This window comes from Oryzias latipes, chromosome 22 (genome assembly GCF_002234675.1).
Source record: "Oryzias latipes chromosome 22, ASM223467v1".
NCBI lineage: Eukaryota > Metazoa > Chordata > Actinopteri > Beloniformes > Adrianichthyidae > Oryzias > Oryzias latipes.
Genome location: NC_019880.2, coordinates 9716602 through 9788690, shown reverse-complemented (window position 1 = coordinate 9788690; position 72089 = coordinate 9716602). Strand labels below are relative to the sequence as shown.

The 72089-nt window shown below is 37.1% G+C and overlaps 1 protein-coding gene and 1 long non-coding RNA gene across 7 annotated transcripts; one reads left to right on the top strand and one right to left on the bottom strand.

Moving 5' to 3' along the window:
• Nucleotides 1-6747: 6747 nt before the first annotated feature.
• On the bottom strand, nucleotides 6748-7254 carry LOC105356920. The gene is made up of 2 exons (XR_910965.2): nucleotides 7006-7254; nucleotides 6748-6927 (listed from the first exon to the last, which is right to left on the bottom strand). It is a non-coding gene; the product is annotated as an uncharacterized LOC105356920 (long non-coding RNA).
• Nucleotides 7255-24906: 17652 nt separating this feature from the next.
• Nucleotides 24907-46418, top strand: ppp2r5c (protein phosphatase 2 regulatory subunit B'gamma). 6 transcript variants are annotated; one of them, XM_023951440.1, is made up of 16 exons: nucleotides 24907-24998; nucleotides 25079-25120; nucleotides 26201-26351; nucleotides 36152-36351; nucleotides 38733-38843; nucleotides 38982-39074; nucleotides 39170-39300; nucleotides 39383-39442; nucleotides 39593-39701; nucleotides 39947-40000; nucleotides 40123-40293; nucleotides 40613-40740; nucleotides 42607-42708; nucleotides 42839-42911; nucleotides 44019-44100; nucleotides 44424-46418. In XM_023951440.1, the coding sequence occupies exons 1-15, from the start codon at nucleotides 24972-24974 to the stop codon at nucleotides 44082-44084; spliced, it is 1518 nt and encodes a 505-aa protein (XP_023807208.1). In that variant the 5' UTR covers nucleotides 24907-24971; the 3' UTR covers nucleotides 44085-44100; nucleotides 44424-46418. The 6 variants fall into 6 exon arrangements, with proteins under 6 accessions (XP_023807208.1, XP_023807205.1, XP_004082563.3 ...); XM_023951437.1 differs by having other exon boundaries at nucleotides 43984-44100; XM_004082515.4 differs by lacking the exon at nucleotides 44019-44100 and having other exon boundaries at nucleotides 24909-24998.
• Nucleotides 46419-72089: the final 25671 nt, after the last annotated feature.

The following is a 72089-nucleotide window of genomic DNA, read 5'->3' as shown; positions in this document are numbered from 1 at the left end:
TCTACAGCAGACATAGCATTTGGTGAAATCCTGGTTGGCAACATTTCATCATGACTTTGTTTCTGTGAAGTTGCCATTTTAAATAAATACAAATGCCCCCAAAAAAATCAAACAACACATTCACTACATTACAAATAAGTCCCCATACTGGCCACCATATGTAACACTCAGCATTAAATGAGAGTATTTACAAAAAAATTAATCAGGGATCTACTTCTTTAACTGAATGTGATTGATTCTTTTTCTCCATTTATACAAAACAACTCCAACACAATGAGGTTTCCCAGGTAATTATGATATATTGAAATATATACATATATTTACAACATCACCTTTAGTAGAAACCACCACCCAACTAGAACCAGTCTTTTTCTTATTTACATAGTACTTTAAAGTTTCTTTGGCGTCTTTTGTCCCTCTGGACAAAGCAGTCTCAAAGATAGTGGGGCCTGTGACGCTCCGTCCGCCTTCTGATGGTCAACGACTTCTTACCGGATCAGCTGTGATGGAAATCGTGAGACTTTCTGGTGAAGGAAGACCTTAGGAAGTGTGGCAGAAAGTTCCGGTATATTCCTCAGCTTTTTTAATCCATAGAACCATCCGTTGCTTTAATCCATCCTTCAAGCGGCAGTCAAACATCACCCCAGCCAGTTTGTTTCTCCTTCCTCGCCTTGGCTCCATCTTTCTCTCTTTTGTGCTGTCATTAGCTGTCATCAGCCACACACCTGAGTAACCGGAAGTCACCAGCAGGAAGTCTCTTGGCTGCCATATTTGTAGTCCACAAAAACATAATCCAAAACCAAATACAAATCAAACTATTATAATGTGCTAACCTGGAAACTTAACAATGACATACTGGACCATTAATATTGGTGGATAATTTGGAAAGTATTTACTGTTTTTTATCCCAACAGCGAAATGACAATCCTATATTTGTGTGGCAATGCTACACAGTTCCTCCTCTATGTTTCACATATGAGACCCACAGTGGAGCCATCATTTCACCTTTTTGACAATATTCAAAATATTCTGCATAATAACGCACAGCCTTTTAATATTTCTTCCATAACACCTTTTTCCAATCTCCAATAGGTGTGTGTTTCCTTGCCCAGAGAAATGTCTTTGTCTTATTCTGTCTAATGCCTTTTCTTGCTGCAACTTGTTCTGCCAAGCCCACAGCTCCATGTCTTCTCTTCAGAGTTAAAACACAGTCAAGCTGTTGTTGTACCATGAGATATCTATCACATAAAATCTTGGCCTGTGATTTAGTTGTGACTTTAGGTTTCCCAAACTTCTTCCTGTCAGTTCAGCAGTTTCTGATGATGATGGAAACTTTTCTCACTGATACCATGACTTTCTTTGTAGTAAGAAAAACCCACACTTTTTTTTGTTATCATGTTCTGTTGCTCTTCCACTATTATTTGCCTTTTTCTGGCCCTTTTTGGAAAGAAAGTACACTACTTTTAACAATCCAATGCTGCTCAAGTGTTGCTCATGATGATTTGGTACCACAGTGTGTTCCAGTACTGCTCTTTTGCAGTCAGAGAAGACCAGAGTCATGAAGAAAAGTTATAACCTATAGAAATGACCAGCTCTGAATGGTTGATCAGCTTCTGCTGTTACAGAACAGCTTTCAATTTTGAATCCATTTTATGGTTCTTAGAAAAGAACCTTTGTGTGACATTCTGAAATGTACACTGTAATTCACCTAACAATTGGACTTTACCATCCTGTACTGGAAATAAAAAACCACTAGGATATTTGAAGTGTTCTGAAACTTTTAAAATCTTGTGCAAATTTTGATTTTAATGTTAAATCAACCACAATGAAATGCTGGATCAAACTTGTTTAATATATTTTTAGAATACTAATGCATTCAAAAAAAGACAATTTATGTCAATAGCATTTTTTGGAACAAAAAAAAACAATTCATTTTAATTCAATTTTATATTTGAATAGCCCAATATTAACACAGTAGTTTTTTCAATGGGCTTCATATCAATAATTGTATAAGAACATGAAATAAGTCATAAATTTAATAGGTAATTACTAAACTAAACAGAATAAGCTAACACACAGAGAAAAGTTTGACAACAACCAAGAAGTCAATGTGACAATCAAAGCACATTTGACATTTGTATTTAAATCAAGCACAGATGCTGAAACAAACAAAAGACATATATTTATCACTTTAAAGTAAACTGTGATGAGATGAAGGCAGTGATGGTAACTGCAGCTGCTATAGATTAGCTTCAACGTAAACCCACACTGAAGCTTGTGCGTCAATCGTCAACACAGGACAGACATTTCGTGCAGCTTCAGTTACAGAAAGCTGTTGTGACTCATGTCCTCTCAGAAACAACAAAGTTGCAAAGCCATCATGTCTGTAGTAAGAAAAAATACTATGGACCAATTTACAGACATTCCAATTTGGACTCCCTCAAAGTGAAACACATGCAAAAAACTTCACAAACACAATCTAAATCAAACACAAAAAATAAATACTTTCCAATCTTTTGGCATAAGTGTCTTTTTATAAATCTTTTCAAGTTAATTGATGCTATTTCAATACGAATAAATGGTAGAATGTTTGTCTGTAAACACAGCCTGCAACTCAAGCTGTAAAAATAGTATTATGTGTTTACACTGGTTTAAAAAACTGCTTCTAGATTATTTTGTTGCCAGTATCAAAACACAATTTACTGCCAAAACTGCAGAATTTTTCTCCATCTGGCCTTTGAGCTCCCTGGCAAGAGTCAAATTCTTTAAATAAATTTCTGTAGGTGGGAAGAAAAAGTTGGAATCCAATCTTGTAAGTCTAGATCAACTTAAGTGACATTTTGTGACATTAGGTAGTCTTGAGAAGTGGAACCAAAAGGTCAGGATGCACTTAACCTTGTGCAGTGGCAGCTGTCGCATCCTGCTTCTTATAACTGAGTAAAGGCAATAGAGTCAGCACCCGTCCCACAAACAAACTGATCTGCAGAGATGCAGAATGAATGTTGCAATTACTCTTCTTCTTTAAAGTTTTATTAGGATTTGCTAAATTCAGAAACAGAAATTTGGAGAACAAACTGAGAGCAAATCAGCTGAAGCATGATTTACAATGAAAAACATTCAAACTAAAGTCCCAGTGTGATACTTTAGGACCCCTTTAAAATTTTGGAGGAGCTTTCTGTCCCTGGAAGTACTTAAATATCATATGTTTGGTTTTAATGAGCTGATGCTTAATGAAACATTATTAACTGCCAGAAATATTAGAATTTTTATAAAATGTTACTCAGAAAATTGAAAGTTCATAAATAATTTGTTCACAAAGTTTAAAGTGTTCACATTTATCTGAAGCTACTCAGTCAAATTTTACCGAGCTAATGTTTTAAGAACAGAAAAGGGTAAAGTTTATAAATATATGTCACAGACATTTATTTTTTGTGCTTGTAAAAATGCAAATGTAAATGTATGCATCTAAACATTTATGCATTAGTCTACTTGCCCCATCACCACCTCTGCAGGCTTATTCACTGCTGGACCTTTGATCCTAATGACATGAATAAATGAAAAACTGTTTTAAAAAAAGTCACCATAAATTAGGAAGTGATATGTAACAAATCTATTTTAAGCCTGTAATAATAAGACAAATACATTGTCAAAAAAATTAGATTCTGAATGTGTCTTTTAAAGACAGTTGTTATAAAAAAAATCAATGCTAAACAACAATTGAAGGTAAAGAAAGAAAGAAAAGCTGATAACTTTGACATGAAGACAACAAAACCATGAAACTAACCACCAAACTAAACCTTTCTTTTATGTCAAATTGTACTTTTAAATGAGGTTTTCCAACATGATTCAAGTATAAATAAATAAGTATGAATACCCAGGCTTTTCTGACACAGATTCTGCAGCTGCAGGAGTCAAACCTGCCTTCATGTCTGTCTGCCTTTGGACATTATTGAGTCCTGAGGCAGAGTGTGGACATGTGCAAGTCCTACCATTGGGCACATGAGGAAACTGCAAGTTTAAATAAGTGTACAACTCATACATTATGCACATAGCTGTAAGGTAGCTGATGTTTAAATATGAAAAAAAATTCTTGCAGTTGTTTGACATTTTGTTTTGATGTGTCAAACAAAACCTCTAAGATTGACAAAGCAGACGAATATTAACATTTTGAGTAAATGACATCCAGTTCGCATTAAATTAATACTGTATAAGATAAGTACCTGTTTTATTTCCTCATGTGGGAGAAAATGCAGATGTTTTCCCCCAGTAGCCTAGGGAAAAGTACGTTTTTTAACTTTAATGAAGCTTTCTTTATAAAAATAAAATACATTTTTAAAAAGCGCCTTCATGCGTCTTAGCTCAAAGTACCGGTACTTTACAATTACAAACAGACAAAAGACACAAAAAAAGATAAAAGATTAACACCCACCAACCCACCTCTTTGCCCCCCCCCCCCTTCACACGTTCGGCCCACGACCCGACACACAATGCAAACAGGCACGAAAAACGTCAGTAACAATAAAAAGACGTATGGCTCGGCTCTGCTGTTGGGAAACAATATACTGTATCAGGAATCTCTTCTATCAGGAGCCAGCTAAGCCACATAACATCCCCACAGCGCCAGACAACAACAGGGTCCACTCTACAGTGGTTAGGTGTTGGACCCCAGCCGAGCACTGCAGCAACAACCCCAGACCAAACCAGCAAACTCTAGTACAAAAAATACCTACCGGTATATGGAAAGATGAATGAATAAGTCCTGCACACAGAGGACTTTTACAAAAATTTTTTACTTTGGGCGAAAGTGGCTCAGGTGGTTGAGCAGGTCAGCCAATGATCGAAGGATTGGTGGTTTGATCCCCACTCCCTCCAGCCAAATGTTGTTGTGTCTATGGGCAAGACTCTTCATCTTCCCTGCCTCCACTGGTGTGTGAATGCGTATGAATGTCCCGATGATAGGTGCACGCTGGCATCCACACCTCTGTCAGTCTGCCCCCGGGCAGCTGTGGCTACATCTATAACTTACTATCACCAAGCATGAATGAGGACTAAATGAATAATGGATACACATTATTAGCACTTTGAGCATCTGGAAAAATCTAATCAAAAATTATTATTGTAATGATCTACATTTGAGCTGTGTAAATGGATGTAATGTGAACTATTGTAAAATAGTTTAATGGAGCTTTAAGCTTTAATGGACAAATTTTAATTTCATAAAGGCCAGGGTGGACTTAAGGCAGATATAATGTTGTATTTAATGTGAAAGTGAGCTGTATTCATACTAAAAATAGTTAAATATCTAATCTAACTATCCATCCATTCTTTTTTATTAACCTGCTATGTCCCTTCCAGGGTCATGGGGTTGCTGGAGCCTGTCCCAGAGGCTGTTGGGCAAAGGCAGGGTACACCCTGGACAGGTTGCCAGTCTGCCACAGAAATGCTTTCATGACATCAAGTATCCTTCTTTTGTCTATCCAAGGGTAGCAGGCTGGAAAGAAAAAAAAAAGAAGTAAATAAACTACGCAGTTCAAGAGGTGGGGGTTCTGTGAACAATTTGCTCAAATTGTGGTTAACATACACAAACTTTAAAGCCTCCCTGCACCCACTGCTCTCAGTGCAACACACACGCAAATTAATTAGCACTAACATGGAGATTAATTTTTATTTTAAGTCCAAATTCTTCCATGGAACCGATCAAAGTCCAAAAACAAGGTTACGGAAAACCTTTTCTTTATTATAATTAATAAAATACATGAATACAAAAGTCACTTGGTGAGAAAATCTGTTTCTATTAGTAAAAGATGGAGATGAAATAAATTAGTATTAACCAAAAAATGTTCTAATCTAAACAGTAATCTTTTGCCTTTTTCTCTCCCAATGTGTGCAGACAAAACACATTTAAAAAACAAAGATTTCATTTCATGCTTAAACATGTATGAACACCACTCTAGCAAAAAAAAACACGCCAGAGACCTGCGAGACAGCAAACCTCTGCTTCACAGCACACTCAACCAAAAACACAATAACCTCAAATGTACTTGTTCCATTATAGTACCTGACATTTAGTTCTTAACCTTCTGCATTTAAATAAACAGTTTGGAGATTACCAACATCAGTGCATGGGAGAGCAAGCATGAAAAGAAAAACAGATTGGTTAAACAGGGAGGAAAACAGAAAGAGAAACAGAAGAGCTGCGCTGTTAAGCTCAGCACCCTGGCTGGCAGACTGAGGCGCTAAAAACACAATAAACAGCTGCAGGGGCAGAACGGAAAAGTGAGTAAATGAGCTTAAAGACTAAACACAGCTCAAAGCTCCTGCCTTTTTTTCCCTCCTTAAATCATTTTCAAGTCATTGCTTTCACCAGAGTATGAAACAGCCTGAACAGCAATGATACACAGCGATCGCTGTTTGATTATAGAGCGGCTGTGTTAGGTTTGTGGGACTCAAAAAAATGTATTTAGTTAAAATAAGCCACTAAATCAGGTTTAGGCTCTTATCAAGACAGTTATGTTGCTCTGAAAAAGCTAAACAACTGTTTTGTTTGGCTGATTTATCAACATTTGTTGATTTTTTAACATGATTACACATTTTGCGTTGACACTTGTAGTGTAGACACTTGCTGCAATATAAACTGCTAAACTGTAAAACAGGCAATAATACTGAACAAAATAGGATACATGTCATAGTGACGATGACAAGGCAGACCCAGATGCTGGAACCCGGAAGTAAACTCAGGCTAGGAGATCAAGTGAAAGAGTTTAATGGATTCACAATCCCAGAGTTCAGGAAAACAGCGTGGACCTGAGGTGAGTATATGTGGCGTGGAAACCAGAGCTTCGCGCCAGAATGTCTTGGGACTTCGTGGCCTGAGCGGAGGAGACGAGGAGAGAACAGGATACCAGCTGCACCCGTGGTGAGGAGGACCTGAAGGAGCACAAAAGAGGTAAGTTCAAGGCTTAGACTTGAATAGGCGTAACTTGACCTTGAGCCAGACGTAAGCACCGGAGAGTGTATAACGGACTGGCGTCGAATGGTGGGATGGATCTCCTTAAGAAGGACAGCAGGTGATGAGATGATGAGAGGCAGCTGGTTCCAATGAGCAGAGTAGGGAGGGGGAAGGCAACCGACCGAGGCACCGTGACAATACACGGAAAACCACTTTTTATGGATTATTTTTGTCAATTTTTATGCATTTAGCCCCAAAAATTCTAAATTGTAACAGGTGTTCTTAGAAGAAAACAATTGATTTTTATGTAAAGTATGCAAAAGAGACTACCGGTGTGGGTACCGGATGTTCTCGGGTTGCCGGATGTTCTCGGGGTCCTTCGGGGTCCTTCGACCAATGATGACGTCACACTATTTGATTGGCTGTAAGTTGCCACGACCAATGAGTTAACGTCGCTAAGTTTTTTTTAAAAACTTTATTGACAATTGCGGTATCATACATTAACAATGACATTAACGTTAACAACGAACAATAACGATGTAATCCATATTGCCTCGAAGATCAGTCACCATTGCCAAATATAACATATTGACATAGAAAATAAAGAATAGAGGGGAAAAAAAGAAACAATGAACATAACACACAAATAAATAAAAACACAAGTAAAATAAAATGAAGGAACATAGAAAAAATCTAAGTAGTCTAATACTAGTTAAGTTAGGGGTACTCGTGAAGTTTTTATTTCTGAACAAAACTAAGCAATTTCAAGCCATTCTTCTTTTTCATATAATGAAGTGATTGAAAGCAAAAACAGAGCTCTTTATTAAATGTTGTAAAAGTGGTTTGGTCTTCAAAACTTGACCTCACCAAGATGGCGGTGCTCTCCTCCCATGAGGAACCACGTGATGTCTCCTCTAGTGATATAATTCATTGGAAGGACCCCGAAGGACCCCGAGAACATCCGGCAACCCGAGAACATCCGGTACCTACACCGGCGCTGTACTTTTTGGACTATAAGTCATTTCAGAGTACAGGTCGTAGACAAGATGCTAACTAAACTCTTTCACTTCAAATGACTAAATCCATTAAATTCTTCACCGTCCGTGTTGCTTTTGAACAACTCAGCAGAGGTGGGCACGTCTTCTTCTACATTACTGCAAATACTGATACTCACACCTGCAGTGCCCTTTAGCAGTTAATGGTAGAATGACGAGCATAAGACCATTTGTTTTAAAAAAAAAATCACATATAAATCACACAGCCGGCCAAACTATGCAAATAAACACGAGTTATGATTCCTAAAATACAATAACATTTCTTTGTATGGGGATTGGTGAGTAACTTAAATCACTGTCGCTAAAACATGTGTGAAAAGTTCTAAGCTGAGCTGAATACCCAAATACAAAATTGCCATGGAGACATGGATAATATTAACCCATTTGGATATTATATTTGTTTGCCGCATCAAAAATCCAAAAAGAAAAAGAAGTAAGGGAGAGGTGAAAATGTAAGGCAACAATTAGATTTTTTTTAAATTGCATGTATATTCATTGTTGGAAGTCAGTATTTCCAATGCAGTTCTATGGGTTGATGATGATATAAAACAATAATACTTTTTCCAATTTTTTTTTACTTCATTGTAACAAAAATAAGCTCTGTCAGAGGAAATGTAATGATGACAGTTTTGATAACAGTCTTATCAAAATAAAAGTCCAGTTTCACAAAGATGGACAACAAAAGCCACATATTTAATGAGGTTAACGAGACCTATCTATATAGTCTGAGTATGAGTAAAATTTAATTTATTCACATGCATAAAACTTACCTCCAGTTTTTTTATGTATTTGCGATCTATTTGTTTCTTTCGACTGTAAGAGTCATCCATTCTGCTACAATCTAGAGACCTTGCCTTTTCATTTTAAAGAACTTTAATTGCAGGATAGCAAAATATAAAGATACTACTTTTTTTTTTTTTTTTTAAACAAAAAAAGGTGAGCGTATCTCTCAGCTGATGTGAAGTGTGTATGGTACCAGAGAGGAAAACAGAAACACTGGCGGTGGGATGGTCAGCACAGCTTCCTGAATACTGAATGTGTCTGTGTTCAAACACGCAGCTGAACTGTGCTGTGCTCCACAACATGGTCTCAGTTCAGAAGGGAGTTGGCTCAAAGTTGTTTTTTACATCTCAGAGAAGGTTCACACTCGACTCAGATTTTCTCCTGTGCTTCCTTCTTTTTGTCTTTTACTGGATGAATCGTTCATCCCTTGACAGGAGGAACAGTCGTCACTAGTTTCAACATCCTGCATAGAAGTTCACTAAGTTACTCTTCTGCACAATGTGCATCACAATCAGCTGCAGCATCCTTTATCCAAAAACAAAATAGTCCTTTTCCTGCCGGCAATTCGACAAATTCAGTAGGTTCTCCTCATGGCAGCCACGTAGTTACTGTTGGGTCATTCCAAACAGTTAAGATCCTTTCTGAGCATGAGCCAAAATGTTGATGGACGCCAAATGAAAGTGAAGAGCTACGCTGCAAAAAGAGGTAGCCTAAAGAACACTAAACTTAAGAAAATCACTAGAAAGCACTTACATTTTCTTTCCATGCAAGCATTTTTGATGAAGAAGAAATCTTACACTGAGATATCAAATTCTAGAAACAATGAGTTCCCAACAAGCATTCAAAAAGGGAAAAATAAGCAAATACATTTCTTAGAATGACTTCAAATTACTTAAACAGCCCAGTATTTTTTGCAAGTTCTAAACAAATGGTTTGTATTTTTTGAGATTTTATGTACCTAACTGTAGTTCATTTTGATTAAAGTGACCCAAAAAAACTAGAGTAATAAGTGGAAATCACTCATTTTAGAACAAAATGTGAAAAAAAAGGAATCAACCTTATAAGTTAGCCCGTCTCAACAAATCCTCATAAAATCAAACCAGCAGCTGTTCTTAGAACATACATTTACATTTTTGCTTCCAAATTCATGGCAAAGAATGCCAGTTTAACTTATCAGCATGTATTATCCTTAATACCCAACCATAAATTATTGTGGTTCATATAAGCTTCAGTTAATAAATACAATTACATTTTAATGCCATGAAATGTTTTTCTGCATTTTTTGTGTCACTCAAATAAAACAACAATACTTCCAGCAGAACAATGATCAAAACTTTGCAGTCAAGAACATGCAAACTTCTAACAGAAGGATGGTTGGCATTCACTTCTTAAATCGAGCTATTTGAGTTTTATTTAAGTCTTGAATCATCAAGAGTTTGGAGCAAAGAGATTTTGACTATTTTTAATAATACATTTTGTTATAAATTATAGACTGTAATGATTTAGAAAAGCTTGGAAAGATGTGGAGCAACTTAAACAAATTAAAACCTGGTAAAAATATCTTGAATGTCTTGAATGAATGGTGAAATACAGCAAGACGTAAAAGTAGCAACAAACCAAAAAAAACAGTATAAAACCGAACCTAATGAATTTTAAATCAACAAAAAAAAACAAAAAGTAAAAAAAAACTTGTCACGTTTTTCTTAAATAGGATGACTTGCCCTCATTTCCTTTACATTTACAGTTTGTGAATGTAATTTTGAAAGCTCTACTTTATTATTCAGCTTGAATTTGAAACCTTTACTGTAAAAAAAGGTAATCTGTTGGGACATATGGTATCATCAAGACTATTTTATTTCCCTTTTCTCTGAAAAAGCTCCACGTCCAAGATTAGATACATCCAGGCTCACATATGAGCAGCTATAAATCAGCAAATACCTAGACTAAAAAGCTCTTTTTCGGCTGTTGAGCTTTGCCACGGTGAAAAGATGGTGATAGACTTTTAAAGCCAGGTGATAGCAGAGACAGCACACAAGGAATAAAGAGATATATACCCCTGCTATAACCAATCATCTGAGGGCTGTTAAACTTTTGTGACAAATTTCTAATATCCTCTGCCAACAGTCAGGTGTAAAGGTTAGATCGAGAGTGACTTTTTTTTTCAAGGTACATCACCTTTTTGATTTGAAGCTGCCTTGGAGTTTTGCCCATTAGTTATAGCCTTGCAGGCTTGCATCGTCATGCCATAATTAGCCTGTAGCCTCAGACAAAGCATAAGAAAAGGGCAGAGTGCTATAGAAAACCATAGGTGCTCAAAGCCATTTGGACTCTGAGGTTTTACCAATTAGCAAAATCATGACAGGAGGTTAAAAAAAAGACTTTAGGGAAAGCAGATTCAGAAGAGTCACCGCGGAGGAACAGATTAGCCTTTCAACTCATTGCTCATATACTTTTCTGTTTCCACAGCCAGGGCAAGAAGGGTGGATTGTCCTGGAGAAGAGAAAAGGAATATGGCCTCCTCAAACATGTTAAAAGATGTTTTTTCCCTTATTATAAGTGAAAGAATCTGCTGATAGAACTAGTAGAATTTGTCTTGGTATCATTTCTTTAAAGAAGTTGTGATGTCCTGCTCTTTCAAGAAAAATTTTAATTTTAATATTAGCCATATACACTCATATTAAGGTATATTGTTCTGATTTTTGAAGTATTATATCTTAAAATAAAGCCTTAGGTACATGTCTGTGCATATGGTCATACAGTCAAACTATCCTCATTAGACAAATTAAAATACACATTTTCGGATAAAGTTGTCAAAATTCTAAAAAAAAACTAGCTTCATCAGAGATATTTCCAAAAATAAGACGTTTTTAAGCTCATTTGACTCCAAAATATATTTAAACGCCTCAGCAAATTATTATATCTTATTGAAAAGTTACTAAGTTAGTTTTGTTTTATATCAAGTGTGAAAAGATATTTAAAGTAGAAACCAGGCAAAAATACTTGATATTTTGTGGTTTTGCCGGGAAATACCTAAAGCACTTGAGGGTAAACATGAAGATGTTCAATGAGCAAACTGACACACAAAAACTGTATTTGAAATAACAAAGGTGGTTGCTATAGTAACCAACAACACTAATTTCACAGGAGAAGCTCCTTGAAGAGAAAATTCAAGGTATTAGTTTTTTAGGACAAGAAAGGCAGGTGGAGGATAAAAGAGACTTACAAATGAAATACACACAAACACACACATTGTCTGCTACGGTCAGTGATCCATCTGTACCTGAACATATGAACCACAGTTGAACCTAAACAGAATGAGGCACAGCAATCATCTGTGCTCAGTCAAGAATTCATTACTTAAATGATTGAAAACAGATGTTTTCAAAGTCTCTGGATGGAAGAACCCAGCCTTGACCCCAAAGTATGAAAAGCCAACAGAAGTGAGCTAGATTAACAGTAGTTTGGTCCTGAAACGAACGCCACACACACAAATGTTGACATGAGAATGAAATAAAATGTTTCGCTGCTCAATAATAGCAGAAGATCTGTCAACAAGGAGTGATGAGAATACAAAGATCCATTTTTAGTGGACGTGTCCTTTAATGTTACACAATTGCATCAAAGAAGAGGACACACAGCAGTGGTGGAGCTGGAATATTTCATATGGAAGGGTAGGAAGGGGGCTGAAGGCTTTGGAAGGGAGGCAAAAAATGCTATGGTCAAGATGAGCAGATCGTTTAGCAAACACAATACAGCAACTTAGCAAATAATAATTCAAAATTTCATTAAAAAATGAAAATATTTTTGTCTATACTGATATGAATATTGGTCAAAAATTGGGGAGCAAGTGGGATGTTGGGGGGGGGGGGGGGGGGGGCAAATATGTCATCATTGATTTCCAGAAATAAAAACATAAAAATTTGAACATTTTACAAAGACTATTTACTACTCTACTGTGTTCAGATGTTTTCACATGAAAAAGTGTTCAAGCGCACTGCATGGTTGTCTATTTTCACCAGTTTAGTGAGCATCCATGGACACTATTTTTTGTTTTTTTGCTGAGATTTCTTGGAAATTTCTAGAGAAGATTCAGACAACTTTACAACACAGCAAACCCAGTTCACGAAATAGTGAAGGAATTTGGACACAATCAGAAGTTAAAGTTATTAAGTATTAAAAATGTAACATATGCATTTTTATTGTGCGGATCTAGTGGAATCGGTTCCTTATTTTCCACTCAAACTGGCATACAAAGCAGCGTGTACATCTCCAGCAGCTTAGTTGTGTTGAGATCCTCCTATGCTGTTCAGTGACAGCTCCAATCAAAACTTCACAGCTCCCACACCTTTCTGAAAGCTTATCCAAGGCTGGAGGAAGTCTACAACACTAAGAACCAAATCTTCCTCACATCAATTCACTCTTTCTTCTGAGCAATCCCAAAGAGTTTGCTGTCATGATAAGACTTGTGAAGAGCCGTGCCGGAGCAGAAAGTTGTCCACGAATCACATTAATCATTAATTTTTTGGTTTTCAAAACAGAATCTGGATTAGTAGTGCTGTTTATTGTTTTTCCAAATACATTTAAAAAATAATTTTCTTTTCTAAAAACAAAAATGAGACATTTCTGTACAAAAAAGAGCATTTTCACTTTAGGATGCCCCTCAGGCTGATGAATCTGACTGAGTGAGCAGGGAAGGTTGACGATTTTCACTTCTTTGCAGGTTAAACCTTCCAAAAATATCACAGGTTTTGCTGAGTTTTGCTAAGCTCTAACCACTGAAGAAAATTGCCAACTCTCACAAATCCATCCCTCCACCATATTTACTGGAGAGACATTCCTTCTTAGGTTTAGCACCGAGGTTTTTATTTTGCTTGCGGAAAATGCCCAGAACTTTATCACTTATTCTTGTTACACCATCTCAGCCCCCTGATTTCTAATGTAATTTTAGACTGTTTGAGGGAACCATGAATTGGCAGGATAGCAATCGGAAAAATACTTTTTGAAATCAGTTTTTATAGCAGTTACGTGAGAGCTACCAATACTCCAAAGAAGATGTTTGGGTGAAAAGAACATAATGTTTGAGCATTTTGACTGAATTATTTAAATGTAGAATTGCAGAAAGACAAGAATACATCATTGATTTTGTTGTGTAATAATCCCTGTTTATGTAAAACAATACTAATATTTCCATTTTACTTAGTTGCTACTGAATTTATTTGACAAAATTTGCACAAAAGATTTTTTAACTATTATTTGAAAAGTAATGGCTTAAAATTTTCACTCAGAGGCCTGATGTCATATTTAGATTTTCTTCTATGGTATTTATTTGAACTTCATATCTGGTGCTGCAGCCTCTCCAGACACGGAGAGGGATTTTTTTGTTCTGTCATGGTCAAAAACATTTATAGGTCAAGTTAGATGGTATCAAGTTTGAAGCAGAAGAACAGCCTTTTATCAACGTTGGAAAGCTGGCCTTTATGTCAGTTTCTGTCTCCGTCCGCCTGTATTCCAAGATTAGCGCAGGGCTGCAGGCCGGTCTTTTGACCCCAGCAACTCCCTGGCAGAGTGGAACGGAACAGAGGCAGAAAGTGAATGCAGGGGATAGAGTGAGGAGGAGATAGAGATGGAGAAATATGACTGTGACTGAGCTTTGAGAGAGTCAGAGGTGCAGGAAGGAGTGGCCTCTGACCGGCTGAAGGACAGGAAGATACTTCATTTCAGGAGGACGCCTTTCAGTCAGACTTTATCTTTCATGAAATGTGGAGTATGAAATGGAGAATCTTTAACCTGCAAAGACACTGTTACACACAGATTTCCTCACTCAGCTTGGTTAAAAGCATGAAACTTGGGGACAAAATGAGCTGAACAGATGAGGCTATTAACTCCAAATGAAGATAAATCAAGCAAAATGTTTAGTCTCACAAAAGTAAAGTTTTTTAAGCAGTTAAACAAAGGGCTCAAACCTGAAGCTCTTCGCTTTGGTGCAAGACACCTAAATTACAAAAAGATCAAGGAGCCTAATGAAGAAATCCTCAATAACATTAGAGTGACTATCTTTAGTTGTGACTAAAACTTTAATCTTGCGCATGGAGGACAGTTTAAGTAATATCTGCATTCAAATTTCGTAAATGCATGTGATGCAAGCTATCGTCTCAACTTTTTCTCATCATGGACTAAGTCATTATGCTTGTGCTGGAGTGATGATTTGTTCATTTTGATCATTTTCTTGCACTTCTCAGTGATAATATTTATTCCTGAAAATAGCACAGTCTTTGTACAGCATGTGCATCAGATATTTAGCAGAACTGCTCATCCTCTACTACTATCCAACTGGGGAGGTGCCAATTTTGGACAGTGTTCGTTTATAATAATTTTAAAATCAATGAACTGGCACTGAACAAATCCTTTTGTTTCCAGTTTTTTTTCTTCCTTCTAGCCAATAAGAGGAAAAACAGTAAGAAAAAAAGTGGATTAACCCACCAACAGGCAAATGAGTTGCAGCCAGCAGTGTGACGGCTGCTGGCTGGCTGTGACACAATCTAATGGATGCTGCACTCTTGGGGCAGCACTCGATTAGTCCATCCGAGGCTGCTGCAACAAACTTGATTGCCTTTGGCCTTTACCCTTTCTACTGAAAGAGCGAGTGCCAGCCAGCCACACAGGCAGAGGGCAACGCACAGTGTGAACTCTTCCAGACGGCTTTGAGATGAAGAGGCTGAAATAATAGCCTTAACTTAAAGAAAAGAGCTGTATTTAAGCACAATATAAAACATTAGTTGTTTTTCAATATTATTTCACTCTCAACTGTATTTTTATAAAAAACTAATTGTTGTGGCTATGTAGAGTGAATTTATTATCAAGTCTTTTGTCAATCTAAATCAATGCCAGACTTCTCTGTTCTTTTTTAAAAGCTCCAACAACCTACTCAACAGAATTTCCATAAAAAAGGTAAGCCCATTGAAGGGTTTAAACCCAGCCTTGGAGCAGCATGTCTAACCTCCTCCAGTATCTGAATGCTGACGAAGAAATAGCTCACTAAAAGGGATGTATTTTTATTTGCAAGGTCAGAAATTGTTTTGCATGCTGTGATTGTGTTATGTCTGCATTTAACCTTTATCAGTCTTCACAGATTAAGTTGTAGCTGTGACCAGAACTACAATGAGCTCGATCTCAAGCCTGGACATCTCCCTGCCTCTAAAGGAGGCACTCTTATCAGACGTTTCTCCACAATCCAAGCTGGATATCAAACAATCTGACTCCTTTTAATGTAGAGAGTGATGCCACTTCTAGATTTCCCCAAATATGAGCTCCCTGTGGCTGAGAGTGAACTTCCAGACTTGGCTCCTTAGACGCCGTGTCACACAGCCACTACGTATGTTTTGTACATATTGCGAGAATAAAAATTGTTATACGTGAGAAAAAGTGAGAAAGGTTGTGATCTATACGTGAAATTTTAACCCTGTCAAAACCTCAACAGAAGCATGAATAAACCACGCAAAGAACACGTAAATCAACATAAAACATGAACCGTGTGAGTTTATTGCGCTGTTTATATACATTAATGATTAGTGCGTCAATGACGTAATTTTAACATGCCCTGTATACACAATAGAAAAGTGTGTGTCTGTTCGACATACGTGGAAACCCACAGATTTTCAAATGCATCTTAGAAAAATTGCGCACAACTGTGTGAGATTTAGGTAAGATTTAGATAAGGATTGAGTATAAAACTATGTAAAATATGCTTAAACTATATAATTCTCAACTGGATTGAGCAGCTCAAAACCGAATTCACGCACAGACCAGTCGGCTGAAACCCCTCGATGGACTTCTGCTCACATGGATGACTGACAAACACAAGAAACACTTATGAATTATTTGTATCATGCATGTATGGCAAAAGACCAAAATTTCATATGTGGAAAATGCGTCAATTGGAGAACAGCAGGCTGGAGAACAATTGTTTGTCCTTTCTGACTCCCAGTTGGCCTGAACGATGCAAAAATAACCTAGACTTAAGGATGCCACTGTTTTACACTCTTACCCGTTTTACTAGAATTTAAATAGAAAAGGGGAAAAGGAGTGATTAGCTTTGATGTGATTTTCAAAATAATAAATAGCAGTTTGTCTCAAAGAATCATTTAGATGTGTCCGATTTACCTCTTTTCTCCGTAGGATACAGTCTTTTCATTCCGTTTTAAAAAAAGCAGACATAAAGCAGAGAAATTCCACATTTATAAAGTTATATATTAGGAAAATCAAGCATATTAAATAGTAATCACATCAAATCTGCACCATACTAAATACCTGAGTGTCCTAATGATCAGTCACGAAAGCTCCAAAAAGTGCTGATAGTTGCAGGACAGAAGGCTGGCATCTAAAAAATCATGGACCAGAACAACCAGAAGGACTTAAGATCTGCAGACAAAAAAAAGTTCCAAAAGAAAACATTTTATTCAAAAAGAAAACATTTTTTAAAAGCTTGGACCTTTCAACTGAGACATCCAAACAAGAGTTCCAGAGAAATGGCATTCTTGTACTTAAAAAGAAAAGGGAAGACCTCCCTCTAAAAGCCTTTTTGGTACACAGAAAATCCCTTTATGTATTGAAGACGCTCCATACTCTCGGATGGTGCATTTGAACTTTGTTCAGAAATATAAGTTTCTAAAAATAGAATAACATATTAAAAATAATTTCAAGTGCTTTCTTAAACTACTTTGTATTTATTCAGCATGAGCATAAGAACTACAAAAGCAAATATTTTATGCACGAAATTATTTGATTGAAGATCATCCTTTGTTTATTGAATGCAATACACTTCCATAGTTTTTGATTATAGAAGTTGAGTATTTATTTCCATGATGTTAGTGGCACAAAAAATAAACAATATAAAAAGGAAACAATAAGGAAAAATAAAAAAGGTTTTTTGCATTATAAGATGTTCTGTAACAACTATATTTGTATGTATTTGCAGCACTAAAAGAAACTATTTGTCAACTGACATTATTACATTATAAGACTGCATACTTATCTGTCATTTTTGCTGTCATACTATCAAGTTTTTCTTTTTTAAAGTTCGACTTATTTCATGTGAAGTCGAGAAAGGTTTTAAGTTCAGAGATAAAAAGCTGAAGCTTTAACATCTCTGTAAAAAGGCTAAAAAAGTACAAATCAAAGGGGTTGAGCTCAGGGATAAGCACTCCTGGGAACACCAAGTATTTGTGCCTTGTCTGATAACAGTGTCAGCTCCAAGCCCAAGTGTATGAGCTGATTTTTGATGGAATCACAGAAAAGCAGTGGGTTACAGAATAAAAAGGGCACGGCTGGTGACATCCAGAAAGCATCGCCTTGGAGAGGTTGGAATCCCAGAGGGGATCTTTGTGAAGCAGGTGTTTCTTCAAGCCCATCAAACCGGCTCTTCCGGGGCGAGGAGAGGGCGACAGGTTGAGAGGAACGAGGAAGAGTGAAAGCACTTCATCATGCTGAGCATCTCTGTATACACTTTAAAGATTACAGCGTTCAGAAGGAACAGTGGAGTGCACAAACTTTCTCCCCCAACTGAAGTGACCCAGGCCAAAACCTTTTTATTCCAATCTATTAAAATAGAAATTACTTTTTTCTGGTTTTATTATTCATGCAGTAGAGTTGCTTACATTTTATTGAAGGCACACCCCCCGTTCAGTATTGCTCTCTGGTTCGGTCTTACCTTACAGAGAATAAATCAAAGCTTTCCTGCATCATTAATCTGACAAGTACAGCAGCTGCTAAAGCCTCAACTCAATTAATAACACTTCATAGCAACGCAGTGACAGGCAAACTAATCTCATCAGAGCAGATTTCATTCATCCTCTAAATAAATCTTTTTCTGTTGTCACCGTCAGGTTGGTGTCGTAAAATCTTCATGCAAATGGTCCACAGTTCCTTCATCTCCACTTTTCTCACACTTGATTTAATCAGGAAAGTCTTTCGCCGTTCACAATCACTTCGTGACACTTTGTGTGTGTTTTTTTTTGAAGAACTTTCATTAGTTACAAAAATAAATAAATAAAAATCTTAAAAACTCTTTCAAATGTTTGTAAAGAGCTACATAACTGCAGTTCTGTGGTGAATCGTTACTTTAGATTCGTGCATGTATATCTAATTATCCTGCATCTGATTTGGATTCAGGCTAAGAAGCTAAAAGAGGTTCAATTTAGCAAAATTAGAGCCACTATGTTCATCAACGCACTTGTTTCATCCTTCTCACTGCACTGCTCTGCTGGGAATAAAACGTTATTGTGAAAACAACGTTTAGTTCCACCAACTTCCAAGAGGTTGAATATAATCCCAGCAATAGAACTGAACACCAATAATCACTAGTTTTAGCATTATATGCTATAAAGATCCATCAATTAACCAAAATCAATCAACTTTGTTCCTGGGCTGCACGATGACGCAGTGGTTAGCGCTCTTACCTCATAGCAATAAGGCTCTGGTTCAAATCCATGCATGAGTTTTCTCTGGAGGACTCCAGCTTCCTCCCACAGACACATTGCATCATAGGTTAAATGATTATTCCTGTCATGACTGACAATGAGAAGAACAGACTCAGACGCTGAAACACGGAAAGATCACGCTCGAGAGTTTAGGCAGTGAATGATTTTAATGTTCTTGGCGATGGATGAGCGGATCAGTGGGGGGAAAGTTCTGGAGGAGTCCGTGATGAGGGGAGATCCAGTAGGTAAGTACACCTCCCTTTGTCTTGAGATTTTAGTGATGAATTGAGTGTGGACCTGGCGGATCACTGACGGACTGTGGCTCGAGGTCGTGGCGTGGCATGGAGGTCTTGATGTTGCGGTGGCTTGAAGGATCTTGACGAGAGTTGGACCCAGGCAGGCACTTGGTGGATGTAGCTTGTCCAACAGACAGGAAGGGTAACTTGAGTAACGGGTTCAGAGACAACGAGAGTTTCATAAAACAAACGAGGAACACATGAGACCAGGTACTTCACCATAGTTGGCAACGAATTGGCGAGGAATTCTGGAAACCGCCGGCCATCTGATATACTGCGGGGGTTGTGTTTCCAGTAAAAAAAAAAAGAGAGAGAAAAGATCAAATTGTAAATCTGAGCATCACAAAGGGGTCATTAAAATATCCAAGGGAATCGTCATTGCTGTTGCTATTGGCAGTGACACATTTACCTTCCACTTAATATTCTTTTTCATTTGGTCGAGGAATATTGACCCCAAACAAGCAGCTATTTTAACGGTATATGTCCAGGGGCCTCATTTATAAACGTTGCGTACGCACAAAAGAAGGTGTCCGCCACTCTCTGCGCAATAATTGAGATTTATAAAAAGCAAACTTGACGGGAAAATGTGCGGTCCTTCACGCAAGCTCTGACCCAGGCGTGCGCACAAAAACGGGTGAAATGAGAAACGGCGACACCGTCGGTAGATGGAAGAAACACGTGAAAGTGAAAATGACAATACTGCCTCTCATAAATAACATGAAGACTTCACAAAGCAAGTCTTACAATTAACAGCCTACAGGAACACCCGTTTGATCGATCAACAGTCAGACAAACAAAAAAATCAAACGAAAATTACAACAGAAATTCAAATGAATACATATTTGCAGAAAGAAAAGTGAAATATGTTCTGCAATATTGGCATGTTGTGCAATTCATCCTCATAAATAATATGGTTAACAGAACGGAATAATGTACAAAACTGATATGCTAGTTAATGTGTCCGTCTGGCGGAGCAGATATAAGTGCAATTAGACTGACAGACAGACAGACAGACAGACAGACAGACAGACAGACAGACAGACAGACAGACAGACAGACGGACATATTAATTGTCGACTGGGGAAAGTTGTTTTCATAGTAAAACATTTCTTCATAAGCTACGGGATTAGGGTATTCATGCATGTGCCTTTAGTTTGTTTTATTTTTGATAAAACAATGTATGGCGTATGTCTCAACCATTCAGAAAGCAACAAGAAATAACATTTGCGCTGATCGATTTCCCATTTCCACGTCGATTATTACCGACATCTGTAGCTTGTCAGATGTAATTAAATGGAGGGAAATAAAATGCCCCATCACAACGCGTAATGACGCACAATGGCTGATCTTGCGCTCTTAGAAGATGTGGCAAATGGAAGAATTCGGAGTGAACGCATCTTTAGATAGCAAGAATACTTGCTGGCAATCAAGGACGAGTGACTTATGAGCCGGTTCCGACTTCCTCGAGCCGTCCTGTTGGACCTCTGCGGGCTTTTGGGGGTGTGTCACCCGGTGCATCTGGAGCGTCGGTGTTCCCCCAGCGCCTCAGTCACCACTCCACTCCACGTGGCAGACACACTCTGGCGATGCAGCGCCAGACGTTTTTCTTGCCTCGACTTTGATGTCCGACCATTTCTTTTTTATTTCGGCCACGGTCCGAGGTTGTGAGGCAACAGCATTTACGGCGTCTGCCACCGTTTGCCACTCACGTGCCTCTTTGGCATTAGTAATGCCCACACTGTGCCCTCCAAACAACACTTTCTCCTCTTTTCCACCTCACCAACGATAACTTCTACTTCACATTGAGTGAAGTTACGTTTTTTTGATTTCCTCTCGGTGTTTGCCATGGTTTCGCAATCACTGAATATTAATTTGTGGGCGTTTCACGGACTATTTATGGGCAACTATGGGCGTGTCATGAAGCCGCAAAAGCTGCGCTGCATTTAGAATTGGTTGTGATTTATTAAGGGAAAGATGCGTAGGATGTGCGTGCGCACGGTTTTATAAATCCGAATATTTCTGTGCGTACGCACATCCTATGTTTCATCCGTACGCCACTTCTGAATTCTGAAATCCTACGCAAAGTTTTACAAATGAGGCCCCAGGTGATTAGCTCCACTCTTAGAGAGTTGTGAAATCAAACCAAATCATTTGCTGGGTTGTTAACCCTGACCTGATTTTCAGGTGAACCAAGATTCGCCCGATCAATCTGGTTCCGATGAGCCCTCAGACTTGGCAAGTAAAACAGACTAACTGGTACAGAGCAAACAGTGCAGTGTAAAGGCACAGTAAGTTAAACTTCTCTGAAATGGCATCAAAAACAGTCATGTCTCAAATAACAATACTTTATGCACTTTTCAAAACAGCAGTTTTTTTTTTGTTTTTTTTCCAGTGCTTGTCTTACATGTGCCTTTAAAAAAGCCTCCTGGGATTACCTTGCAGGTGTTGCTTGTTCCCTTTATCTTCATGTAAATTTGATCCTTTTTTTAGATAGAGGATAAAACACCTCTTTTATAATACTTTTCTGTAACAAAAATTCCAAGTGTTGCCCAAGAAGGGCTCAAGTAAAATTACAATTTAGAATGAATCTTTTGTATAGAAAAAGTAACTTTTCATAATGCAATAAAAGGTTGTGGGTGACAAGTTGTCTACCTGTGTGTTATCAGCGATGATTGTGCAGCTGCCACATTGTGCGGTGATTACAGCAAGCTAAGCTACCTCCAGGCTCGCTTTTGTTCTCTAGTTCTGACAAGCTGCATCATTTCTGCCTCCCTTTGCCCTTTTTTTCTGAATCTCTCCTGGAAAAATAAACAATCTCACGTCGAGCAGTTCCACTCATTAGTCCCACTGGCTGAACAGCATTCGTCTTTAAAAAAAAAAAAAAAAAAAAAGACCCATGTTGTGGCAGTTTTCACTTCACCAACCATGCTACACAGCATCTGTGTAAAAATAGCCTTTAGCCAAAGTTGGAAAATTTTCACTGAAGTGCATCCCAAGAAAAAAAGCCGCCTGATGAATAACAAACAGAAAGAGACAATGAATATGAATGAAGGCTAGCCCTCTGGGCAGGCTTTTGTGAACACAATATTTGATTAATTTATTTAAATACAAGAGAAAAAGAAATATTCCCCCATGACTTTGCTTTTCTTCATTTCATGATCCGCCTGTAAAACACTCGTTTTCTGTCCCACACGTTCACCCCCCCCCCCCCCTCTCCAACACCACCCCGCATGCTGTTGCATTTAGTGTTGCTGCAGCAGGAAATGAAGGGACCCATATCATACTGCAATAACACTGAAGTTCTGATTGTGGATAAAGGGTGAAATGGAAACACAATGAGTCAGAGAACAGAGCACTCTCACAACTTGATCAATACCCACCGGTGTGCTTCCTCGACAGCCAGAATAGCAAACAATCCTCCTCTGTTTATAGCCCACACAGGCAGTCTTCGCCGGTGTTGATCCGCACCGCCACCTCCTCCCATCACATGAGATGATGGGAGTACAGGTATGCCTCTTTTGCGTCTGCTTTTCATCAGGAAGATGAAGAAAAATATAAGGTTGCCAGAAGAATTTAAATCTAGAAAGTTACAATATACATTTCTTTTTTACTTACTTATTCATTTTACTAATAAAAACCCTTTACTTTACCAGCTTAACCCTTGTGCTATCCTAGGCACTTTAACATTGGGAGTTGGGTCATCTAGACCCACTAGACAGTGCACTGAACCTTTTTTCTTCAATGATTTGTGATCTTCACTGGTGTCCAAGGATTACATGAAATCTTTCCACCTTTATCCACCTTTGTCATGGTAGGGAGAACACGTCAATGTAAGGGTGGGGTCATCTAAGATAACACAAGGGTTACAAGTATCAACATATAGAACTGTAAAAAAAGATACTTGCAGGGAAGTCTTCCAGGTACCAAGATTTACTTTTTAAACAAAACATAGTGATACAAGACTGCCACCTTCTGGGCATTAAAAAAATAAGAAGAAAAGTTTTGGAAAAAACACCATTTTAGTGGGTCAGAATTCATTTTTTGAAAACATTTTTATTTTATGTTATTAAACGACATTTACGCATATTTTATTCATGCATTTACATTTTTTTAAATAGCATCAGAAAAGAAAATACATTAAAAAATGTACTTTATTTTCAATAAATAATCTTAAACATATTTGCAAAGCTTTAGTTTGCTGTTTTATTCAATTCAACTGTTTTGGTGTTTTTTTTTTTTACAGCTGAACGCTTTTAAGTGTGCTGTAATGTTCCATACCGACCAAAAGGGGGAGGCATTGAGCACAAAGGACAATTGATTAGTTGGACTGTCAGAAGATTTCCTCAAAAACAACACTACAAGAGCCTTCCTTTTCACGTTTAAACCCTTGTTTGGTCTTTAAGAAGCAGGTTCCCTCAAAGGAACCCTCTTTTAGAATCATTTAAAGGAAGAAAATGTCGACCAAAATGGACACCGGTTTTAAAAAAATGCATTGAAACAACCCTCAGCGCAACCTTTGGAGCCACACTGCCCTCTTGTGGATGAAAGTGCGCATTGCCACAGTAGTTTTGTAAACCGCTTGAATGGTTCTCAGAAGCGCAGAAGCAGCTCTTAGGGTAAGTGGGGGGTTTGTCCCGGGCATTGTCTGGTATGTTCCTGGTGTTTCCTTGAAACATGCCGTAACACCTGGCGCGCGAGCGGCCGCAGCGTAAGCACCTTAACCCGGACTGGGTCACATGGTGCACCGATGGACAGTTTCATCCTCGAAAGCCTCATCAGTACCGCGGTGAAGTTAGTTTTGACAGACATCCAGCGCTGATCCCCAGTGGTGTCTCTTGGGGACTGTCAACAAATTAACTAATGCATGATGTGGCAATGTTTTCATATTTCAATGTTTTGCAATGTTTTCATAAGTAAATTTGTTTTTAAGTTAATATTCTGATTTTTTTTCTTCAAAAGCTTCCAAACCATCTGAACAAATGATTCCAAATAAATGCTGAAAATTTTAATGAATTCTTATATTAAAATTCTAGCGGTTTTCATATGAATTCTGGACATTTTTTAATAGCTCCCAAACCATGTGACTCAAAGAGATGAAACAAGCCAAATTGTGGCACTGACATCCCACTTTGTATTGCAATTATAGATGATGAACACTTTATATAGATTTTTTATGTGAAAATGTCACAGGTATTGAATTCTGGCCATTTTTTTTCAATGGCTCCTAAATCATGTTCACTTGGTAATTTGTTGACGGTCCCTAAGAGACACTGCTAAGGATCCGCGCAGGATGTCTGTCGAAGATCCAACCTAAAACTAACTTCACCGCGGTTCGTCCGTATGTAAACGTCTCAGACTGATCGAGAGAGTCTGTGGTCGCAGTTCCACCTCCGCTGGGGACTCACAGCTGAAGATGCCTCACAAGAGCAAAAACGAGAAGGTAACGTGGATTTAGTGGCATTTCTGTCTATTGCTTTTGGATTTCTGTCATTATGTTTTAATAATGTTTCGTTGAATTAGGAGAAATCGGTCAGATCTGGAGGTAAAAATGCAGATGATCAGGTAAGAGCTTGCAAAACTTTTTAAACTAGTTTAAAAAGGGATCTGTTACATAAAAGCAAAATTAAAAAATGTGTGATTATTTATCTTTATTAAAAAAACACAAGTTGCTCTAATTTTCAGTGGCCTGCAGGCTTTTATTTTAGTTTCAGATACAAGTTGTATTTTTATTATCCTTTTTCTAGTGCGACTTTAAATGTCATTTTCTGGATCTTTTTTTGTTGTTGTTGCTTTTTTAACAACTTCCATCCTTTTAATGCCTCATTTGACCTTTTTTGCATTTTTAATTGAAATATTGGTTAAAGTATGCATGCCACCTATCCTCTAAAAGCCCTTTAATGAATTTATTCCTGCTTTGACAACTTCATGTTCTGCTGAAACACATGTGACATGCTGGAGGATCTTATGACTTTCTTTTTTTTTGTAATATTGCACTCCATTGCTATTTCTAGCCAATCATGCTTTGTTTGGCCTCTGAGTACAATACTTAACATTGTCAAGTATTTTTATCCATCTTATCTATGGAGAACACTCAGGCTTTATTTAAAAAAATAATAATATAAACACAGCCGCAGTACTTAAGAAAAAAACAAATAAAATAATGATACAATTTTAAATTATGTCTTTGTTAAAATTGAGGAAAACAATTAAAATATATTAAACTTCAGACATATTTAATGTCAAATCAGGTTTTTTGTCCTTATTGTTAATCCAAACTCTTTCTGCCTTTAAGACAATCAAAGTGTGTGTCAATCAAAAGCATCCTCCATATTTTTCTATTCCTCCTAAATTAATTTATTCTGTCTGCTGAGATCCAATACAAAGAATAAAGCCAACAGATATGCTTCAACGGATGTGATCCGGTTGCTTGAATGACTGAAAATCACTTGATCTGATTCGGAAAAGGAACCTGACCCTTAAACACAACATCCCCCCCTCCTCTCTTCCTCTCTCTTTCATCCTTTTGCTCCCCTGAACCCTGCAGACTCCTTATCACACCTCTTCCTGGACCCCTTCCTTTAGGACTAAGAACTACACTGACCTGCCTTGCTTGTAACAGGAACCCCTTGTGCTGTCCTGCAGGGCTCCGGTAAGAAAGTGCCTCCCCCAGCTCAGCTGATGAGGGTGAAGCAGCCGGGGTCACACTCGGCTCTGAAGAGGGAAAAGAGGTTGAGCACCTCCACTTTCCCCCTCAGTGTTAACAGAGAGCTTCAGAAGCTGCCATCCCTCAGAGGTAAGCCCCCGCACGCTCAACCACCTTATTATCAGAAATTAAAATTGGTTTTCGTGCAGAAAAAAAGAATGGAATCATATTAACAAGTCACAGCTTTGGTGGATCCTCACAGTGCCATTTTTAAACCTTTAGATCTTTACTCTCTACATTATTTATTTTGATCTTTAATGCAAAGGATGTGCAATCAGTTGTCTCTTCATACCTGGGAGAAACTCCTCCTCCAACAAGCTCTCTGATGTACAGTTTTTCTGAGTCAGGCTGAGCTGAGGGCAGCGGTGGAATCTGGGCCATCCAGTAAGAAATGAAAAAAGAAACCCCATAAGACATGCAAGCCGGGAACTCGCTCGTGTTGATTAACAGTCAGGGACCAGCAAAACTGATAAAAACTAAACCAACGGGAAAGAAATGCTCTAAAAAATAGTTTACAAGTCTGAGGGACTGAATTAGCACCACTGATTCTTTTTCCTCAAAGAGACGAGGAGTTCTGAACATTTGCATTAATCTTTTATGGCTTCATTGTTTACACACAGCATTGCAGGCAGGATTTGCCTGAGTGACTTCCTGTAAACTATACCATGCTGTGCTTTGTAGTTTTATGAGAAGAGGCTGAGCAGGTATAGAAATAGCTGCAGGGACACATGTTTGCATTACTGTAATAACAACTCCATGACATTGAAAACTAACATCGATGAGGCCCCTTAGTGGTTGTTCATGACCTGCAAAATGAATAAAGTATGACATGCAGACTTTTGTATAGTTATAAGCTTTGTAATTTGGAATTGATTAATTGTAAGCATTCAACACAAAACATGCAAAATAAGACAAACAAAAGAGATGAAGTCGAAGAAGATGGGATAGGCAACTCCAGGCCTCAAGGGCCGGTGTGTCTGCAGGAGTTCCAGATAGGCTTGCCCTACTCATGAGTGATTACCTGGTTCTGGTGTGTCCGGCCAGTAAGAACAGGCCAGAGCAGGGTGTGTAGGAAAACATGCAGGATAGATAGATAGATAAATAGATAGATAGATAGATAGATAGATAGATAGATAGATAGATAGATAGATAGATAGATAGATAGATAGATAGATAGATAGATAGATAGATAGATAGATAGATAGATAGATAGATAGATAGATAGATAGATAGATAGATAGATAGATAGATAGATAGATAGATAGATAGATAGATAGATAGATAGATAGATAGATAGATAATCCCCCAAGGACAATTCAACTAAAACAAAATAATAATATATAATAATAGACAATAATAAAAAAAACATAAAAAATTAGCATGAAAAATTTCCCTTTTAAAAAGAAAAAGCTAAGATATGTGATACTCTTATCCTAATGAGCATTTTCAGGAGTTTGAATATAGCACTATAATAGAATCTAGTTTTGGATTAATACTTGTTTTATTATGTGGTGCAGATCATACATCTGTCTTCCCTTATGGTCCCACTCTCATCATCCTTTGATCTATTTTCAAAGCATTTCCAGTGGTCCTTTAATTATAATAATGCAGTTTTTATTTAAAAAAAAACATGGTTTTCAAGTACATAATTTCTGCACAGTGGTATTAAAATGGTTAATGGTGTGATTGACATTTTTGCTCCTGATTTACAGCAAATTGAATAAAGACATTCTCACAAATGCAATTTTAAACTTCATTTCCTAATATCTGTCCTCCACCATCAGAAAAATGCCACAAGAACATGGAAAACAAAAAAACAGTTTTATTGGAGTAAGTTATTTAAACAACTTCTGGCCACAGTTCGTGTACCTGAGAGGTAGGCTGAATGAAAACATATTTGTATGATTTAAAAAATGGACATGTGCTTGTAAATGGGTTTTTTTATCCCTAAAAAATATTTGCTTAGACAATTCTGGATCAGTTTGAATTCATTTGGTATTTTAGGGATAACTCTCAATGGAAGCAAGCTAAACCAAACTTAGGTCTTGTAGTGAGTCCTAATTTTAAACTTTTGCCGTGTAGAACTGCTTAAAACACAAAATGATATCTAAAGAGGGGAATAGGATGAGGTAAACTCCCTTCAAATCTGTCTTTAAAATCTTTAAACTATTCTGTTAGTGCAGAAAAGCTGCAGAGCCAACTCATCAATGGTTAGTCAGCAGTCTCCCCTTTTTTTAATTCTGTTTTTTCTTCTTTTTATGAAATCTGACCCCTAGAAATAAAAGACTCTTTTAATATGTTTCACACATACAGATTACAACTGAATGTTTCTTAAAAATCAAACAAAGCCTTTGTACATGTATTTTATATTAATGTACATAAATAAGAAAGAAATTAAGTTCAAAGACAGAATTCCTTTTGATTTGAAGCTCAGATTCATAACATACTATATATTTTTTAAAGCAAATTAAAACATTTATAAACAGGCATGACTTTATTTAGTTAGTTTTCTATATTATTAGATGTTTTATTGTCAAGTAACAGTTTTTGCCAACATCTCATTCTATTTGACTTGATGTTTGCGTTCTGTTAACCGGGTGCAGACAAAATGCTGTCAGTGGGACAACAATGCATGTTTGATGAGGAGGAGGATTAACCAGAATGTTCCGCCAGGTGTTGGTAAAAGATTTAGTGATGGGTTTGGATTTCAAGCCCAAGCGTGGTTCGCCTACGATTTGCTCCCCCCTGCTGGCTGAAAAGAGACGGTTATGTCACAGAAATAAAAGACTTCATTGATTTTAAAGCATATTTATTTTTATTTTTTCTTTAAAATACAATAGAGAAAAACAGTTAACGTAAAAGAGCATGCATCTTTTGTACTGTCTACAGCAGAAGGCAGGATTGTGTGTTGACTGCTGCTTAAAGGTTACAGGAAGGAATATGACCCAACAGAAAGAATTATTGATATTTTAATCATTTTTGCATGATGACTTGTTAGTACTGCATATTATCTAAGCACTGTGTGGTATTTATTTTGTCCCAATTTTGGCTTTAGACTAAAGGTGTTATATTAAGACAGATAAGAAACATTTACACAGGTAGAAAAAAAAACTCTCGAGCTTCTCACAATTATTCAGACTTTTAACGTGTAAACGGCTGTGTCCAGAACAAACTGCTGCAGGTTGTCATGACTATGGAATGGCATCTCTTTTAGAAAAGACTTTGGCCCCTCAGTGAGACTGAGAACTGTGATACACGCTCATTCTTCCGTTTCTCTTGTGTCCTCTTTACTATCTTGTTTCAAATTCTCTTCTTTGTTCGCCTGGCCTGTGATGCCCCCGTGGTTTTATCCCGTCTCTTTTATTATCTGACATAAAAGTGTGTTCCATTTATATGATACAATCATGATAATGCAACATTTAAAGACCCATTCCGATGAAAGTGGGATGTTTGGTTTTTAACATGTTCTTGTGGCATTTTCCTGTTGATGGAGGATATATTTAATGAAAATTATGTTTTAAAATTGATTTAAATGAGTATTTATATGTTTAAATGATTGTGAGCAGATGTAAAAAAAAAAAAAAAAGCTTGTAGGTGTCACGTAGAAGCTGCTACAGCAAGCCACAAGCTCCCTGATCTGCTCCATCCTGATGCATCCACTTGTAGACGACAACATCCGTATAAATCTTTGCTTTCCTGGAGCAGCATTTCGCTCAAAACAGTACAGCTGGATAATATTGCTTGATAAACTTAAGTCTTATGCAGCTCTAATATTGCTAGACATTTTTGTTGCACTGATAATGTTAGGTTAGGGCTATAAACTAGAGATGGATGATGGAAAATGAGGGTAGGCTTACTCCACGCCAACAGTCTAATGAACTACTGCTGCTCTGCAGTAACTATGTCCTGGAAAATGACACAGTTTTTATTTTCATTTTATTTTCCCTAAAAACGGTATCATTACAATTAAATGACCTGTGGAAACGCTTTTACAATAGACCAAAAGATAATCAGAGCGGGACTGTCAGACATTAGATATGCCTGCACTCAGCACTACATTTGTCACATTATTTATTAAGTAAATATTTTGCAGCAGGTTTGTAATTTTTATGCTGAATTTGTCAGATGATCCCTTTCAGAGAAAATGCCGCTTCCGCAGTACATGTGTGCATTTAAGCCCAGCTGATCACTTCCACTTCCTGTTTACTGGTACAGTATTGCTTTACTTGTAGACAATTCCACCCTAATGAAAATGGCTGCATGCAACTAATGCAAATTGCTTATAAAAATATAATAAAATAGACCCAGTGGAGTGAAAACCAAAAAATACACTTTTAATATATGTATGTATTTATTTAATTATTTATTAAATAATGGAAGAGGGTTAAAGCTCTTAAATTCTCTGTTCTTATTCGTACAATTTTTATTTTTTTTTAGTCTCCAAATCCAAAGATTTGAGGCGTTTATGACAGTTTTATTCATGGTCCCTTCATATAGCAAAAAATCCTCACGAAAGCCTCTACAGACTTAACTGAGGCCTCTGTAAGCGCACTTACGAGGTTACATCCAGCTGCTTATCCTAAATCAGATTACAGAGAGGTATCAGCTAATAGCAAAATTGAGGAAAAGATTTAGGACAATCTGATCCGAGATCTGTAGCGGGACCTGCCTCGCTGAGCGCCACCAGAGGCCAGAGAGTGGATAGAAGGAGCTCAAACGAAAATTCCAGTCCTGCCCTTCCCACTCGTTTTCATCTGACCAATCACGTCTCTCCTTCCTAGCAGTCTGTGCCCCTTTTCCTCCAATCAGCGGGCCCCCTGGTTGCTTACATCACTTACTAAGCCTGTTCCCTCCAGCAGCGGAGAGCTTCATTTTCTGATCAGCTTTTGTGTTAAAATGGAGGTTGGCCTCTCGCCCTGAGTCGATCTCCTTCCTGGCCAAGGTTTAAATGTTGAAATGCAATAAATCCGAAGAGAGGATGGTTGTGGACGCACCCAATTCCAACGGGCCTTTTCAACCGGTGGCTCTCTTGCACTTCAGAGGTATGTGGGGACAAAATATTCTTCCTGTGTTGTGCTAGCGAATTAGAGCGAAGTGGTTTCGCTCCTCTCCACCGGTAACTGCTGAATTAGTTCGCGTTCGGACGTTTACGGTCATATCGCTTTTTTCCCTTATATTGAAAACCGTATCGTTTTGTTTTATTAAATCGACATGCTCGCTCTGAGTCTAACGGCACGAAGCCGTGAGAGACGCAAGAGCTGTACAAGAAAAAAAAAATCTGGTTTTACTAGCTAACTGCTCGTTGCCCATCCCCCCGCCGAGCTAGTGATGTCAAAGGAAGTGAGCTCATAGCTAAGAGCTGGGTTTCTCCTCACTTCGTTTACATTTGCAACATTTTTGCACTGTATATGTTTACATTTTGATTTATTATTCTTATTACTATCTTATACACAAGATACGGATTCATAACAACCAATATTAGCTTGTGCACCCCTGGTTGCATCTAGCTAGCCTAGTAGCATCGTTGCTACAATGTAGTTGTCACACTAGTAGTGTGTTGGTAGAACAGGACTCCGGAATCTTCCCCTCTCAACAAAGCACTTATATCGTAATTTCAAAAAACAAAAAACCCCAAATTCATTCAATAGAACGTTGTGGATGCATCTGTCAGCAAATCCTGACATCCCACTTTTTCTCTACGCTGATCAGGAATATTTTAGGATTTTGGGGTTCTTCTTGTCTACAGAATTTTAGTATTGTTCCAAAGGGACATATTACGGTTGTTCTTGGGCTTCAGATCAGTATTAGGAACAACTATTGAGTTCAGTGTTTAGCTCTAAAGATACCAGCCTTGAGTGACAGCGGTGGTGACTAACAATTACATTGGTGTGTTTGCTTTAGCATGTTCAAACAAGCCCCTCCACCACCACTAACATAATCTCAAGATTTCAGATGTGTAGATCAAAATATCATCAAGCTTCAATTTATTAAATCATTTTAATTTCTTAGATAGTTTTTAATCTATAGTTTAGATAAAGAGTTTATGTTTAAATTAAACTTGGATTTTTACCAGTGAGACTAGAGTTTTTGTGGTCCAAAATATGCGTGTCTATATTTTTCGTTTGACATTTATGCATCATTGTTTCATTGAAACCAAATGTCTGTTTTGAAACAGGCGTACAGACTAGGCCTGCAAAAATAAACAATAATGCATTGTTATTGTGATATCTATAAGGGTATTGCAAAAGACAGCGTAAACTGTGATATATGTTCTTCCTAAATGTATTTACACATGCTCCTGACATCTGTTTATTTATCACAAGTCAAATTGTCAGTGGGAGATCACCAATATCGCACAATGCATGTTTTCCTCATATCATGCAGCTTTATACCAGACTGCATGTAAATGGTCTTGTTGCGTGCAATGTACTTCTTTTTAATGCTAAACTTTTGGAAACACGGGAATAAATGTCCTTCACATTCTGAATTTGTTAATATTCTGATAGTGAAACAAGGAAAAATAAAAACAAGGAACATTGTGTCCATCAGATGTAGCTCACATACAATTAATTCTGTGACACATTGTCTCTGCAGAGCTATAAATAGTGCGCTGTCAATATTTGCATTGATCATTAGCGTACCCTCGATAAAGCAGGTTGCCAGTCTAGTTCTGGTTTCAGGCCTGCACTCTTTCACCTAACCTCTTTTTTTTTGAAGGGAAAACTAAAGACGGCAGTTCCAACGTGACCAGTTATTTATTATTTGTTTTGAACAGGGGGGACATTAAGATAAATCTTTTTCTTTGTTCTCCGCAAGACATGGTGTGCTTGTGTGAGGGAGTGCAGGCTTGTTTCTCACCCGAGGCTTCTATGAATTACATTTATAGAAGTCACATTGTGCAAAACATCAATTTCGGGATCCCAACAGTGGGCTTTTTATTTGTTGCACAACAAGCCACAGAGTATTTTAGGAGTACAGAAAGTTTGTAACGCAGACAGACAGCCTTATGTAACAGGAGCAAGTTAAGTCGGACTCTGTCAGAGGTGCAGGGCATGATACCACATTCCCGCTCAGCTGTAAGCCCTCTTTGCAACCAGGAAGAAATGTGTGTGTGTGTGTGTGCTGCAACTTAACACTAACACTTGATTTATTAAGCTTGAACATTTTTACGGAGGACTCTTGTTGAACAAGTGTGTCATCAGCTCGGATGCCAAGTCTTCCTTGACTTTGTGGATAATAGAAGGCTTACTTTTTCTTAGGAATTCCCTGCCTCAAACTGTCATCAAGATAAATTTGCTAAGACCAAACTGACACTGCACAAGCGTATGTGTGTGTCTGAGCCAAGTCTCCATTATGTCTGAGCAGGAGATCTATCCTCTTACCTCAATTCTGCTTTGTTGCAGGAATGTCGTGTGTGTGTACGTGCATGCACGTGTGCGTTTGTACACCCTACTTTTGTGCACCTTGGGCTTTGGCGCTTTCTGTACATTCTCTAGAATGAGGGCATGACTGAGTAGGTTTAGCTGCCTTGTACTTACTCCAAACTGTATTTTGTTTCCCTTCTTCATGTTCTAAGTTGCTGGAATTTCTTTTTTTTATTAAGTTTATTAAGGGTTAGGGTTAGTCAACTATTTATAAAGCTACATTTGTTGTTGCATTTGTTTTGATTTTCAATTCAACTGGGTTGTTTGCTAAATAACAGGTTGTATGAATCCCTGGCATCTTCGATGAGCATGAATGGGGGCCCCCTGATCTCCGGTGAATTTTCCGTGCAGTTTACTGATATGCCTCAGTTCACCCACGTCAGCAAGAGAGAGAGCCTCTGCTCTTTTCTTGATTGATTTATTGTTGCACCTGAAAAACAAATTGCTTCCCCTTTTTTGGTTCTCATAACAATGTCCGTCTGCAAACATTCCAGGTTTCAGCAGCTGAGCTTGTTAACCAACTGATATGAAAATATTTGCATCATTTCAACGATAACACAAATCGAAAAAGTTGTCATTTTCTGTAAAACTTATGTCGCACTTTTCTTCTCAACAATCCAATTTGTATTTTTACTTGCTTGCAATCAGTTCCATTCAAAATGTATGTTGAATTAAAAAAAATACATTATATGCAACTGGTGCTTTGTACCAATGGATGAATAGTTTTCTAGAACAATGAAATAGTATATAAAGTTTTGCTCTCTATTGATGGCCGCAATGTCGTCTGGTATTAAACTCTTTCAGCGCTTTTTTTTGTTAAGCCTGTTGTTTTTTTAAAAAGGTTTTTAACTTATGCTTGTAAGTTAACCAAATCCAACGTATTTCAATTCATTTGTTGTGATATCGGTCATTTTAGTATAAAAATTAAGTGAGTTTTTCAGATTTTGTGTGGCTTTAGACTATTAGACAAATTCTGACTTGCCAAAAATAGGATTTTCTCCAAATGAGTCTTGTGTGTTCAGATAGATCAGTGCAAAGAATTTGTTTAAGAAATCTGGCTATTTGCCCGTTTAGAACAGTAGTTGGCTTACCTCTAGTTTAATCAGTTCAGTTGAGTTTTTTCCTGTGAATTTGCTGTTTTAAATTGCCTGTCAATCTGCATCTGAAAACTCTTAAGTTGTTGTTTAAACTGTATTTCTGATTTGCAAGTTCTGTACTTGTGATGGGGTTTCAGAGCGTCTTAACGCATGTTTGATCTGTAAATGTTGAGTTAATGAACAAATAGGCAAACTAGAACTCTTATTATTGAGGGATTTTTTTTCTTTTTTTTATAATTCTTTGACAATTATTTATTTTTTTCTTTTGGATGGAGTTGTTTATTCTTAATTATTGTTTTTGAGAGCAAGACTGCTAGAGTTTTTTTCTAACAACCACTCAGAAAATTATGGAAAAATATTCACTCTGACCTAAAGTGCACAAGATGCATCAAAAACTTTGACTGTATATCAAAACTGGACTGAAAGACTTTTCCCCCTTCAAGCAGCCAAAATCTCATAGACCTCTGTTGAGAAATAAACAGCTATTACTTAGTCATTATAGATGGTACAGTCACCATTCCTGTTCTGCTACCGTTTTTAACATGTTCTTGCTAATGCTACATTTTTTCATGGTATTTTTTCTTCATTGCTAGTTATTCAAGTTAGAAGCTAACCGATCAGGTGCTTCAATAAAAGTATGTGATCTCACGTTGAATGTTCAAAACGTTTGACAGATTTCTTGTAGCCTAGTTTCAAGTGGCGGCTGTGTGGACTTCCAAACAAGCTCATTCCTGATTGGCTAGAGTCGTTGACATAGAAATGATGACTCATACCGACTCCAACCAATCACTGCTTACTGACGACGTCTGTACTGTGAGAAATGGCGACTGAATTGACTTCTTTTTCTATTGGTGACATCACGCTCACTCGGTCCAGGTCTTATATACAGTCACTGGTCTCAAACTGCATACTGTAATAATGATGGTGTTCTTGTTTGTGACTGCACAACAGGATCAAGTGAGAGTTTTTTTTTGTCCAGTAAATTCCAATCAACAATCTCTTTCATTGTGATGTCAGAGGCGTCTTTGCTTGTCCTCATGATCATTTTAACCAGGCGAAGGTTTAAGTTTAACGTTCTGTCAGTCTTCTTTATCCTTTATATGATTTGTTTACATAGTTGGCCACTAGATGCAGAGATAAATGTCATCCGTCTGTGTTATCTACGTGGACACATTTGTAGTATTCATGTTATTTCTGTTTCTGTTTCTGTTCTAGTTTTTTTTGCACCTTGTTGTGTTTGAAATTGTGTGTGAGAAATCTTTTCCTAAATTCTCAGCTGCCATGTCACGGCTTCTTTCAGTTGTCCCTTTCTTCGTCTTAGTTCCTTCACTTTTAACTGACCTCACATTTTCCCACTCTTTTTGTCTAGATGTGGCCCCTGCGGAACAAGAGAAGCTCTTCATCCAGAAGCTGCGGCAGTGCTGCGTTCTCTTTGACTTCCTTTCCGACCCTTTGAGTGACCTGAAATGGAAGGAAGTGAAGCGAGCGGCCCTGAGCGAAATGGTTGAGTACATCACCCACAACAGGAATGTCATCACAGAACCCATCTACCCTGAGGTCGTGCACATGGTCAGTAAAGCAGGAGGGACTTTAAAGTTTGCTGTTAAGCTGAAAGAGATGGTTGGGAATGTTTGGACATTTATGGAGGGGTCTAAAACATTTGGCAGAGAAATAGAAAATGAGCAGAGTTATGGTCAAATGCTTTAGTCTACCCTTCTATAAATTCCATCTCACAATACTTCTCTTTTTTTGAATTATGTCTAACTTGAGATACAGGTGTAACTAATCTGATTTGCTTTGTTTAAATGTTTATATTTAATTTAATTTACGATTACTTTTTTTTCACATGGGTGGAAAGTGATTCAAAAACCATTTTCTATTCTCTGAAACTGGATTTTCAAATACAATGACTTATTTTTCAGAGATATTAATTGTTTCTTGCTTCAGATGTCAGTTTGTCAGACGTAAGTTTTGCTTATAGTCTGTGTTAAAAAAAAAAAAAGTTCTGCAGTTGGTTGTTAATGCTTCATGTGTGTCACATCAACAGTAAATGCTCTGCTTAGCTTTGATGGACCGTCATGCATATTTTCAGTAAGTGTGAGCGTGTTGCAGCCTGCAGCATCCATCAATGATCATTTGGTGCTTTATGTTCCCGCTAATCAGCTTGTCTTTAACATCACAGGCTGAATTTGGATCATCTCACCGATTTAGTGTCTTTATAGTGTGTAGAAGGTAGGGCTGCACGATATGAGGAAAACTAGCGATATGCTATATTAGTGATCAATATTGCAATGACGATATAACTTGCGATACATGAACAAATAGCAAACCAACCAAAAACATCAATTCCATTTCACTGGTAGTTTATTTTAAGTAAGAGTCGACCTACCGGCTTCTTTAATTAATCGAATGAAACTAGTCTACATGGGCTGCGAACATCTAACATAAAAGGGCTTCATCCGATTGGTCAAATGCAGAAATGGAATTATTTGCTTAGCTAAATACTTCAAGCTGCTATGAGATTGTTTTAGCACATTTAAAGTAACCATTCGTTGCAATATACATATTGCACAGCTTGATATCACGATAACAATAAATTTGCGATTTGTTGTGCAGGGCTAGTAGAAGGTAGACTTCACTTTCTGGATTTTAAAGTTAAAGGTTTGGTGTTACCTCTTGGCTTTTGTCTGTTTAGTTTAGTTTAATAATTAACTTTTGAATTCTATGACTTTATGTTCTTTATGATTCATGTTTATTACACAACTACCGGTTTGAAGCCCATTGAGATGCCTATTGTTGTAATACTGGGCTATATGAATAAAATTGAATTGAATTTGTTGAAGAATAGAGAAATACCTTATTTCCGCTGAGCGGTCCGGTCCGGTCCAGTCTGGTATTTTTAGTGTTTTCATTATAGAATGGACCCACAGAGCCAGCCGAACCGTTCCAATATCTGGGCCATGGAAAAATGGAACGGACCGGTTAGAGCGTAGCTACTGTTTAGACCTGTTGATTTGGCTGAATTATGACAAAAGAAAGCAGCTGTATTCGTCTTTGCAGCCTACAATCTTCTTTCGATCAACATTCAATGCTTTTTATATGTGAAGTTTCAAAAGCCAAGCAGGAAAAATGAGATGCTGGGCGACCTCCTTTGTTGTTGCACCGTGACGTGTAAACACTCACCTGAATTACTTGGACCATTCCAAACCGGACCGAATTGAACCACTCAGTGGAAACGAGGCTAATGTGTACTAAGTTTACCATGAAATCTTCACGTTATTCATTTTGCTTGAAAAAAAAGTCTCAGAAAAATACAAGGTAGTGCTTTATTTTTTAACAGCTGCAGGCACTACTTCTATTTTTGGAAGGACGTTTAGAAATAAACACTAGTGCTGGACCTGTGTAATTACTGTATTAGGTTTGCAGACAGATTTATTTATGGGAAAATTCGCTTCTAACAGAAGACTAATAAAGTTTTGCTTAATGTTAAAACTGTTGGTCAAAGTCAGACAAAACTTGTTTTGGAATGAAATTTTGAACCAAATTTGAACAAATCAAATGTTAAATTTATGAACCAAAACTGAAGGATTCAAATCTTTTAAGAGTGGTATCTATACTGGAGGAAATTACTGTGAGAACTCTGGATCTAATGGGTGGTCATGTAATGAGTTAAATATTGAATCAAGACCCAGCTTATGCTGGATATCTACCTTATACTTTTTCATTCCACACAAGGCTCACTGTGTTTTCGTCGGCCACCTGCACCGTCTCATGATTTGCCTGGCAGGGAACAGCTGCCCACAAAGGAGTCAGTTGACACTGAGACATTGGAAACACTAGACACGTGCATAAATCCTTGAAGAGTCCTTTTGCAAGAGAAAAAAAAAATGTTGACCTTTCACCTATAAAGAAAAGATGACTAAGATCCAGCATGATGGTGTGTCTTTCAGTTTGCTGTGAACATGTTCAGGACGTTGCCTCCTTCATCCAACCCCACCGGAGCAGAGTTTGATCCTGAGGAAGATGAGCCAACGCTCGAAGCGGCCTGGCCCCACCTCCAGGTTAATGATTAGCCACTTGCAGCACTGTACAACTATGAAGAACAAAAGATTTTATTCATATCTCTTGATTAAATAATTACAAAAACTCTTTTTCCATCCACTCTGCTGTCTAAGTTCCTCTGTTTTTCTCTGTTCCAGCTCGTCTATGAATTTTTTCTTAGGTTTTTAGAAGCGCCCGATTTCCAGCCAAACATAGCGAAGAAGTACATCGATCAGAAATTTGTTATGCAGGTACTTGTCCTTTCAAAGCCTTCAAGCATCCATCTCTTTTTCTGCATTTGCATGTGAGAAGATCTTAAAACATCTTCACTTTTGATGCCTTGCAGCTTCTAGAACTATTTGACAGCGAGGATCCTCGAGAGAGGGACTTCCTGAAAACCACTCTCCATAGGATCTATGGGAAGTTTCTGGGACTGAGAGCGTATATCAGAAAACAGATCAATAACATTTTCTATAGGTTAGTGCTCGTCTCGGTGTTTGGCAACAAAATAGTCATTCAGGTCAGTTTATTTTCACTCAACAAGACTCTGTTTTCTCAGATTTATATATGAGACGGAGCACCATAATGGAATAGCTGAACTACTAGAAATACTTGGGAGGTAAGAGATTTTAAGGTTTTCAATGAACTGTGGAAGCTCCTCTGACGTGCGGGATTTAGTCATTTATTTACCAGTTCTGAACTGTGAAATCTCACTAAATACGAGTGACATCGATTGCATTTTTCAAATAATTACTTCTGTGTGTTCCAGTATAATCAACGGATTTGCCTTACCACTAAAAGAGGAGCACAAGATTTTCCTGTTAAAAGTTTTATTGCCTCTGCACAAAGTCAAATCACTCAGTGTCTACCACCCACAGGTATGGCTTCTGTTTTATACTTCCAGCCGATCTTTTTGAGATTTCGTGTTTGGCGTTGCTGAAAAGTGCAGCTTGGAAATGGCTCGCAGCAGTTTCACATGAGAGGTCGCCTTAGTGCTGCCTCACTTTCAAGCTGCAGAAAAAAAAGCATGTTTAAGCTCGTCCTCAGCTTTGATTTTTGCATTTTTATGTTGATTTTCAGATGTTTTGCCCCTTTACTGATTGAATGTGGTGCTTTTTTGCAGCTGGCCTACTGCGTCGTGCAGTTTTTAGAAAAAGACAGTACTCTAACAGAACCGGTATGTCCTCATTTAAAAACAAAACAAAAAAAAAACTCTTCTTTTTTTTGTTTGTGCATGTGCTATGTGCTTTTTCCCCACATAATAAGAACCATCCTACCTATTCCTGGTCATCCCAACAGGTCGTGATGGCTTTACTAAAGTACTGGCCAAAGACTCACAGTCCCAAGGAGGTGATGTTTCTTAATGAGCTGGAGGAGATCCTGGACGTCATCGAGCCCTCAGAGTTTGTGAAGGTGCAGGAGCCTCTCTTCAGACAGCTGGCAAAGTGTGTGTCCAGTCCACACTTCCAGGTACACCCCCGGACGATCAGACGAGCTTCAGCTGGGAAATCTGTGTTTTCCTGTTCAGGATATTTTGAGATTTTGTGCTTAAATTAGATATGTACTCACTGCATTTACATTTCCTGGCCCCTCCAGAACTATAGAAAGGTGAGAATGGTGTAAAAAAAACGATCTCATCTTTTTGGTTTACTATATATATCTTGAAGCACCTTTATTGATTTTAGGCATCTGTTGAAAAGCTAACATTTTCATTACAATTTGTTTATTTTTATAATTAATAGAAAAGTAAACCAAAGTTGTATCTCATTTATTTGTCTGACTTCTTTAGGTGGCAGAACGAGCTTTGTATTACTGGAACAACGAGTACATCATGAGCCTCATCAGCGACAACGCAGCAAAGATTCTGCCCATAATGTTTCCCGCTCTGTACCGCAACTCAAAGACGCACTGGAACAAGTGAGTCCTTTCTGCACGCCCTCTGTGTGGACGTCCACCAAAGTTTACTCCACACTTGACCTTGAACGTCACACCTCTTTGACACAATGCGACAAAATACTTCACATGGTGTTTTCAAGGGTGTGTTTCTCACGTTTAACAGCCTGCGAGGTCTTTCGTCAGAGCATGCAAGGCTGCTCAGAACGACACTGAATAAATATTAAGCAAGTGCAGCGGCCTCTCATTTATCACGGGAGTTGCGTCCTAAAGTGAAATCTGCAAAGTAGTATTCTTTAATTTTTATAGCGATCCAACCGACCACAAAACTTAAGGTTTGGATCTTGCTATGGTTTTAGAGAGGCGGATCAGATCAGTAAAAAGTGGGGAAAAAAAACCAACAGGACGAAATAACAATAAAAGCTTACAGTTTATCTTTTAAAAAGCTTTAAAACGTGTACATGTAATAAAACCGTATACTTCAAAGCACACACACACATTTATAAACATATAAAATATATATCACTTCAAAACTTTTTCTCATGGAGGCCTAATTATAATAAACAAAACTCTTAATGATATATTTGAACTCAAGATATTCATATAAATAAAATACTACTCAAGGGGTTGTGTCCAAATTCCTTCTCTACTCACTATATAGTGCATTCTCCATTTGGAAGTGCTGTCCGAATCTACAATTCCAAAATCAAGTGCCCTTGAAACTTCCCAGAAGTCTCTGCGACAAACCAGTGTGCATGGCTGCTCACTAGATTAGTGAATATAGACCACAATGCATTGCATCCGAACAACTTTTGCCAAAAAATGTATTTTAAAAAAAAAACTATCAATGTTTTTATCTTCAAAAGAGAGTGGACTCATAAATGATCATTGCAAAGCGCTCATATCAGTTAGATTTTAATTTCGTGAAATCGATGACATCATATTTGCCGTTTTAAAATAAGGAAACAAAAAAAGTAGTGAGCATGGTGTGCTAATTACTTTTAAAATCCAGAGCACTACATAGTCCCGCACTATATAGTTTTTTTTAGGGGTTAGGGTGGGAGTTCAGACATAGCAAAGATGCTTGTATATATAAAAACAAAGTGCATTATGGGGCATTGCATTAAAAAAAAAAAAAGTAAAGCAAGCCTGAATTTATAACTTTATATTCTTTCACTGTGTCCCCCGCTGCTATATGACTCCCACTGGAGACAGACGGAGCAGCGTCTTTTTCCTGCGTCAGTGCCATGACAGCAAGTCTTCAGACTGGGTCACAGACACAGACGTACAGTTGAAAGCCGCTATCATTCAGGCGCATCTCCTCCAAGTCTTCCACATAGTGATGAGATCGGGAAACGCGTTTGACTGTAGCTCCTCCCACACGCAGCAGCAGCAGCAGGTCTATGAACACAGTTTTGGACTTTGACACATGTCAAAAAAAAAGTGGCCAATTTAAATTTGACGCGCTAATCATGTTTGACGTGAATTAAAAGAGTAAAGTGCTCTGACCTTTCTCTCTTTTTCTAAACTCTCAAAATTAAAACCTTCATATTAAAATAAGTCTGGTATTATAGAATGAAAACAATGAACTCATTGGGATACAAATGTATGGGCATTTGGCAAACTGTGGGACTCTGTACGGAGATTGATTGACAATGGTCTACAGCCAATCATGACATGATATTAAAAAATGCATTGAAAAATAATCATCGAAAAGTGAACCGTGATTTAGCAAAGGACAAATGTGTTAAAAATGAATATAACATTTTTAGCTGCATAGCTTTTTAAAGATTCCACTTGGATTTTGTTTGTTGGACTAAACTGGTCAACGTTTCTCATGGTTTCTCAATACATTATATCTCATAATATATTATGTATTCTTTTTGACAGGACCATCCACGGCCTCATCTACAACGCTCTGAAGCTTTTCATGGAGATGAATCAGAAACTCTTTGATGATTGCACACAGCAGTTTAGGGCAGAAAAAAACAAGTACGGCTCCTCTTCATTCTCTGTAATTGTTGTATTAAATCAATCGGCCGCATCTCTTCAGTTAAAATGCTTCGCAGGACGTCAAATGAGTTGAAAAGGAAAATAAGCAAAGTTTGGTTTTGTTCAACAGAGAAAAAGCTAAATCAAAGGAACGCGAAGAAGCTTGGATGAAGATCGAGAACCTCGCTAAATCAAACCCACAGGTAAGCCGAGGAACACTTTTACCCATCTCTTTGTGTAATTGAAGTATTTTACCGTGTACACAAATGTACTCCTTCTTAAAGTAGAGCATTTCTTTCCTTACATTTTAAGACATGTAAATAAAATAATAGTGTTATAAATATGTAACCACACAAAAATGTCAGAAAAATACATTTGGTTTTTCTTAATTACCAGTGGGGACCAACATTAGAAAAAAGAAGCGTCCACAAAGTAGCACACTAATGTGAATAACAAAGAGTCTTTAACACAGTGCAGAGAAATCTTGCAGGCTTCTGGTCAGTACACGCTCTGGCGGTTCTAAACCCTTCAAAGCGTTTCAGGCGGTGTGAGCGTTTGCGTTCTCAACATTCACACTTGTCTCACGTGCAAAAGTAAAAAAAGAAAATGAAACAGAAAATGATCTCAAACTCACATTTTATTAAATGAGGTAAACTTCCCAATCGTAATCCATTCTGGCATTTAGTGACGTTCTGATGTAAATTATATATTTGTATATAAATTCATAAACATGGATACACAGTGGCTCTTTTTTACATTAGAAAATGTAATTTAACTAATTTTAGTTGTTTATAATCTTGTTGAAACATCACAATCTGTAGTTAATATATATATATATATATATATATATATATATATATATATATATATATATATATATATATATATATATATATATATATATATATCGTCATTCAGTAAAAGTTAAACACAAAACTTGAAAATCCAATTATTTGCAAATATTTCAAACGCGAATTTTCACGATTTATGATAACTCTTGGTCTGTTTTGAACTCATCCCAGAAGATGCAACAAATGACCCAAAAGCCTTAATAAAAATGGAAAATGTCGATTTTGAGAGAACCCGTTTTTATCATCCATCACGTATGATCCCGAAATGTTTGGTTAAAGTTCAGCTTCCCGACTGCAAATAATCAGAAGAACAAAACATTTGTCTGACTTCCTCCTTGCATGCATGCAACTGAAAGTTTCTTCTCCACCTTCTTTCCCCATTTTCCTTTTTGTTGTTGTTTTCTTTCTTTTTTTTCAAACATAGTTCTTTGTATATGTTGATTCCTCTGACCTCAATAGTCCTGTAGCAATGGAGACGGATGTCCCTTTGATAGAAGATGTTCAGAGGTTAAAAAAGACAGTTGAGGAGGGCGCAACTCAGGTAAACCTGACTTTCTCTCTGTCTTGGCTTCCTTTTGCATTGGCGCTTTTGTGTTTGACAGTAAAACATGCCGATTACATACATTTGCTGTTACTTTAGTCTCAATCCTAATTCAATAATTATATTTAAATGAGCAAACCAGCCCAAATTTTCCTTCATTTCCTCTTTATTTTAAACTACTTCCTGTTGCACATGGCTGTAAAAGCTTTTTTTTTTTTTTTTTACCAGTCGATTATATAAGTCTTGTCTGCAGTTCAGTTTTTGTGTATCTTATGCTACACAGCTAGAAGTGATTGGTTCCCCTTTTGCTTTCTGTCCTGCAGCCGCAGCATGAGCAGCGGAAAGAGCGGGCGATGGTGCGGCGCAAGTCTGAGTTGCCTCAGGATATTTACACCACAAAAGCCTTGGAGTCCCACCGCAGAGCTGAAGAAATGTTAAACACCCACGACGGGCTCTAGGTCCCCTCCACCAAAAAAAACTGCCCCTCTTAGGCTCTACGGCAATAGGACATCTTTGCCCTGTGCTTCAAAATACCAGGCTGGGCTTTCCATCCTTCTTCCCACCTCCAGTTGTCCTAGAATTCTTAGTTCTTGTTCATTCCTGCAGGAAACATGTCTGAAGCTCCTTTTGATTTTTCTGCATTCTCAGGTTCTTTTTAGTCGGCGATGAGTGTGTCTGTGTGTCTTTGCAACATACTGTGTCATTATTTATTCTATTCCTCGAATCTCCATCGCTCCTGCTTTTCTCCTGCGATCTGAGGGTCCAGACAGCACAACACTGGTTCTTTAGTCATACCAGCATGTTCTCAAACAAACTGAACGCAGGAACCTTAACATAGGAACTGTTTGATTCACCGTCTATGGATCGTTACTTGGTGTTGTCTGGGTTTCTATCAAAGGGAACATGAAAGACCCAGTTTTTGAAAATGCTTGTTAGCCGTTTGCTTTATTCTCTCAATGCCAAGACCTGCTTTATGATTAGATTTTTTCTTTCTTGGTGGCTCTTAAAATGCACATCTGCCTTTTTTTCTTTTTTCCCCCCATCTTTTTGTCTTCACCTGAAGACCAAATTGGGGGCCTGTCACTAGCCTTGCAATGTCCAGGGAAAATGGCGAGGAAAGGTCAAAGTGTCCCGTGGAAGCGTAGACTCTTTCCATGTTTTGTTGTGCCATACGCCGCTTCCTTATGTTTGTTTTACAGCAATATCTGAAAAGCAGAGCAGTGGCAGTTCAAACAATGGTACTTCCTAAACTTGGTGGTCTAAAAACAAAGCTCATCATTTAGTTTAACGTTTGCTCGGGACTGGGAGCAGCGCAGTGAGGTGTTCTGGGTAATGAGCCAGGTTTAGACACAGCCACAGATGAGACGGGAGATCTCTGACCCGACACTGTGTTTAGTGAAGCTACATCACTTCTGTTGCATCTTCTCTTTGCTTTTTTGGTTACATGGTTACATTTGTAGTTACTGAACGGTTTAAAATCTGATCAAGGTGAGATTTTAAACAGAAAACAAGTCGAACAACATTCAGTTTTTCAAAAGGTTTTTCACTTTAACTAAAAAATACAAATACTTTTTCCACTAAGTACCATTGTGTGAACCGAGGAAGTTTGCCAGATTTCTTGAACTATCACATGTTGTATTTCTTTGTCGTCAGTGGAAGTTAAAAGCATGAATGCCATGTTTTGATTTATTTTCTTTCCTTTGTTTTTTTGCTTTTGTTTTTTTTCTTTTGGCCATTTAAAACAACCAGTTTGAAACCACTGGGCAGAAAATGGCTACAAAAAAAATGCCATAATGCTGAAAATAAAGACATCGTGACTTGGCTTGTTAACTGTATTAATACTGTATTTGCTTGAACGCAGAAAAAGAAAAAAAAGAGTAAAAAAAGGATGTAAATTTTAAAAATCCCATGTTAAACATGTACCTTTTATCCTGGAGGAATGCCATTCACCAAGCCGATTCTTCTCGTCAAGATCATCGCATTTATAAAAACAGTCCTGCTTGCTAGGAGAGAGAATATATTTTAATTTTACGAGTCTGAGATGTTAGAAGTTTCCTTTTAGAGTTGAGAAGTCATTTATGATAATAAGAGATGATTAAAAAAATAATTGGTGGCTTGTTCTTTGCAGGTCTTTTAATTTTAACAAATAATTTCCACAACATGTTAACTTAAAGTGTCCTTTTTGTATGTGACCTGTATTATATGGTTCATTTAATATTGTACATATGATTTAACTTGTTTCATGTAGTGATTATATATCTAGTTTAATTTTGTAAAAAGTGTTCCTCTGTACAGAATAAACTTCAATAGCAAGTTAAGCTCAGTTTGTCTTCTAGTTTCTCTGATTAAGTAAAGTATGACACATGTATTTTTAATTTAAAAGCAGATTTCTTTTTATTTGAAACAGTCAAAATGTATTTAAATCTACTCAAATCTGACATTTCTAGTACATTTTTGTTGAACAGAACAGTAGAAGCCTGGGTAGAAAAAAAAAGATTTTTACTTTGGTTTATGTTTTTAATTGTCATAGAGATTTCTGCCTTTGTCAACAATGATTTGCTGTGGGTTGTGGGAAAACCTTCTCCGACTGTCTCAGCTACAGCTGCAGAACTTTCCAAACCTTAATGTTTAACAGCGGGGACGATCAAAAGGTTAAAGTTATGATGAAAAGGTTTTAATCTTTAAGTAGTATTTCGGCTTTTGAAAAGTCCAGACATGGGTGCATCAATCGGACTCTGATGGACTTTGATCTTCAGATAGTTTGGGACCACGAGGGGGCGCAAAATGACTGGTTTCTTTTGTTTAGGGAGGTTTGTCTTCAGTCCTGCAGATCTTCTAATTTATGAATATTTTCCAGCTGCTTTTACAAAAGCAGATTTGATGTGGTCTTCTAGCTTTTACTCGACTGCTTCTCTGATTTTCTTTGGAAACCTCTTTCCGAAGTCCATGTTTGGTGTGGTGCACAACACATCCGACAGCACAGCGAGCCTTTAAAAAAACTGACTAAAAATCTTAAGATCTGTGATGCTACTTTTTTACCTGTTTTAATCATTCTGTTGAACAGAAATTCAAAATCAGTGTCGGTTTCTTCTACATCCGTATTCGAGGCCCCATCATTTGTCCAGGACCTTTGAGAAACGATGTGAAAACAGAGCAAAAGAGATTACATGTTTACAGCCAGAAATCCATCCATTTTCCATAAACTGCTTGATCCCTTTTTGGGGTCATAGGTTGCTGGATTCTATCCCACCGACGGTTGGACGAGGTGCATCCCGGACAGGTGCGTCCAGAAATGCAAATGCTCCATAACAAAACTATTCTCCTCAGGTTGGGGATGGTCTTAACCCTGCCCCGTTTTGGAATTGGGGCCTGTGTTAATGTAATGTAATATCTTCATTTTAAACATACTTCCAGATCCATAGTTCAAATAAAAAATATCTATAAACAGTTGGTTCATGATTTAGCACTAAGCTGCTTTTCGACACTAGAGGGTGGTAGGAGACCAAAAAATGTAAAAAGCCAAGCTTCTGGACTTTAGACTACCAGAGATTTCAATATGGCAGCAAAACATTTTAACTCTGAATACTCTCAGTAAAAAGTACTTTATGTAAATATACTACAAGTATACTTGGTGTATACTAAAAGTGAACCAGTATATTTTACTTTAAACATACTCTTTATTGTAGGCTTAAAATGTTCAAATGTATTCTTAAAAAGTATTCAGTTAGTATACCTACAACGCTACACATACATGGTCAACAGTAGACTAACTTTATTTGTACTCAAGTATACTTGATAAAATTTACTACAAGTTTACTACTTTTTGTTAAGGCTATGATTAAATAAACTTTTTTTTTAATGACAAGGCACAACATTTGTTTTCCTATAAAATCTGACAAATAGCATTAGTTTTAAAATAAAAGCCTGTCTTTTTCATAAATTAGGAACAAACGTTTTATACGGATATTTGAGTGTGTAGATGTATGTGTTTGTGCAGAAATATGCAGTATTTTTTAAATATTTTAGTGGAAAACTTTGAACATCTGTTGTTTTTTTCTACTTTTTGTTGTTAATCCCAGAACATTTCCCTCTTCACCCTTCCATCCACTGAAAGGAACACACGATCACGATACCCTCAACTACTAACAAAGGGGGTTAATACAATTGTACACCTTGTGTGTTTAAATAATACATGAAAGGATAAAATCTGTTTCTATTCAAAAGGCTCAGTTTCTATCTGTTCAGCCTCTGAATTGGACAAGTAAAAAAAAAAGAACATTAATAATAATATCTAGCATGGCCTTCCAGAACCCCCTTCTGCTGCAGCAACCTATAATCCCTGTATGTTCACATATCACTAAATCTGTCGCTCACTTAATATGGAAAAGTTTTTCCCCTTACTCAGGAACAACAATAATAAAAAATTGTATTAATTCTAAATGGAGAAATTGCATAGTTGCACAGCAGACAGTGAGGTTGTAGAAAAAAAAGGTGTACAACTTCAAGATCAGGAAACAATCTTGCGTTAAGTTCATCCAAAAAAATGTTAAAAATCAATAAATAAATCCCAAAGCGCTTCAACAGAGTTCTTGCTGAAACTTCGATCTCTCCTGGTTTAGAGTTACAGGGCAGTTTGATGCAATATTTTTAAAGTTTAGTTTTTGACACTCTGTTGTCTGCACTGGTCCTTGGGTCCTTGTTCCAAAACAGGGGCAAATTATTATTATTCCTCCGCCATGCCAAACAGTTATACAGGGTTTTTTAAGGTTTTTTAAGGTTTTTTTTTTTTTCTTAATCTTTTTGGAACATCTGGACCAAAGCTTGATGATTCTGTGTTATTTGGATGAAAAAAGATTCTAGGCAAGTCCTCTAGAAAAGCACAACTTTCTTTTAAGTTGCTCAGAGCAACATTAATTTGAAAGCTTCATTTAGAAGCAATTTAAGTTGTACCTTTTTTTTTGTACATATTATTTTTGTAAAAACAAACGTAATAAATTGCTTTATGATATATTTTGTTCTGTTTGTGAAAGATTGTTAATGTGCAAATCCCCTTTACCGGGAGAATCGGTGCAGTAAGGGGGATTAAGAGTTTCCTTCTTTTTTTTTTTTTTTTTTTGCAAATTCTGAATGGATTACTTCCTGTTTCCTGTTTTTATTTTTTGGCTCAGTGTTCCTGTGACAGTTGGCTGCAGTAGCTTATCTCCAGGTGCAATGATAGCATTAAATGCCAATATTACTAAGAATAAAAGTGCAGCCCCAAAGGGATTTGAGAGTGTGGGGGGGGGGGGGGGGGGTATTAAACAAATGAATTTATTTATAGAGAAAAAAAATTATTTAGACCAAAAGAATGAATAAAAATAAAATAGAGATTTGTTGTTTCAGCACAAAATTTCCTGACTTTTTATGGGATTGTTCTGAGTTAGGACTTATTGAGAAATAATGACATCAGGTTAATTTTGAAAACCTTTTTCTCTCTTTTGTTCAAATGTTTTTGAGACTTAAATACAAGCTTTGATATACAAAATCAAATCAAAGAAAAGAAAAAAACAAATTAATAAAGACACAAAAATGGGTGTAAAAATTGGGGTGTATTTTCTTGCTTTGCATGGGCTCAGTCTTAGGTTTATTTTTTCCTGAAACTTAGAAATTGTTTGAGTTTTCAATAAAATCATAACCAAAGAACAAAAAAAAGAGAAAAAAAAATATTCAATGTTTGGTACACCGTCTAGGAATACTTTGAGAAGTTGAATCACCTCATGGTTTCTGTTCTGCAATAACATCCAGCCGCTCTGGGAGTGGTTTGAATGAAAGAAAACAGGGGCGGATCTACAGGGGGAAGAGGGGGCATCAGCCCCTCTGCCTCAAGACCCTTTCCAAAACCTTATTTTAAAACTACGTTACCTGCAAACAACAAATCCCCTCTAAGTAAATAAGTTTAAATCAAAATGTAAATGATCAAACTCTTTCAACTGGGTTAATTTGGCCGATCTGTCTGCATGGGATACAATTGTTTTCACAACTGTTTTCTAATGGCAGCAGTGTAGATCCAGAACAAAATAATTGCCAGGGCATGCAATGTACGTGATTAGGATTTGTGGTTGGCTTACTAGGAAAACGGACACAAACATCAGCAATTACTTAGGGATTTAAAAACTACATTATTGCCCTTGAAAGATGGATCAAGGAGCACAACAGTTTGGAGACCTGCAGAAAAAGAGAACCAAACTTTTCACAAAAGAAATGTCCAAAATTAAAAAGTCACTTTGAAAAAAAGAATAAAACAGAAACATGTTCAATACCCCATTTTTTAAAAGTAATTTCTGTTTCTTTGTCTCATTCCATAAACATTTAAATGAGTAGAAAAGATGTGTTCTCTTTGCTACTTCTAATTTTATAAACTTCTTCTTGGAACTGTGGCCATTTGTGCGTAAAGTTTAAGATTATGCAAAATTTTGTCACCAAACAGTGCATGCAAACTTTCTTCATGTTTGAGCAAAATCTATCTGTTTGAAAAAGTTTCTCCCATCAATGTCAAACCTGCATCAATGGACAGCACTCCTAGAGGGAGCAGCTGTAAGGTAAAAAAGAAGAAGAAAATCTTGACAAAGACAAAGACTGAGACAAAGACATACTCTGGACAGATAATCTTACATCACTCTTTGAATTCTACATGGCAAAAATGAAGCCATGGAGAAAACAAGCACAAGTTTTCTCCGTGTTAATATGCACAAATATGAGCTCTAACATCTCCTAAAAAAATTATATGTCACAAATATTAAGTAGAATTAAATTTTTTAAAAAAAATATTCAGTAACCAGCTTGTACCTTAGTTAATTGTTAGCTTCAAGATGATTGTTATTTACATGGGAGTAAATGGAGGTTTGCAACCTGCTCCCAGTGGTCATTTGAGGAACTGCAACATGTGCTACTTCCTGGTTTATATCAAGTTTGGAAAGAGAAAGTGGGGGATTGGGAAACGAGATTAGTAATATATCAGCAAAGGAAATGGATGGAAGGAAAAATGAGAGCAAATGCCTAGATTTCTTTTCATATTTGAGGATAACAGCATGGATATGTTGGAAAAATGAATGCAGCATCAGCCTTAATTCTCACTGATCCAGATAAGACAAGAGCATGCTGACTAAAAACCCCACAGCAGCTCTTTGGCTTGTGTTTTACAGTCTTCTGTTGCCAAGCTGTCCTCACCTGCCCTGCCTTACTCACAAAAGGCTCAGAGCCAAAACTCACAGACTGCTAAAGGGGAACACAGCAACCATCTGGAGAACATAGCAGGCTGCCAGAAACCGCTACTCATAGAGGGAAAAAAACACAGCATTTTTCACTGATATTTTTATCTTAACATAAAGAAATACAGCTTACTGCTATGTCATTATTTTTGACAGTAAAATTAATTGTGTAAAGGGATTTTGTGCACTTTAATTTGAAACAAAAACGAATATAGAACTTAATGTTAACATATACGCAATATAATACAAAGATAAAGGATAAAGTCTTGATTTTTCTTGCCTAATAGACATTTATTAACTCACCCAGAGTGACAGCATATCATGTTTCTAAAGGGTGAGCCCCATTCACAAGGTTTAATCTATAAGGTATGGTTTTCTCTCACGCACTCCAAGCGGCACTGGATAATACCAGCATGCATCTGTAGATTAGATGCACTCTGTGCTGGAATGAAGTAATCCTGTAGCCTAGAGAAAGCAGTGGGAAACATATATTGGAATTACATACATCATCCACCTCTTACTGGCTCTCGGAATGAAGTAAAATTATTCTTTTGGATTAACACAAACATAATATGTTTATTTGGCAGTGATTAGTTGAACGTTGTGTGATGATGGTGGAATCCCAAAGAATATTTCATAAACTCCTTTCTTGTAGCACCTTCGGATGATTTTCATTCAATTCTATTCTTAATTTTAATATCTTTTTTCGTCTTATCTGAAGTAAACAGACTTTCTTCCTAAAAATGGAATTGAAAATTCCTTGAAATCATAGCAAACCCATCTGCTGAGTCTAAAAGTGTTTTGTGTAAATGTTTTCATTTTTCTAAGATTGATTGTGTACACATAAAAAAGTTTATCATTTGTGAAAAGTCTGACTTTGTAGAATAATGGATTCACATTTAGAATGACGTCAAGTATTTTTCCAGAATGATGTGGAGCAACAATAATGGCTGCAAACATTTGCTGATTTCTTTCCTTTACTAATTTTAAGAAACTGACAAAGAATTGACAAAGCCTTTTGGATAAGAGGTGAAACTTCTTCAACTTTAAAAAATGAAGTCCAGATGACAACCTTTAAACCTACTATGATGGAATCAACCTGGATGAATGAGAGTCTTTATCGACAATTCTAAGAAAACATAATTCAAGGATCCAGACCACAAAAGGGCCAAAACTTCTGCTTTTGTAGATGTAGTCGACTTTTTGATTATTCCTTTTTTTCTTAAGTGCTTCTGTAAGCAAAACTTGGCTCGTACATTTTATACACATTTCTTAGAAATTGATAATAGAGGATTTAGAATTTAAAACACTACTTCTGCATTTTTGTCTCAGTTAACTAAACATTTCAATGTACCAGATTAATACAAATTGGATCATAAAAAAGTTTTATTAGTGGCAAAGTGAACTACTGCTTTTGCTTTTCTTTTCCTTTAATAGTGCTTGTAAAAATTCTCATTTAGGCTTTGAAACTGGGTAAAAAATATAAAGGAGTGTTTTAAAACCAGTGTGGCAAAGCTTTTGCATTTGCCTCAGGTATTTTTGATAGAAATATATTTTTCAGACATTTATTTCTCATTTGTTTACATTTCTTTTATTTTTAGGAATAAAAAAAAACAAATAAACATGAGTGCATTCTATTTACAGCATAATTAGTTTTAGCTCTAATGCCAAACATTTTTTTTATTGAATATGACAAAAGCTAATGAGTTATGCTTTGAAATCAGGGGCTTTTACCAACATTGCTTCTCTTGCATTTGAGTTTTTTATTTTGAACCGCAAGAGTTTCTGTTCTTAACGCCGCAAATGCCTTTTTTTTTCTTTCCTTTTTTGACTTTTAATACAATAAAATCCAATTATTATTATTTATTTTTTTAACAGTCTAGTTGATTTAACCCTTGTGCTATCCTATGGGGTCCAGATGACCCGATCCTTACATTGACGTGTTCTCCCTACCATGACAAAGGTGGATAAAGGTGGAAAGGTTTCATGTAATCCATGGACACCAGTGAAGATCACAAATGTCTAGTGGGTCTAGATGACCCAATTCCCAATGTTAAAGTGCCTAGGATAGCACAAGGGTTAAAGATCAGGAGCCTCGGAAACCAACTGTGAGAATTTTCTTTTATCTGAGTTGAAGTTCAGCCTCTTACCAACAGGGGGAGGTGTAACTGCAGGCATCTCAGTTTAGGCACAGGCTAAATCTGATATGAGACTTGGAGGAAAGGGCAGATGAGGTGAGCTTTGGGGTGACGACCGTGTCCTAAAGCGCCATCACACTCACAGCAGGATAATCTAATCAGGTGCTTCAGACACTCAACTGGCTCTCTGTCTATCACAGACTTTCTTGGAATAAAGAGCGGCTCATCCCTCGTCTTCAAGTGATGTGCCCCATCTCATTAACTTCAATCAGCTAAGGTTTGAAAACAACTCATTAACAGGGCAAGCTATTTAGTACTCTTGGCACCTAATAGATTTCATAAAGGTTTTCTTTATCTTTAGGTGAAAATATTCACAATTTTCAGTTTTTCTTCTTTAAATCATACATTTGCTTGAAACGCAATCCTAAAATTTAGCAAAAGGCGCATTCCGAAAGTGAAAAAAAAAAATGCACATTCAGTAAGAATCCTATAGTACAGAGAGGCAATGTCATTATGCTGTCAGCAAAGAGAGAACAAGTTGTACTAAAAATGTTTAGCCAACAAGCCACAGTACAATAAATGAGCTTTTAAAAAATGTGCTCTGACTTTTTCCTGCAAGACCTAAAATTACACTTCAAACAGCCAGGAAAGACCAAAGAAGATAAATGAACCACTTAAAAAGACATTAACATTATAGCATTGATGACAAAACCTAATCAGTCACACAAAAATTACCAGTAAAAGATATTCGCTAAACTGGTCTTGGCGTTGTCAGTGACGGAAATTCATTAAATTGCTCCAATTGCTATAGGCTACAGTGAAGATTTGTAGTGAGCTTTACATTCCAATGGTAATATAAGAAAAAAACAGAATCAATACTTTTCTTTATATATGTATATATATATTTATTCATTTATTTTTCTTCTAATTTTTGGCAAAACGTTGAGACGATTCTGCAGATAAATCTGCTTTGTAATCATCTGATTTAGCTTCTTTCGATATTATATGTAGCAGAAACTGTCCTGCATTCTCCTCATCATTGAAGATTCCTGAAGCTTCTTCAGATCCTTGCTTCCTGTTGACCTCTCCTTAACCATCACTGGACAAGCCTGAGCTCCAGCACACGTTCCTTAGGCCTCCACGTGTCTCACATGTCTGCTTCATCAATGTCCGGTCTGGAGATAAAACAGAACGTTGAAGGGACACTTCCTTCTGTAATCATATGGAAGCTGGCAAACTTTACAAGGAGGAAACATCTGAGGGCATCTCATGTGTACGTGCACTGCTTTGTGGATATTGCTTGAATATAGGAAGGTATCGGCTTTCATCTCCAACATAATAAGAAGGCAAGCTGTTCACACTGACACCACATGATGGTATAATGAGCATGTTTGTAGAATTATATACATCTGCATCCTACATGGCGTAACCTACTGATCATTTCAGTTTGGGAGTGTACGTTGAACTGAAAGCTGGAGTCCTTCTGCTGTTAAGATGAAAAGTTTGTCTTTTATCAGCTGTGAAGGGGTACCATTTCCTTTTTTTACGAGTAAAATGTCCTGAAGAGTTTGATTTGAGGTGTTTAACGATGAGAAGGATGGAAAGTTCATTTATGGCCCAACTGTCTTTCCTTGGCGGGTGTATATGGTTATTAAATGTGTACGTGTCTCTTTGAAGAGGCGGAGGTTTGTTGAGAAAACCTTTCAAACAACATGCATACACAACTCAGGCTGCTGGAATGCTGGCAATAGTCTGCCATAATAACAGAGAATGTATACTGTGGATGTTTGTGTGCTGAAACGGTGCCACAACACAAACAGGAACATACATTAAACTATTATGGCCACTTAAGAATGGCTGGCAGTTTACAGTTTATTGGGCAGAAGTCTAAAACAAACAAAGCTTTTGGGTGGCATGAAGACTCCGAGGAACTGATTATATTTCCTTCACAGCGCAACAATTGCAAATTTGGTAATTTGATGATTTACAAAAACAGTCAACCCATTAAGTTGAAAGTAATTACGTGCTTAGTTGAAACATTTTATATGGGCTCATTTAAAGTCCCACTTCAATCATCTTTTGATCTACTTTCAAAGCGTTCCCAGTGGTCTTTTAATTATGATTATGCAGTTTTTTTTGGCCAAAATCTGTCTTGTTTTTTAAGGTCATAGTTTCTGCAGAGTGTCAGAGGTTCATTAGAAATTCACCTCTGAGTTGTGGTTTGGCCCATTGACAAAAAGCAACCCCGCCCACTTTCCCATCTGAATAGAGCTGAGCAGAGACCTTGTGGCCTGCCGAGTGTACTTTCTATGCACTTTTTCAAACTGCATTTTTTCATCTGCTCCTGATTCAATGAAAAATTGATTTGAGTAAAGAAATACTAAAAAATTTAATTTTAAGCTTAATTTTCCTTAATATATGTTCTCTATCATGAGAAAAATGCCATAAGAACCCTATTTCCATATAAGTGGGTCGTTAAATATCCTCAAGAATACACGAGATCTGCGCTGAAGTCAAACGTACACATCCTTATAATTCCGAGCTATGTATAAACAACAGAATGACATACCTTTACAACTTTAAATTAATGCAAATGTGGTTTGTTGTGATTTGAAGAAGCAGGCCATCGTTACCATGATTTCTTTTTTAATTTGCATATCCCAGGTTTTCACTTACAGCAACAACAATAACTTCACAAAGTTGTGAACATTTTTTCTTTTTTAATATCTATGGTCTAAAAACTCAAAATGAATCCATAAAGACCCACTTTGAGGAACTTTGTTTTTGGTGTTTTTAACATGTTCTTGCTGCATTTTTCTGTTGATGGAGGACATACATAAAAGAAAATTAAGATTGAAATTGTATTTCTAAGTATTTCTTTATTTAAATTGTTGTGAATTTGAAGCAGACAGAAAAGGTTGAAAAACCTTGTATTTGTGACACAGAAAATACATTGGGTAGGCCACAAGCTCCCTGCTCCCCACCATTCTGATGCAGCCACTTGCAGACAAAAAGATCAATTTCCTCTGTTTTCTTCGTCCGAGCTGGCATCAGGCTCCAAACTCTACGGCTGGACAGCTTCAATATTGCTCATCTTTTTTTTTGTATCGCTAATGTTAGGTTGGGGGTGTCAGGGGCTACAAGCTAACTCAGTAACAGGAAGGGAAAGGGGGCGGGGTTGCTCCATGCCAACAGCAAATTTCTGCCCTGCAGAAAATATGCCCTAGAAAACAACACAGGTTTATTTTTTCTATTTTGGCCAAAAATTGTATAATTATAATTAAAAGACCTCTGGGAATGCTTTAATAAAAGATAAAAAGATCAACGGAGTGGGTCTTTTTTGGCCGCAAAATTTTATTCAGAAAATCAAATATGTTGTGTTTTTTAAAGTCACAAATACGGTGGCCCAGAAGGGTCACAACACAACACATTAACTTTATACACAACACACTAACTTTACACACAACACATTAACTTTACACACAACACACTAACTTTACACACAACACACTAACTTTATACACAACAAACTAACTTTACACACAACACACTAACTTTACACACAACACATTAACACACAACACAATAACTCACAACACAATAGCTCACAACACAACATATTAACTCACAACACAACACATTAACTTTACACACAACACATTAACTTAACACACAACACATTAACTCACAACACAACACAATAACTCACAACACAACACAATAACTCACAACACAACACAATAACTCACAACACAACACATTAACTCACAACACAACACATTAACTCATGGCCTAGAAGGGTCACAACACAACACATTAACTTACCTCACAACACATTAACTCACAACGGAAGTAAAGCAGGAATTGAAGTGCTTTTATTCTGAAATTTCTACTGGGCTGAGCAGCTAACTACCTAACAGAAAGTAATGTCACAGTGAGCTGTGGAGGGAGCATGTTATTGCTACAAGAGAAGCTAGCAGCAGTGTTGCCAGAAACGTTGTCTGCACTACGGTTCTCCTTCCTCTAAACACACACAATATGAACGCACACTCCTCCCTCCGCTCTGACACCCCCCTCTGTCGCTGCACACGCGCTCCTCTCCTCTCTTTTTTTCCACTCCGTCCTGTGTGTTGGGGACTGCACGTGCCTGTGTGAGAAGACGGAGCGGAAAAAAGGAGAGGAGAGGAATGCGCATGCAGCGACAGAGGGGGGTGTCAGAGCGGAGGGAGGAGTGTGCGTTCATATTGTGTGTGTTTAGAGGAAGGAGAACCGTAGTAAAGACAAAGTTTCTGGCAACACTGCTGCTAGCTTCTCTTGTAGCAATAACATGCTCCCTCCACAGCTCACTGTGACATTACTTTCTGTTAGGTAGTTAGCTGCTCAGCCCAGTAGAAATTTCAGAATAAAAGCACTTCAATTGCTGCTTTACTTCCGTTGTGAGTTAATGTGTTGTGAGGTAAGTTAATGTGTTGTGTTGTGACCCTTCTGGGCCATGAGTTAATGTGTTGTGTTGTGAGTTAATGTGTTGTGTTGTGAGTTATTGTGTTGTGTTGTGAGTTAATGTGTTGTGTTGTGAGTTAATGTGTTGTGTTGTGAGTTTATGTGTTGTGTTGTGAGTTAATGTGTTGTGTTCTGAGTTATTGTGTTGTGTTGTGAGTTAATGTGTTGTGTTGTGAGTTAATGTGTTGTGTGTTATTGTGTTGTGTTGAGTTAATGTGTTGTGTTGTGAGTTAATGTGTTGTGTTGTGAGCTATTGTGTTGTGTTGTGAGTTATTGTGTTGTGTGTTAAGTTAATGTGTTGTGTGTAAAGTTAGTGTGTTGTGTGTAAAGTTAGTTTGTTGTGTATAAAGTTAATGTGTTGTGTGTAAAGTTAATGTGTTGTGTGTAAAGTTAGTGTGTTGTGTATAAAGTTAATGTGTTGTGTTGTGAACCTTCTGGGCCACTGTACACAAATGACTGGAGTCAGTTGACTCCCCGATTGCTGTTGCAATTCTGTCTTAATCCAAATGACGCTGAGAGCCACTAAGACTGCATGGATTAATGACATCCTCATTGCTTTCCTTGCCAGCATACAGTAATTATGAATTTTAAACGAGGACATACGTTTGGTGGGATTAAAACAAGATTAGTCTGCTTAAACTGAAATTATTTTACATGTCTGACAAACAAATTTGATCTTATTTTAACATTTGTCATAGTTTGCCACACCATTCAAATGTTGATTATTAAACTGCTGATACACAAACCGAGATTTTTTTTTGCTTTATATAAAGAAAATCTTTCTTTAAGTCTTTACTTTCCCTCAAATGCAAAAATCCATAAATCCTCAATGCTAAGCGCTGGAAGATGTGTGGTGCCTCCAAATTCAAATTAAGTTCACAGCAGCAAAGCCGCCTCTCTATGCAATGGAGCCATCACCAGAACAGCGGGGGTATTGAACAGACATTCACTCTAATTATAAATCAACCTCCTGCTTCCTCTGCTCAGATTGCTCACAGCCGTCTCTCTCCTTTTTTCTCTCCATCTCTTTCTCTGCTTCGCCCACGTCTGACCCGCAGCCAAATACTTTGGTTCATCCAAGGTAAATCTGCTCTGGATAAACAATCACCACTGTAAAGGATGCACTGTAGACTGGGATTTTGAAATGTTCTGTCAAACAAAGCAGAAATTAAACATGTTTTGACATTTATCAAGCATTTGATTGCGTTTGACCATGCATATCAAAGCTACTTTATCTCAGGAAACCTTATAAAGAAAGACCAAGCATGCTAATCTTTTACATTCTGCTCATTGAAATGCTTGGAAATTCAAAAAACTCATCAACTATAACCTCAAATGTTGCAGGCTTTTCCTAATTTTGCAACTGATAAAAATGTCCTTTTTTAATAAATAGCAGAAACAGTTTTCATGTTTTAAATTTCCATATTAAAAAACATTATATGTTAATGAAAGACATTACACATTGTAAATGTATGTGCAGATATGTTCTAGCCTAGTAAATCACAAAATACTATAAAAATTGAAGCACTTATTTAGGAGTAAAGTAGGTTGCTCTATAACATGAGAAGAAAAAATAAATTTTATATGTTTCTAATAAAACTACAAAGTAGCATATTTATGCATTTATATTTATATAACTACAAAAAGGGTTCATGCTGTTACGAATGTTGTTCAGGCACTAACAAATGGCATAAAAGTAATTTGTTACTTGTACAACCTTCTACGTTAACACTTGAACAAAAATGAATATTAGTACAACTTTATGAAGTAGTACCTCTGCACACTTTATAAACTCCCATATCTGCAACTAAAATATCTCAATTAAAAAAATCAAGGCAGCTTAATTAATATTACGTTTTTATTGATGAGTCAAACTCAAAGTTTTTGTTTACAAGAATTCATAGCACATGCTAAAAAGAGAAATATTTACAGAGAGGAGGAAAATCTATGTTGTTATACTTATTATGATTGTTCATGTTGTTTATATTATATTACATTAAAATGAACTGTTGAAACTACAAAACTTTGAAAGTAAAAATTAGATTACAGACAGAGAATTAAAAATAAAACATTTAGGAAGTAAAGAATGCTAAATACATTGAAGTATAATGTGCCCTTAAAGCAGCCATCTTTTCTGAGCATGATGATTGTCTGAGCTAATACACCACAACCGTGTTTGTCAAAATGTTCCCTTTCAACAAACAATACAGCTTTAAAATAATTGTGTGTTTAGACCAGACTTATTGATTATATTTCCTGGTTCTGGTTAGCACGGCTGCTGCTCTTTCAATGCCGTGAAGTTGTCAGGTTAAGAAAACTTGACCTTCTGTTCCAATTGTGCAGATTCTTTTTTTGTGCTTCTGATAAGAATACTTCAAGGTTGATTCATGCACTACAAGAAACCAGACTCTTTTTTTTCTCTCATAAATATTAAGACAGAGTTGCGATCTTTCGCATTTCACATGAGGTTCAAGAGCAGAACTCCTGTAAAGTCCTCATATGGTTCTCCCACTGCATCACATGTGACATATGGTCTGCTCTGCAACAGCCAAAACTGTTAGTTGACTAAAAAAGACAAAAATCACTTGTTCATATCAGACAAAGACGTTGTGCTGTTTGTGGAAGGGGGTTTAAAAAAAAATAAAGATGGTCCTTGTAGACATGTTCCATGTTGGATCGTGCTTTTTGGCCCCTCTCATCTCCCTTTCAAAGCACTCTTCTTCCCCACGCTCACACTAAATGTTCAACCAAACACACTATAATTGTCTTTTGATAAACAAGACACAAAGTTCAGCTAGGATGATGTCAAAATCCAGCAGCAAAAAGTCAATTTTTGGAAATAAAATGTATTTTAGATAGGACATTTGACTACTTTTGGTGGTTATCTTTTTAATATTATGTTGTCACAAAATTGCTGGTGGCAGCCTCCTTTTTCCAAGTCAAAGTGAGCAATGAAACTATAACCTTAACTCACCACAGTATTAAAGTGGGACTATTTTGTGATCTAATGAGATTCCAGTGACCTGACGCGAAGGTCCTTTTAGAAACTCGGTCAATACCTGGTGGCCTATGCGTGTCTCGTTCTTTGCCAAGGTGATTCAAAAGCTAAATTGTAATCTGTCCTAAATTGCAGAGTCCTAAAATCTTCAAGTCAGTTTTGTCATAGATTCTGATTTAGAAAAACCAGTGTGATGATGGAAGCGTCAGATACATTTGTTGCATTTTTTTTTTGGTATCTGACATAATATCTAAAAGAAACAAGCCCCTATCTTAATATTTGTTTGGTTGCTTTTTACCCTATTTTAGTTATACGAGCTTGTCAGTCTTTGGATAGAAAAGTGGCTTTAGCCAATAATGCTGTAAGCTAGCTAAGCCTTCGGAATCTTCGTGAATCAAATTGACCCTATGAAACTCCGCTCTATAGTAAACAAGCGATTAATTTAAAACTGAAGCATGGACACTAAACCTACCAAGTTCAACGGATATGCAATGTAATCCAAGCATGGTGGGTTGTTTCCCCCGGAAATCCGGTAGGGATTTAACAGACGTCACGTGCATGTGTTTGGTACTATCTTTTTTCGCAGTCCCAACCTCATCGTAGGGGAAAATGAGTCCGGAGGACTGTTGGCAGCCTAGCATTGTGGTGGCTGAGCTTAGGAAGGATTTAGACACTACTACTTAGCAGCTCTTAACCTCACTGACCCTTTTCAGGACTAATACAAATCCTGTTGTGCTAGAGAATTACACTAAGCCCTTGCTTTGACCCCAGGCTCCTGTAAGCACAGAAACTGGAACATTAACTCTAGTTTTCAGCTCTCAGCTGCCTAACTGATTGAGTTAACCATGTATTTGATGTGATTACTAGACCCTTGTATAGCAGGTGATGCTTGGCATGGACTAATTTGGTGTCAATTTCTTTTTGTTATTTCTAAATACAATTACATAGAATTTCTACTGTTTATTTTTTTAAGTACCTTAATTTCATCCTTTTTTGCCACAAATTAATTTCCTTTTGCGTTTAATGTCCAAATCTCATTTCCACTATATTTTGTCTGGCTCCACAGATTGCACAAATGTTTGCTTCTGATTGCATGCTGCCCATTGTAATAAAGTTTTATTACATTATTTGCTTTTTACTATGGGGCTTAGTTTCAAGTAATGCTCTCAAAGAAGTGCACAGGTCATAGTTTGGCTTTGACAGCTCACCCAACCTACAGCTGTAGCAAAAGTTTCCTTGAAAGCCTCATTATGTGGTATTCATTATCTTATTTGCTATCCAAAACCCTTTTATATGTATTTATTGGTTGTTTGCATGTTGTCCCTGAACTTTGTTTGGGTGCACATACATTTTTATGTCCGTACAAATTCGATGAAAAAAGGCAATAAAGTTTGATCCCGGACAATCCATCCATCTATGTATGTATGCATGTATGTATGTATGTATGTATGTATGTATGTATGTATGTATGTATGTATGTATGTATGTATGTATGTCTGTCTGTCTGTCTGTCTGTCTGTCTGTCTGTCTGTCTGTCTGTCTGTCTGTCTGTCTGTCTGTCTGTCTGTCTGTCTGTCTGTCTGTCTGTCTGTCTGTATGTCTGTCTGTATGTATGTATGTAATTAATCAGTTTCCAATGCAAAACCCACAAAAAAAAAAAAATCGACCAATGACCATCTGAATGAAGAAAGTGAAAAACTGGACCAATAAGAATGAAGTGTTTTTTTTATACAAGAAAACTTTAGATGTGCCAATTTCCTCACTTTGCTTCCTACTTGCAATAAAAAAATAAACTGCAGAAACAGGGGCACCTCTGTACCCAGGACCCAACTCTCATTTTCCTTCCCAAGGAATTTAAAACCTACATAAATCAAGACAATCATAAAGAATACAAAACAAAGTTATTGTGAAATACAATTTGTGACACTTTAACCCTGAAAGGCAGAAAACAGTGCATAAAGTCAGCCCCAAAAATGCTCTGGGACACTGTAGCAAAACACCAGAATGACTGTTGTGATGAAGACAACTTCAAGTAATCTTGAGGAGCTGGGAGTTCAAGATTTAAGTGCAGGTGGGAAAGAGTAGGAGGGTAACCTATGGAAGTGCAATGAGGGCTGACACTTGAAACAGAAATCAAAAACTTAAAGTCTCTGTGTTGTTTGGTGAAAGGTGTCATGCAGTTAGACTTTTAGCGTCAATGTTCCTCTGATATTAGATAAAACATTTACTTCAACCACTCAAATCCTCATTAAATGCAGTTTAGATTAAAAAAAAAACATGTTTGGTGTTAAAGAGGAGAAAAAAATAACAAGATGGGAGAAAAGAACTAAAATAAAAAAATAGTTAAGATTTGAAATCTTACAAATTAAATTAGTTTTAGGCAACTGTTGTTAATTTACGATTATCTTATAATGATCCGCACATTATATTTAATAACTAATGATTTGTCAATAAATATTTAACATTTTCCTATTCTTTAATATCCATAATGTTCTACGCTGGAATAGTTGTGAATGTATTCTCAGTTATGAAAAATAATAATAAGGTGTAGTACAAAATAACACTTTGATTTCAAAATCGATATACTTCAAATGCCTGCCTCTAACACTAGACGGGAGCTTACTGAGTTCATTTAAATATAACAGGCAAAAACAGGAAAACTTCTTCCTCTGTTATTTATTAGCTTCAACTGTTGCATACGTTTTCAAAAAGATGTAGATCTGAAAACTGAGTGTTGTTTTATGTGAAGTGACTCAGAAAAGCGGTAAGGGTTTTTCTTCTTCTTTTTTTTGCTTCTTCCAGTAAAATCATCTTGATTAGTCCCAAGCCTCGACTGGAAATGTGTCACATCTCGTCTAGAGTAAGATGAGACACGGCTGAAGCACCAGCGAATCACAAACGCATGCTCCCCTTCGAGCATGTCTCGTTTTCTTCCTGTCAACTTTTGCTCCAGATTAAGGTCATCTGTTGGACCTATACTCAAAACTCACTAAATTATAACAGATACAGTTCATATACGTACCTGTTTTATTGCTTCAAGAAAGGTTAAAAATGAAAGCAGAAAAAATTATTTGACTGAAAAACATTGGAGAGCACAGAGTGGAGGAGGCGGCTGTTGTGGAGCAGGAAGTAACAAAGACCAGTAAGGAGGAACTGAGGATGAGCATGGAGAGGGGGAAAAGGGGCGTGGCTGTTGGTCCTGACAATTACCTGTGCAGGTACGGGGAGTTTTTAGGAGAGTTGGTGGTAGAGTTTCTGACTGGGGTGCTTTGACATCTTAGAGGGTGAGAGGACCCTTGAGGACAGGGGGATATTTGGATTGGTGATCATTTTTAAGAACATGGAAGATATGCAGAGCTGTGGAAACTACAGGAGAATAAGGTTAATGAGTCACAGAATAGAGTCATGGGAAAGAGCCGTGGTAGCTGAAGTCAGAAATTAGTATTTGTGAGCAACAGTATGGCTTCACGCCAAAGAAGAGAACCACAGATGGACTAAAGTGAGGAGGATGCTCCCGGAGAAGTACAGAGAAGGCCAGAAGGAGCTGTACTGTATCTTCAAACATCTAGATCAGGGGTCAGAAACTTGAGTCCCATGATTAATGAAAAAAAAATAGTTTTTTTTTTTTTCATTTTAAAAGTAGCTGTAAAATTAAACTTACAAGGGATATTTTCTCTATTTGAACAAATTCAAAGATTTTAAGTGTGCTTTATGGTTAAAAAAAATACATTAAGCGTGACTTAATTAGATCCGATTTAATTTTAGCTCATTAAACATAAATTTCTGGCTGAGATGCACCAAAATTGGCAAAAAGAAATAGGTGTATTTTTTATTATTAATGCTGATATCACACTACTTACTTCTACAGTTGCTGCATTGAGATGATTCTAAGTGGCCCAAACTGTATTTTATTTTGAAAGGGAGTCATTCTAACCTCTGTCAAAAGTTACATTAAATAAAAGGGTATTTTTTGTTTCAGTAATTAAAAAAAAGCCCAACAATGGTTCATTTAATTTATCATGATAGTAAGAATAACATAAATACAAATGAGTGTCTTACTTTCCTAAATGGTAAAGTCAGACTTTGTGACTCCTACTGGCGTTTGGTCAGTGAGAAATTGACCTAAATGGCTCTTTAAGTTTTGAAGGTTGCAGATCCCAGACCTAGAGAAAATCCATGACTACAGAGGAAAGCTGGAGTGGCAGAGAATTATGCTGGAGTTGTGCAAGAAATGTGAGAGCTGTAAGTGTAAGTGAGGACAATATGGAGGGTAGGATTAGATGCTTTACTGTGGCAACCTATAAAGGGAGCATCCGAAAGACGAATAAAAAGATCTGGCTGTGTCTTAACCTAAAAGTACATTCATGCATAGCAAAAATCTTTTGGCATCATGCAGATTTTGTAAATAATAATGAGAGAAAAGGCTCTGATCTTTCCCACACGTTTTGTAGCTTTTGATCAACTTGTTTCCTTTTTTCTTTTCATTTGCTTGTAGTTTTTTTTTTTGGGAAAGCTGTTTTAGGTTAAACAGACCCCCACATTTCCGGAGAGTCTTATACTGTAGGCTATAGAAAGACTAGAAAGAGGCCCTCCCTGCATTCTTTATGGAAACCCTTGGGAATAGTGCAGTTAATGTGAGTCACAAAAGAAAATATAAGCGAGAATACAGAAAAGAAGCTCTCTCTATGTTATTTTGCATTGCAGAAATAAACAAAAACATTATTTTTAGTATCTAAAATGGAGAAATCCTGAACTCAACAACTAGGGGTGTAAGTTTGTTAACAAATTCAGTGGCTCCATACATAGCAGAGCACATCCCTTTCACATATGTTCTGCCTCCTATTATACTTATTACAATTCAGGCCATCTTTCCTCAGGCCTAGCCTCGTTGCCATTATGTGTCAACAGAATTACCACGGAGACCTTATTTGTCTCAGATGAATGCTCTCTTTTTCTTAAGCCTGCTCCAGTGTGCAGCTCCTTTCTTGACCCTCCATGTGCCGCAAAGGCCCCTCCAGGTTCACAACATATTCAGTGTAGAAACTTTAAACCCATCCATGCTAAAGTAAATTCAGACCATATTGAGATATCTTTTGTTTTATTTAATAAATGCGATCTGTTTTTTGTCGTTAATATTCATGGTTTTCTTCCAGCCTCCCTGAGAAAAAGACTGTGTCTAAGAAACTGTGGCTAATCTCAAGGCAGCAAGTGCAAGAGTGTGTCCTCGACTGAACTTTGGATGGATGAAACGGTGAACGCGCAACCGAGACCCATCCCTGGGTTGTGTCTCTCCTTCTCTCTTTCTGTGGCTGCATTGAATCGCTATGCTCTGCTGCCACCCGCCTGCTCCCAGCACGTCAGCAAGTAAGAACCGAGAAGTGAATGGTGTCAAACGGGACTCACATCGGTCTGAATATATGGAAGAAAAGCAGTTTAGGATTCACAGCAGAAGGCGGCCAGACAGACTCACATACAGAGATTCAAAAGTTTCCTCTGATACAGACACATGCATAAACGAGGCAAAACTATCCTCTTTCCTCATTAAAAGCATAATAAGGACTTCAACTTGGGGGTGGAGACTTTTCCATGGCAACCGGGCAATCACACAGCAAAAAATACTGCATTGCGTCATAGCTGTGTATCCCGCTGACTTGAGCTTGCATGACTTAGCTGTAATGAATATTCAAAAAAAAAAATCGCCTGATTAATTAAAAACGAGGAAGATAATAGTGGTGTTGATAAAACACAAAGGCAAGCTTTGAAACGGTGGAAAAAAAAGTCTCCATGACCTTCATGATTTCAAAGGGTCAAACAAGTACCATTGAGCGGAGAACTGACGGCTTTCAAGCTTACGTAATCCTGACGCTGATGATGACACTCAGGCACAAGCTGCTCTTGATGTCTTGCTGGAATTTGGATTCATTCTTCATGAAAAAATTAGAGTTTAGTCAAGCTTTTTGCACAACATTTAATTGGTTGTCCTTATAAGACATTTTGGACCTGCAAAGAATTTGGAATTCTTTTCAATTTCTAATTTTACATTTGGAATGTAACCTAACTTTATCTCAATCACAATTCTTCCCTGCTTTTTACATCTCTAGAAAGGAAGATGCCAAAGACAATCAGGTTTTAAAACTTTAATATATTTTGAGAAGAACAAAACTGGGATCCTAAAGCATCTGGTGGGCAGGTCTTTCAAATTTTTTATTTGCTGTTAAAGAATCCCTCCCATCATCTTTTGATCTATTGTAAAAACATTCCCAGTGGTCTTTTAATTATGATTATTTTATTTTTAGCCATAATCTAAAAAACCTGGGGTTTTTTTCTTGGACAAAGTATATCCAGAGTGGCAGTAGTTCATTAGAAATTCACCTCTGTGTTATCGGCGTGGAGCAACCCCACCCCTCTTTCCCTCCCTGTTTAAGAACGAAGCAAAGCAAGGAGCTTTTGGCCCACCCAGCGTATTTTCTACGTTGCAGAATTATTATTATTTTTTAATAGCAATTTTTCATCTGTTGCTGATACACAATTTGAATAAAGAAATGCAATTTTAAGCTTACTTTTCCTCATGTATGTCCTTCATCATGAGGAAAAATGCAACAAGAACATGTTAAAAACACCAAAAACACAATTTTCATCGGAGTGGGTCTTTAAACTTAAAAAACTTGTTGGGATCAACAAAGTAATTTGCCATCCAAATTACAACATGAGGAATCTCTGTGTTTATGTCCTACAGGTCTGTGATTGCATAAAAGGTAATGGACTGTTTGAACTGCTCTTTTTATCAAAGAAAAAACATGTGATTCAATACAAAATATGAAACTGACAACAGCCTTAACAAAATATATTGAAAAATAAACCAATAGAAATCGAACCTGTCTTCATTCTTTTTATTAGTCTCCTTAGAAACCTTTTGAAAGGAAGGTTTCATTTATAATTTGTTGATTTTAAGGACATTTTTGTTAATGACATTTTTGGTTTCTTTCATGAGAACTACACCTTACTTCTGTTTAACTGCTCTTTGCACAATCATGTTTCGCATTGCACACAACCCACATCAGGCACTTTACAATACCAGATTACTCTTTACCTACATTTCTGCTTGTATTCTATTTTGCATTTTAACTTTTTAAAGTTTTGAGCTTTTAAAATATGGCAGCTTGTTTTTTTTATTGCGGTCATCTTAGGGTGCCATATAAACAAACTTAAGTTAAATGAAAGTTTTACATTATCTGTTTTTTATACTATTTTTTTCTTTTCTCATTCTCCGTCTTCCATTCTTTTTTATTTATTTATATATGTTGACCCAGTGCTTTCTCTGTTTCATATGATAATATACACTTTGAAGCTTGACCCTTGAGGGTACCAAAGATTTTGTCCATATTTGTTTGCTTTTCTGTTAAACTGTATATTAATTTGTCTGATTTGCTGACCCCGCATCTTCTCACGGTTTTTTATTAACTGATGTTCTGTAGAATTATCAACAAAAAATTCTGTCCATTTAAAAATCCCTTTTGACTTTTTTTTGCATAACTAATGTTTGCTAAATAAAGTTTACCTACTAATTACTGAACTGGTCTCAATTACATACAAATTAAAACAGCTCTGCCCTCAAAAAACAAAATCCAGGAACTGTATTTGACATATCCAGAGTATAAATGCAGCTAAAGCAACAGATCTAAACCTCAGAGTTCTGCTAATCAAACTACAGTTATCTTGTTTCCTTATGGTCTTTTTTTTTCCCCAAAGAAATGCCTCTAACACATTGGGTGGTAAGTAGGTTGTTGCTCAGTACCCCCCCCCCCCCCCACACACACCACCAAAAAAACTTCTCACCACCCACACAAACACATTAAATACAGAATCATAAATAAAGTGGACTCCTTATGTAACTGAGCTAACAGAACTTGTTCATTTCAGCAAAAAGTTTTTCAGCCATGTGTGGGAGACACTAACGACCGCTTTTGTCAAACTGTGTTGATGCTTTTTCATCCAAACTTCATGTAAAGATTGGGCAAAAATAAAGATTTTCTTAAATTCTTGTTAGTTATTTGAAAATCTAAACTTCTAGACAACAGAGTGTTGATGATTGCACCTATCAGATTGATCAAAACCCATCCTTTTGGTGGCAAACTTGATGTCCGCCCAGGAAAATAGAAGCCATGTCTTCCTCTTTTCCAGCTTCACTTGTTGTATTTGTCGCTTTGTCACCTCTCATACTTTGTTCAAGTTAATCTGTCCCTCTCTTCTTCTATTCTGGACCTGAAATGGCCAGCACATGTTCCTGCTGGGGGGCTTAGTCTGATTCATGTGGGAGCTGCTGCAGAGCTTCATATGTCTTGTCTTAATATGTCCAGGCAGATGAAAGGAGAAAGACAGCAATCTGATGGCGCAGTCTAAAGCTGCAATTTCATTCTTTTGAATTGTGAGTGTAATGCCTGGATTCATCAGGGGGGCTTACAAAGCCAACACCATAATAAAGAGGAGAGGAGGGTGACAGGGGAAGGGAGGGGGTGTGTTGCTGTAGATAGCTGGAACGGGGGAAAATGAGGAAAGGGGCAGATAGGAGGTGGATGAAGACTAAAAGAAGCAGAAATGGTGAATGAGGGTAAATGAAGGGATGTGCAAAACAGCAGCTGTTTTATACTGCAACCATTCACTGCATAGCAGAACTGGACTGTGTGACCCCCTCCACCTCCACATCATGATTTGTGATCTTCACTGGTGTCCATGGATTACATGAAATCTCTCCACCTTTATCCACCTTGTCATTGTAGGAATAACCCGTCAATGTAAGGGTGGGGTCACCTAAGATAGCACAAGGTTAGACAAATGGTTGAGCACATTTTAAAACATCGATTGTTTGGTTTACTCACCCAAGACAATAAACAAAATAGTGCTTTAGTCATTCATTTGTTTTCCTTGCTTGGGTTGCTAAAAAGGTAAAAATATTTTTTTTTCTATTTTTTAGCATTATTTAAGATTTTACTTCCCTCTCTGCAGAGATGCAGCTCAAAGCAAACAGAGAAGGTTGATAGATGCAGACTGCAGAAAAGAAAAGACTCACTTTATCATGTAGCATATTATTTCTCCACTTGTTTAGGTGGTTGTCTTTGTAGTGCTATAAGAGCACTGAATATTTACTACTCTTTATACAGTTCAGTGTTAGTGTCACAATGGTAATGTGCTCTTGTGTTAGTTTTGTGTAAGCAACAGGAACATTCCTGTTTACGTTTTTTCTGAGAAAAGTTATACTGAACAGCGTCATAGTTTTCCATAACTTTAATCTCTGTTAACAATAAGATTTTTTGCTGAATATGAGCTTAGTCTTGATCTGTTTGTTGTTATTATGGCAGTGTATCATTTTAGATATGAGCTTATTTTTGGATAAGCAACAAATGTTGACTTTCATGAGAAAGTGAATGAAGGAAGAAAAAGTTGTTTTCAAAAAGCTAGACAAAAGGCAGAACCTATTATTTTAAGTAATTTGGCAGTGCACCATTCACAAAATGTTTGGACATTCAGCTTTCAGAGAAGTTGTTGACCTTAAATGCACTGCAAGCATTATGTTTGGTCTCGGTTTGACCTTTTCTAAAGGTCTTTCTTTTGACAGGAACAAAAATATCCCCGTCTTGTTTTCTAACCCGGTGGAAAAACCCCTAAACACACAAAAATGTCTGAACTACGAAATAACCTCTAAATGCTTTGGTTCTGGTGGAACGCTGTACTTCAAAAGATAATAAGTTGACATGGAATTGAAAGGTCAAGGGTTCAAATCCATGGTCTGGTCTGGTCATGCCGAAGACTCTAAAACTAGTAAACTTTTTTGCATCCATGCTTGTCACAGAGCATTAATTGGAAATGGTGTATACTTGTACAGCGCTTTTCTATCTTCCTCAAAAGCCCAAAGCGCTATACAGTCGCAGTCCCATTCACCCATGCTCACCCAGGCACTGATGGCGGCTTCGCTGCCAAACACCAGAGGCAAGGTGAGGTTCAGTGTCTTGACACTTCAACACAATCTTCCGAAGCTGCAATCTTCCTTTTCTATGCTGTGGTGACTGGTACCGGTCTCTGGGACCAGTTGGTACAGGGCCACACAGAAAAAACATGACCTACATTTCTTTATGTTTTATTTGCAATCTGATTCTGAAGGATGTTTTATATAAAAAATACCAGTTTAAGTGACCATTGTTTCAAAAATATTTATTTTCCCACCTTAAAAGTTGGATGAGGCTGAGGCTAGCTTCCACTTTGACAGTTATGGGTTAACCCTTGTGCTATCTTAGATGACCCCACCCTTACTTTGACATGTTCTCCTACCATGACAAAGGTGGATAAAGGTGGAAAGATTTCATGTAATCCATGGACACCAGTGAAGATCACAAATCATTGAAGAAAAAAGGTTTAACGCACTGTCTAGTGGGTCTAGATGACCCAACTCCCAATGTTAAAGTATCTAGGATAGCACAAGGGTTACGAGAACATCGATTTAACATTTCAATGGTTCCCATGGAATCTAGAGTAAAAGTAAGGTTTAAAGTCTGCAGATATTTTACAGAAGATGAACATATTTGAGGTTAAAATGAATAAATAAAAATTGACGTTAACTTCAGCCTCGTACAGAGAGATCCGTGAAAATATTGCCTGACATTAAACATGGGGCCTAAAAAAGGTAGGAGACCACTGCCATTGTTAGTGCTTTTTTTTTTTTTAAATAAACTGTGGCAAATGTTTACTTCCACCTAGATTTTCACTTTTTAAATAAAGTATGTATTGATCAATTTTCATGTTTTTCCATGAAAGTCATACATGCCTAAAGGCTAACAACAGTACATATTTATTGGACAAATAATTAAAAGGTTTAAATCCTCCTCTAAACCTGCTAATGTCCTCTAATGATCTTTTAAACTTCTGTAATGAATAACTTGGGTTATATTCATGTAATATCAAAATTTTACATCCTTTTTGGATATTTTGAATTACACATTTGCCTTTTTACCTTTTTATACATTAAAAAAATGTTTTTTTAATATATTTATTTTATTATCTATGATAAAAATATTGTAGTCTTCAAACATTACAGTAGTCGATTCTGCCAGTCTC

What these genes read in the sequence shown, in the direction of transcription:
- ppp2r5c (XM_023951437.1), top strand. Translation starts at nt 24,972, where the DNA reads ATGCCTCACAAGAGCAAAAACGAGAAG. An exon ending in ACAAGAGCAAAAACGAGAAG is followed by an intron (nt 24,999 to 25,078) that starts GTAACGTGGATT and finishes TCGTTGAATTAG; the next exon opens with GAGAAATCGGTCAGATCTGG. An exon ending in TGTCCAGTCCACACTTCCAG is followed by an intron (nt 40,294 to 40,612) that starts GTACACCCCCGG and finishes TGACTTCTTTAG; the next exon opens with GTGGCAGAACGAGCTTTGTA.